The sequence below is a fragment of the Lathyrus oleraceus genome, chromosome 4, assembly GCF_024323335.1.
Source record: "Lathyrus oleraceus cultivar Zhongwan6 chromosome 4, CAAS_Psat_ZW6_1.0, whole genome shotgun sequence".
NCBI lineage: Eukaryota > Viridiplantae > Streptophyta > Magnoliopsida > Fabales > Fabaceae > Lathyrus > Lathyrus oleraceus.
In genome coordinates, this window is record NC_066582.1 from 132,953,025 (window position 1) to 133,025,113 (window position 72,089).

General features: G+C 36.9%; 3 protein-coding genes across 5 annotated transcripts; 2 read left to right on the forward strand and 1 right to left on the reverse strand.

The window, feature by feature from the left end:
• Window positions 1-20,439: 20,439 nt before the first annotated feature.
• LOC127074045 (protein ROOT INITIATION DEFECTIVE 3) lies at window positions 20,440-23,780 on the forward strand. Of its 3 annotated transcripts, none has more exons than XM_051015309.1 (9): window positions 20,440-20,852; window positions 20,947-21,064; window positions 21,244-21,377; window positions 21,464-21,608; window positions 21,712-21,917; window positions 22,156-22,277; window positions 22,402-22,637; window positions 22,743-22,926; window positions 23,490-23,780. In XM_051015309.1, exons 2-9 carry the CDS (start codon window positions 21,008-21,010, stop codon window positions 23,618-23,620), a joined length of 1,215 nt encoding a protein of 404 aa, XP_050871266.1. In that variant the 5' UTR covers window positions 20,440-20,852; window positions 20,947-21,007; the 3' UTR covers window positions 23,621-23,780. The 3 variants fall into 3 exon arrangements, with proteins under 3 accessions (XP_050871266.1, XP_050871265.1, XP_050871263.1); XM_051015308.1 differs by having other exon boundaries at window positions 20,947-21,060; window positions 22,405-22,637; XM_051015306.1 differs by having other exon boundaries at window positions 20,947-21,060; window positions 23,490-23,779.
• A 19,787-nt stretch (window positions 23,781-43,567) lies between these two features.
• On the forward strand, window positions 43,568-46,990 carry LOC127074046 (argininosuccinate synthase, chloroplastic). Its single transcript, XM_051015310.1, has 10 exons — window positions 43,568-43,731; window positions 43,882-43,934; window positions 44,064-44,103; window positions 44,539-44,680; window positions 44,807-44,855; window positions 45,008-45,190; window positions 45,408-45,482; window positions 45,559-45,744; window positions 45,984-46,072; window positions 46,212-46,990. The coding sequence occupies exons 1-10, from the start codon at window positions 43,665-43,667 to the stop codon at window positions 46,762-46,764; spliced, it is 1,437 nt and encodes a 478-aa protein (XP_050871267.1). The 5' UTR covers window positions 43,568-43,664; the 3' UTR covers window positions 46,765-46,990.
• Window positions 46,991-47,049: 59 nt separating this feature from the next.
• Window positions 47,050-48,898, reverse strand: LOC127074047 (FBD-associated F-box protein At1g66310). Its single transcript, XM_051015311.1, has 3 exons — window positions 47,817-48,898; window positions 47,516-47,656; window positions 47,050-47,355 (listed from the first exon to the last, which is right to left on the reverse strand). The coding sequence occupies exons 1-3, from the start codon at window positions 48,717-48,719 to the stop codon at window positions 47,050-47,052; spliced, it is 1,350 nt and encodes a 449-aa protein (XP_050871268.1). The 5' UTR covers window positions 48,720-48,898.
• Between the last annotated feature and the right edge of the window lie 23,191 nt (window positions 48,899-72,089).

Genomic DNA, 72,089 nt, shown 5'->3' on the forward strand with positions numbered 1-72,089 from the left:
GTCCAGAATGAGGGACCCTATTCCATATGACTGGCACAACAAGATTTTGGGTGTTTATTCAAATTGCATCAGCACGTAGTGCGAGCAAAATGAAAGACTCAACTGAATAGCAGGGGATGGATTACACATCCCTTTTATCTGCCAATCGCCTCTTCACTTAGGAGGTCTTAACATGTAACCATGCCTCATTGAGGTCTTTAGCACAAACTTAAACAAACAAAAACATGACCTCTTAAGGAGGGCTTCAGACAGGTGTCTGCCAAAAGAAATGGCAGGTCTTCCAGACTACATGGAGGATAGAATGGTTACCTAGGTGGTATGCCAACCACAAGCAAAGCAAAGCAACTCAAGCAATGAGTTAAAGCGGATAGAGTACCTGTATGAAAAGCTAAAACAATCAGTATTCACATTCAGACATCCAAACAGAAAACAGACAAAACCAACAGTGGTTTCCAATATGTACACAAAACAAGGTGCAAAGTCCAATCAACTCAAATTGTTTCATCATTCAAGTGACCTACAAAATAGCAAGGTTATTTAACCAAAGTAACTTGCATCTCAAGTAAGGAGATCATATCATCCATGAGGACTAATTGCTTGAACCTGAAAGGCAAAGCTCAAATTATGAGTACAAACCCCTAGGGCAAAGCCTAGGGTCAAAGTCAAAGCAAAAAGTCAAAACAGCAACCAATATTCAACATGCAGCACATTTAAACAAGTAAGAACATGTCCTAAAAAGGACCAAGTCTAAAGCATCAAGCAAAGTCATCATATGAGCAAGATATGGCAAAGGCAGTTTCAAACCACACAATTGGACATCAAGAATCAAAATTCCATATCAAAACAGAAATGAAACAAACAGTCATGGAAATTTTTATGTGCATACAACATGTCAAACAAAATCATCATGCCAAAAATTAGAATCAACAGAACTCAATTAACCTAGAAATGAAAATGCACAAGTATGACATCAAATTGTGTGACACACATTGTCACACCATACAATCATGTGTCTAAAACAGAGATGAAAAATGATAAAAATGCACAACCAAGCCTCAAAAATCATGTAACATGTTGGGAATCAGCATACCAAATTTCAAATCAATTGGCCAATGTATGAGCATTTCACAATAGAATGAATGAAGCATGTCACATTTGCATACATGTCCAAAGGATCAATCACATTTAAAATTCCAGAAATGATAAAAATCAGAAAATCACATTACAAAATAATAGACACTTCAAGGAACATGTGAGAAAAAATTTGGAATTATTTGGAATCATTTTCAATTTATAATGATTTTTTGAATGTGATGAAAATATTTGAAATAAATGTGAAACATGTACATGATAATTGGAGGGAAAGAGGAAACGTGAATTAAATTTGAAAAAGTGTCTTCAGCTGGAATCGAACTAGGTATGCAGAAAAATACGCTGGAAACAATAAAATTCCAAAACGTTGCCAATGGGAATCGAAGCGTGTATCAAGGCAAAACGCAGTAGTTTCAATAATTGATGTGGCAACACAGTCAGCACAGTCAATGCACACAAGGCGCTGGTCAAAGAAACGAGGTCTAATAGAAAGGCCAACAGGACGCTCGCGTGGAGGCTGACTGGGACAAAACCCTAGGTTCACACACAGCGAACCAGGCGGCGGTTCCTGCGGTGGTTTCCACCGTCTTCTTCGTGAAGACGGCGGAGCTACAGTAGCAAGCTCCAAATTTTTTTCCAGAACTAGGCAAATTATACATCAAATGAAAGCTCTCAACACGTACATCACAAATCCAACAATATTTAAGTCTAAATCATCATGGATCGAGAGAATCGAACGAAAACATTCATGCATACAAACTTTCAACTCCTCATAACTCAGTCAATTCTTAACCATTTTTCATGAATTTTATATCAGCGTGATCAGCATGCAAAACTCTACAATAATATGTGCATAAAAAGGAGAATTAAGAGGTTCGAATTTCACACCTCTTGAAGAGCAGAACGATGAAACAGTGGATTTGAGGCTTCAATCGATCCAGATCCAATCCTGAGATGATGACTTGAAGCTTGATGCAATAATTGAGGCTTGGCACGACCTAGATCTAGCTCAAATGGCAGTTTCCATCTTCATGTTCTTGAGCTTGTACAACTTGATTCTGGCTCGAATTCTTCAAATCAAAGCTTGATTTGCACTCAATTACACTCCATAATCTAGAATATGCAAGAAAATTGCTATGTTATGTGAAGAAATTTCAGATTTGGATTGAGAGAAAAAATGGAGGGAAAAAAAGTTTGAGATCTAGAATGTTCAAAACCTCTGAAATTCTGTTATGATTAAGGCTTTATATGACATGTTAATCACTCTGAAAAATTAATTAAGCAATGGTTAATTGTAATTAGTGAGAATAAGGTGCATGACCAAAAATGGAAAATGTGTGGTGCTTGGCAAATTTGAACGTGAACAGTACCATATGCATGTGTAATTTCACTTAAAATCATCTCATGCACATAATTGGATTGGTAGTTTGTTCATATGATGCACCAATTTTTAATTTCCAACTTTCCCTCCAAAAGGTTCATGAATGAGCAAATGGTCATGTGATGAAATTTCATGCAATGCAATGATAGATTTGGAAATTATAGGTCATGACAAGCAATATGCAAAAAGAGTGACTCATTTTGGAGCTTTGGATCAAAAGTTATGGCTTGTTGAAGTTCCATGGACACTTGATGATCATTTACTCATAACTCCTCAACCATTTATCAGATGCTCATGATCTTGGACTTTTTGGAAATGGGAGAGAAAGATCTTCAACTTTCATGTTGGACAAAATTTCATTTGAAGCTTCCTTGATGTTGGAAAGTTAAGTTGAATGTGGTCCAAAAACTTGCTATTTTTGGAAACTTTCAATTACATGTCACTTTCCATTTTTGGAAACTCTTGATCTGACTTCAAAATCTTCAATGTAGATGTTTGACATGATGAATAGGCCTCTCTTTGACATGAATGAAGTGTCTCAAACTATTTCTCTACCTCCTAGCCCTCAGCTGACTTTCAGTTGACTTTTATGGGCCCTAGATGACCTGGCAATGCACTGATCAGCTTGAGCCTTAACCACTTGAGGAATTGGCTCAGAAATGAAACCCTAGCCCAAATAAGCTCAATAAAATGATCATGTGACCTCCATCTTAATATAATACCTCACCTCCTTAAGAATCCCTGATTGGAAGAATGCCATTGATTAGGGTTGACCAGAGGTCAAAACCCTAATCCTAAGGAGCTGGAGCATGCACAATGGAGCCCTTAAGGATGACATAACCATGATGATGGTGACATATCCTTGCAAATAAGATAATGCTCAACCTCCTTGAAGAACCAAGAAAACCCTAATTGAAGCACAAACCCTCAGATGGTTGGTGATCAATTCAATAAGACCCTCAGGCTTGAACCATACAACTTCTCCATCTCTGACAAGACTTAGGAGGATGACTTGTTTATTTTCACATGATAGGCAATATGCAATGACTAATGCCCTAAATATGAAATGCAATATGTTAAACTAGTCCCAAGAAGAGGAGGGCAAATTTTGAGATGTTAGACATGGCACCACCTTAGGGAGACATGTCTGTAAGACCATTATCCTTTGTTTAGCTTAGGTCACTTTTGCACACAAAAGGCTTTCTCTTGGGCTACCTTACAATGAGACCCTTTAATTTCTTGTTGGTTACTTTGCGTTCATGTTGCATAAGTCAAATTTCATAATCAAATAAACCAAACCCTTGATTCAATGTCAAGTGGCATTTTCATAATCAAATTCAAAATACTATAAAATTACGATTATTATTGTGCGCCACGAGCCTTAAGTGGTGGGGAATGAGTAAGAATGGAGCATTCATACCCTTACTCTGATTATTTTGGACACAAGACGCTTGGCTTGTTGTTTAGAATAATCGCATTCACCCATAGACTTTAGTGCAATATAATCACAAACATTCTTTCATAAAACCCTTATTCAAGGTAAAAACAATACAACTCATCAAACTCATTTTTGTGCCCTAGGGAATCATCCTGAAAACCCTTTTCTCAAAGGTAAAATCAACCAACACACAAACATTTTCTACTCCAAACTACGGAGCTCTGATTCCTCATCCCCGAATGAGTGATATGTAGGCACAAAGGCTTCAATCCTTGGCGAGTACTATAATAACAAAAACACCCCCTTTTTCACACATATTCTTTTGAAAATAAAACAATGATAGATAAATCCCATGTATGTAAAACAACTCAAATGGTTCCCATAGAGTACCATGGACGTAAGGGGTGCTAATACATTCCCCTTGCGTAACCGACTTCCGAACCCAAATCTCGGTCGCGAGACCGATTCCTTATTCTCTTTTAGCGCTTCCCGTGCGCGTCTCCTTTCTGAGGGTTTTATCGACTATTTTCCCTCTCCTCTCCGATAGAGGTAAACTAAATAAAATTTGGTGGCGACTCTTCTGATTCTGCTTCTCTTTGATATCTCTTTAGTCCCGGTTTCGTTATCATGAAATCCCGGTAGCGATAGCTGGCGACTCTGCTGGGGACAACCAAAATTCCCTAAGCAAGTCTAGCCTAGTTTGGGTTGTTTCTCTTTTACGTACGTGGAGATTTATCTATTATCTATTTTTTCTGTATATATTGCTTTTGTTGTTAACCTGTATATATTTTCTTTGTTGGTCCGAAACTTTGGCTCTGTGACGAAGAATTTTTGGAAGCAATAATGATTGCAAAAAAAAACCTTGTGTGAAAGACTCTCCACCCGAGTCTGGGAGTTTTTGCTTGAGATATGAGAGGTTGAGTAGTATTGGTCTGCGAGGTGCCTTCCTCATTAGGGTCATACGAGAACCTCGTTAGTGTCGTCGTGCTTTCGGTGTAAGCATATTTTCTTTTACTAGAGTCGATGACCCTAAGACCCCTTTTAGAACCTTTAAACTATGGCTAGCCTAGACCTATGGTCGCGTAGTATAGGCCACCGGGGTGCCTTCCTCGTAAGGGTCGATACGAAGATCTCACTTAGAGTAGATGACTTTGATGGAGTAGTCGCATGTCAAGTAAATTGACATAAGCGGTTGACAGTCAAGGAAGTCCATGACTCTATGGGCAGTGTCTTACACCCAATTTTCCAAGAGCCCTAGATCACACAAAGCGAGAACCTTGGTTTACTAAGCAGTCATTATTAACTCCATGCTTCTTCACGATGGTCCAAAACCATGAACCCATGCCTAAAAACCTGTGGAAATAATAAATCAATCATTCATTCATAAACAAACATCGCATTCATGCATTTGCATCTCATAAGCAAAACCTTATACCATCTTTTGTTTCTACCCCGCTAGTTGATTTCCCAACGTACGCTCAGGATTATAAGCATGTCTCAAGCCACTATGGAAGAACTCCAACAAGGCCAAGCTACATTGAAGGAATAGATCGGCCAACTAAAGACTCTAGTGAGCTTGGTTATGGAAATCTTGCAAACACTGTTGAAAAAGGAAGGAAATCCCACACCAACCTCCATGATGGAAATGGTCTCCCCTGTGCCTCTGTCCGACTCCACCTCACGTAATGAGTTGCCTCAGGGATACCATCCCCAAACCGAACTGTTGAGGTTTCTTAATCAACAACCATTGTTCGTTCCTCATCTAGCTTCGAGGAACCAAATGTGGAATCAGAATTGGTACTCAAGTCAGAGGCAAAACTCTTATGCTCAAAAAGGCCAGAAAAAATCAAAGAGGTCGGAGAAACAGTTCGACCTGATTCCTATGTCGTACGGTCGAATTCTCCCTCTTTTGCTCAACAGATCATTGGTGAAGTTAAGGGTACTAGGACCTCCTCTAACACCTCTTCCCTTGAACTACGACATGAATGCTAGGTGTGAGTTCCACTCAGGAGCACCCGAACACTCGATCGTGAGTTGTAAGGCCTTCGAATACAAGGTCCATGAACTGATTGATTTAAAGGCTATCGCGTTCACACAAAACGGCCTGGATATACTTAGCAACCTCATGCTGCCACATGTAGGCACTTCTTCAATGCCACAACCAGTGCCAATGGATGAGGAGCAAGAAGCTGAATAAGAGCCTCCTTGGGGACTATCATACATAAGTTCCTGTAAGCATGATGACACCGGTCTACGGTTGAAACAAGGTTAATCACGCCAGAAATTATGTTATCATTCATTTGATTTAATGTGTAACTTTCTTGCTCGTCATTGTAATATTCACTCTTAAAAACTTGTTTTTGCAACAATGAAATGAATATGCATGTTTTAAGTCAATCCAATCGTGTTCACTCTTATTTTACTTTTGTTTAAAAATGAAACTTAGAGGGAGAATGATGAATATAAGGTACAATAGCTCATTGCATTTATGCTTTTGAATAAACACATTGCTGATGATGTAAGGCATTGCTTCAAATCCCCAAACACTGGAGGTATAAGGATGATAATCCCTAGTCAACCCCTTTGAGCCTAGAAGTAGGAGTTTTCTTTCAAGTAGAGAAACCCTCACATCTTAAACCTGGGGCAGGGTAGTCTTCAACTAATTTGACCACGCGTTCAATTCTTAAAAGGAAAAAGTTGGGAGTGTCCTATTTGAGGATCAACCACATCCTATGGAGTGTCTTGTCTAAAGGACAACCACATCATTTCCCTCACGAGAGGTCGAAATCACAAATCCAATGGTTGTCCCTCGCCAACAAAAAAAGTGAGACAATCACAAATCCTTTCAAACCAAATAAGCAAACGCCACACGATTTGTTCCAAAAAAAAAACTCTAAAAAAAAAGAGAGAGAGAAAAAGCCCTCTAAGTCAAAACTTGAAAACAAGTGGCTTAGGCAAAAGTTAGGGTATCCCGTTGGACTGTAAGCAAAAAAATTAGTCCAGGCAAAATTAGGGAAGTTGAAGAATAAAAAAGTAGAAGAGGAATCGAAAACAAATATCCTCAGCAAGAACAAAGTCGTGTGACTGCAAACACAAAAATAGGAAGGCAAGTGACTGTCACTCCCGAAACCTTGTGGGTTCTTCTACTACCACTCCTATCGTTCTAAGAGACGAACGTCTGTGTCAAACTAGTTGAACATAGGACTGAAGGGTATTAAGGAGAATGGACGGGCTAAATAAATTTTCGAGCCATAAATCCTTTATTTCTCAAACCGTGAACCAGCCCACGTTACAACCCTCAAAAGACCTAATTGAAGCAAGGTATATTTTGAAAGCATATTGCATTAGAGCTTGTGTTGAAACTGACTCCTATTTGTTTTGCTAAGTATCAGTATGACTTTTGTAACTAGTGATCCATTCACTATATGTCATCTTTTCAGTGGACAAACTTGGATTTCTAAAACTACTATAAACATAACATTAGCATAAATATTTTTACTTGTGAATGAGCATTGACATAAAGAGTGTTTTCACAATGAACATGACTTGAGAAGTTTTGGTCACCCAAAAGAGGAAAATTTCCTAAGGACTCCGATGAGCAAAGGCCATCATCTTATATTGATCTCACCAAGGGGCAAGGCATCTGAGAACTCCGTTGAGCAAGCCACTTCAAGATTTAGTCATCATGGGACAACCATGTCGAGATTAGGCAAATCTCTCCAAAGGCAGTTGCCAGGGGCATTTTCTCAAAGATCAAATAGTCAGGGGCAAAATCCCTTTAAGGTTCGTACCAGCGCAGACCACCTCAAAAGCACGAGAAAGTCAAATCATTCCAAGAGATGGATAAACAGGGGAAGGAAAACCAAAGACATTGGGGAAGAATAGATCAAGATCAGTCTACCCAAGGTTTGCTTCATAACTTGTGACTAGGGCAGTCTATGCAGATACCTAACAGATTAGGGCAAAACTGGCCATGGAGAGGAAGAATTTCCTTATATTTTAGATTTTCTTGCTCATATCAAGCATGGGGAATCAAAAGATCCAGACCAAGCTCACTACGTCGGCCAGGTTCAAAGAAAATGTCGGGAAGTCATGCTAAACACATCATCCCATAACTTGTCAACAATGAGCCTTGAATCCAAGCAAAAATATTTCCCAGTTTCAACCATTCTTGACCCACCTTAGGGACATTTGTTGAACTATCCAAAACCATTGCATCGGTCACTATGCACCAACCTTGTTGCTTCGCTCATACATATTATGCATCATGCATAACATAGAGCCCTTCCCCGACAAGAATAATGAAGCCAACCCTCGCTTGATACCTTCCAAAGTTAAAGCCTACTTGGTAAACCCAAAAATCTAATCACCATCAGATCCAACCCGATCCCGTCAAAACCAAAATCCAAAAATCCCAATTATTATTGGTACCTCCCAAAACATATCTCTATCATTAACCATAAAGCCCAACCATATTTGGAACAATCCATATATGACACTTCTTTCCATCAACCCTCTGATGATGATGCTTCAAACCCTTTTTCCATCAACCCTTTGATGACGATAACACTTTGATGACGACACCCTTTTCCATCAACCCTTTGATGACGACACTCTTTTCCATCAACCCTTTGATGACGACACCCTTTTCCATTAACCCCTTTGATGACGACACTCTTTTCCATCAACCCTTTTATGACGACACCATTTTCCATCAACCTTTTGATGAGGAGACCCTTTTCCATCAACCCTTTAATGATGATATTCACCAAAAATCTCTCATTGGAAACAAAAATAAATCCCTACAAAAAACCAAATACCCAGTCGCAATCCCACATGCATTGCACACATCACTTTATGCATAATTTTTCTGCCCAAACAGGAAGTTCCTAAGCCCAACCATACTTGGTACAATCCATATACCACGCATTTGCATACCCCAGTATCCCGAACATACATCGGCATTCTGCATACAACAACATTCTGCATACATCGGCATTCTGCATACATAATATTGCATCATAGTATACTCTTCATAATGGGGCAAATATGTTTGGTATAAGCTGGATTCAAGCCTTTCTCAAAAGCGCAAGGATCCCCATGAACAACCCCGACAAGATTCCCCAAAGTATATCTTTTTATTTGCCTTTTTTAAATATTGTTGGCCTTTGTCAGTACCTTTCCTTTCGCAAGTCCCCTCTGCTTTTTGTATGGGAAAACCCCGCTTTGCCTTTTGCAAGCCTCCTTATTGCCTTTTGCACAAGAGACTGTACCTTTATTAAAACTTTTCATGTTAAGCAAAAGTGAGAGATTGGACGATTGACCTATTCTCTTATCGTTTGTCTTAAAACACCAGATGTAGGTTTGGCAAGTCCCGAGTGGTAGCCATATTTCGAAAATTTCATTCCCGCCGTTGTGCATGAGGGATATAATGATTTTTTCATGCCTACCATAAATTTTCCTCTACCTTGTGTATGATAGCCACCATATCTATTCACGTGCCTTTTGCAAATTTCCCCTTGCCTTTATCCTGGGAAGTCCCATTGCCTTTTGCATAGGAATTATTTCCATCCACTTACCGTTTGTAAGTTCCCTCTTGCCTTTTGCAAGTCTCCTCGTTGCCTTTTGCACAAGAGAAGTCACCTTTGTAAACTTTGCATGTTAAGAAAAAATGAGAGATTGGACGATTGACCTATTCTCTTGTCTTAAAACACCGGACGTAGGTTTGGCAAGTCCCGAGTGGTAGTCATATTTCTGAAAACTTCATCTCCGCCGTTGTGCCTGAGGGATATAATGAGGTTTTTGTACCTACTGCAAAGTTCCCTCTACCTTTAGTACAAGGATTATCAGTCATCTTCACACATGCCTTTTGCAAGTATCCCTGTGCCTTTTGCACACTTTTAAATTTCAAATCTTCCCAACCGTTTCTAGGGATTGACACTTTCAAAATTCAAACCTTCCCAGCTGTTGCTAGGGATTGAAAATTTCAAAATTCAAAACCTCCCCAGCCGTTGCTAAGGAACTACATTTTTAGATTTTAGGTATTACGACCATTACTAGGAAGCATCACTGAACTAAAACCTCCCCAGACGTTGTTTGGGATTTACATCTTTAGATTTTAGGTATTCCATCCGTTGCTAGGAAGCGTCACTGAACTAAAACCTCCCCAGACGTTGTTAGGGATTTACATCTTTAGATTCCAGGTATTCTAGCCATTGCTAGGAAGCGTCACTGAACTAAAACCTCCCCAAACATTGTTATGGATTTACATCTTTAAATTTCAGGTATTCCAGCCATTGTTAGGAAGCGTCACTGAACTAAAACCTCCCCAGTCGTTGCTAAGGAACAACATCTTTAGATTTCAGGTATTCCAACCGCTGTTAGGAAGCGTCACTGAACTAAAACCTTGCCAGCCGTTGCTAGGAATCATCACTAAACTAAAATCTTCCCAGCCGTTGCTAGGGATTTTCACCATCTTTTACATAAGAAACTTATCCCTAACAAAGTCATATTCCCTCTCATCTTTCTTCTTGACCTTTTGTCATAAAGATTTTCTCTTTGTTTTCCATTTGAAGAGATACTTATGTTACACACCATAACATGTATTGCATATCATACACATCATGACATAACCATCATACAACTGACTCATGTTCTGCCCACATAATACCATAAACAATCCTCAACCGATGATTTCATATCAAATTCACAAATACCCATCACTTCATATCACATTCATTCATCCCTAGTAGGACAACTTTTTGGATAATTTTTGTATTTAATCCTCTCTTACCTTGGATGTGTGAAAGTCGTTGCTATCTAAACATTTAGGTTCGAGAAGATTAAATAGGGGCAACTCTCATACCCCAAAATTCACCCTACCCCCATACAACTTTCATTTGATCCATCACTCTACCCCCATACAAATTTCATATGATCCATGTCCCCATTACCCCTACATACATTCATTGTTCTATCACCATAATTGCATTAACATCCAAAACCAAAGGCATGTTGCACGGGCTTAAGACATGGCGTTCATACTTGAGAAAACACCACCAAAACAGGAAAAATTCATTTTTTGGACAGTGTAATCGATTACCCTAATCACGGTAATCAGTTACCTGGCTAAAAACCAGGCTCCCAGACCATTTCGGTGTGTGTAATCGATTACCCCAATCATGGTAATCGATTACACCTGCGAAGACAGCAACAATACCTCTATTTTTTACACATAGTGACTTTTTATTTTACCCCATTTCCCCCTTGCCTTCCCTATAAATAGGGGCACTATTTCCCCTTATTTTTCATGCTTTCTAGCCCCTAAAAGTTCTATCCAAACACCATCCACTCTCCTCTCTAAACCTAGGTCAAAACCAAAAAATCTTTCTCTCCCAAAAGTCACCCCGCCAACTTTTTTGTTCTCTTTCACAAATTTTCCAAAAATTTCTCACTCTCTAAGACTCACAAATCATCCCCTTCACTAAGCTTCCACCCTAAATGCCTTTATACAAAACCCCTTGCTTTATATCCAAGCTCAACACCATTTCAACCTATCCTTTTTCAACATTTTTGGTTAATGATCTTAGTTTAAATTTTGTTAACTTTTTGGTTATGTTTTTGTGTTAAAAATGGTTGTTTGTTCTTGGTTGATCTTTTGAGAGGGTTTAGATTCAAGCTTGTAAAAAATGATTAACTTTGGTTTACACACTTTTTTTGAGATTTCTTACTCTTACTACCTTTTTGTTCACCTTCTTTAGTGTTGCTTTGTTTTGTTATCATTTAATATTTATTGTTGACTTGTTATTGCATTTATTTGGTTGATGAGTTCTATTAGATCATGACCATGGTTGTTTAGAGTTGATTAAATCTTCAATGTCTCAAACCTATTAATGGTTGATCAATAGATCATTCATGATACTTTGAGGCATTGATAGATTGTCTCTATTTCAACCATATTTGTGTCATTTGATGCATAGATGAAATCATATTCTCTACATTAACTTGCTAATCTATTTGCTTATTGTTATTCTACTAACCACTAACTCCTAACATTTATATTATTGCACTTTAATTCATTGCAATTTATTTTATTCTTACTAACCATTAACTACTAACTTCTAACATTTATATTATTGCACTTTACTTCCTTGCAATTTATTTTATTGTTCACTTTATTTCAAGTACTTTATGTTTATGTTTATGTTTATGTTCATTGTTATCTAACCATATCATTTACATTATGCTAATTTATTTACTCTTTACTACCTTGCTAAATAAATAAAAAAGTAAAAAAACAAAAGAAAGAGAACAAATCATAAACTTGTTAAAATATTGATAGATGGACTTAGGGTTGCATAACTTTTTTTGTTACAAATCTATTGTTAGTTGATTTTTTAATCATCTTCAATACCTTGCATCAATGATAAGCTATCCCTTAATGTGTCATATTTTGAGTTTTTTTGACATATGAAAAGTAGTCCTAAAAAATGTTCATTTTGTATATATTACTAACCACTAATTATACTTCACTAACTTTGTTTATCATTAACCTTTGTTATTGTGATTTTGTTACCATTAACTTGTGGTTTATTTTGTATCATTTACATTCACTAACAATTATTATTGTGATATTGTCATTCTTTATCTTGTGATTTACTTTTATGTCATTATCTAGTAATTTACATTCAAGTACTCATTATCATCAACATTGTACAAACTCATCATGCATGTTTATTTACTTGTTATTTATTTTATTGTCATCATACATTAAAAACAACAAAAACATGATAAAATGATAAGACAAAAAATATTCACTCCACTCTTAATCAACTTGGACTGAGAGGATTTCATCTTAGGACCTTTGCTTGGAGGCCTTTTCATTACTCTTTGTGATACTTTGTAAACACTTGGATTTTCATCCGTAACTTACATGCATGTTGTAAGAATGACATCATGGCACCACCTTAGGGGGACATGTTTATAAGACCATTATCCTTTGTTTAGCTTAGGTCACTTTTGCACACAAAAGGCTTTCTCTTGGACTACCTTACAATGAGAGCCTTTAATTTCTTGTTGGTTACTTTGCATTCATGTTGCATAAGTCAAATTTCATAATCAAATAAACTAAACCCTTGATTCAACGTCAAGTAACATTTTCATAATCAAATTCAAAATACAATAAAATTACGATTATTATTGTGCGTCACGAGCCTTAAGTGGTGGAGAATGAGTAAGAATGGAGCATTCATACCCTTACTCTAATTATTTTGGACGCAAGACGCTTGACTTGTTGTTTAGAATAATCGCCTTCGCCCATAGACTTTAGTGCAATATAATCACAAACATTCTTTCCTAAAACCCTTATTCAAGGTAAAAACAATACAACTCATCAAACTCATTTTTGTGCCTTAGGGCATCATCCTGAAAACCCTTTTCTCAAAGATAAAATCAACCAACACACAAACATTTTCTACTCCGAACTACGGAGCTCTGATTCCTCATCCCCGAATGAGTGATATATACGTAGGCACAAGGGTCCCAATCCTTGGCGAGCACTATAATAACAAAAACACTCCTTTTTTCACACATATTCTTTTGAAAATAAAACAATGATAGATAAATCTCGTGCATGTAAAACAACCCAAATGGTTCCCATAGAGTACCATTGACGTAAGGGGTGTTAATACCTTCCCCTTGCGTAACCGACTTCCGAACCCAAATCTCGGTTGCGAGACCGATTCCTTATTCTCTTTTAACGCTTCCCGTGCGCGTCTCCTTTCCGAGGGTTTTATCGACTATTTCCCCTCTCCTTTCCGATAGAGGTAAACTAAATAAAATTTGGTGACGTCTCTTCTGATTTTCCCTCTCTTTGACATCTCTTTAGTCCCGGTTTCGTTATCGTGAAATCCCGATAGCGACAATTATAATTTAATTTTCTAACATATAGTGGTAGAAGTGGTGTTTAAAATGCTTGTAAATGGTTATGACTGGCGGTCAAATTTATGATAGAGGATGGTGATAACACGAAATTATATCATATTTTAGGACTTAATTCAATTAAATTTTATTCTTATTTATTTCAGTTCACTTCATTTTATTAGATATTACGCGGTATTTTCTTCCTATTTGCCTCAGGTGGCTTATTTTGAAGCACAAGTAAAAATGGAAGAAAAGGAGGTGCAAAAAGGAAAGAAAATGAACCAAATGTCAAAGCCCAGCCCAAAACACAAAACGCAGGTGCCGTGCATGTGACGGACGTCACAGAGGCTGTGACGAGCGTCACGCCTTGCACACTCCTGTGACGGACGTCACACATGGTGTGACGAACGTCACACCATTCCCCTACATTTTTGGCGCAAGGAACGCCTCAGAGACGTTGAGGAGACGTTGAGGAGTGTTGAGCCCTATATCCACACCATGCTTTTATGCACGTTGAAGACCTTTTTGGCAGCGGAAGCGGTTACTCAAACATATATAAATAGCCACTTGCAAAACCAAAAAGGGTTCCGAAGCTTTTCCACATTTTTTCCTTTGCCGTTTTCGCTTTTGCATATTTTCTTTTCCAGCAACTTAACATTATTGTTTCTTTATTATTTTTTACGAGTTCTACATTATCTCTCTTGCAATTTTTATTTTCCTTTTTCCTTTTTAGCATTTAGTTAATTCTTTTCGTGCAATAGTTTCTACACCGGAAACTATTGTGCACCTTTTTACCGGATCTAACCTTACGTTAGAATCCAGTTTTTATTTCCTTTGTTTTGTTTTGTTGTTTAATTGAAGAATCCAAGAACAAATCCTACCGGCTTGTGGTGGAGTGTTCAAGACTATTGTTTAACTCATTCAGGTTCTTTAATTATTATTTAATGCTTTGTTTTATTATTTATTTATATTATCTGTCTGGGATGAGTCTGTTTATGCATGATAAGTATTTTAGTTTGTTTAGCATGTCTGGCTAATTCGCTTAGATATCGGTATGTAAAGTAAGCGGAATAAGGAATCAAAACTAAGTCGGTTAAATTAAGTTTAGAATTAAAATCACTCTTTTTACGGTCTCAATTTACATGTTTAATAACAAAGGTTTTTACGAAGGTAAAAGACATAAAGAAGTTAAAATCAATAGAGCGAGAGTTTGAGGTTTTAACTGGACAGTGTAAATTAGACATTAATTCTAGATCAGGGCGAGAGCAAGTTTTAGAGTTAATTAAATTCCGATCCTTTCCAAAAAGTATTTTTAAAGATTGAATGTGAGGACGAGAGTTAAGCATTCGAATTTAATTATATAACCTAAGTCAACAGAGCGAGAGTTTGAGATAAGGGTGTTTAAACGGTCAGTGTTTTCTTGAAAAGAGTTTCTATGGACTGTATTGCTTTCAAAAAATGGTTTTTGACTTAATTATAAGTGACAGCTACATTAACATAAAATCATGGTTTATTCAACAGAGCAAGAGTTTGAGATAAAACTTTTAATCAATAAAGTCAACTGAAAAGATTTATTTTAAAACCAAGAGACCGACAAAGATTGATTCCCTAATTACGACGAACTACATACCGATATCTTCTTTATTAATATTTAATCTAGATCTTAGTTTAGTTTTTAGCTTTCCCCCAAACAATCAAACATTGTTCACCTTAGCTTTACGAAGTAACCTTAGATAACGGTATATCGATTCATAAGTCCCTGTGGGATCGATATCTTTTAAAACTACGCGATAGAACTGTGCACTTGCAGTTTGTACCCCAAATTCGACTCATAAAGTCGCGATCAAGTTTTTGGCGCCGTTGCCGGGGACTTTATTTAGTCGATATCGTAACTCTTCTGTTACGCTGTAGAGACTAAGGCAATTTTTTTTTCTCTCTATCACTATGTATCACCCAAACTTTCTCTACGATTATCACTCCCAGTATTTTGAGGAATCGCAAGATTCCTATAAATCCAACCTGGAAATATTAATGGAGGATTTCATTGAGACGCAAACTCACTCAAGGATAGAATCTATGATGGAACGCTTTGTGGCTACACAAACTCTTCAGAATGAAGAATTTAGAAAACAAAGTCTCTATACCAATGAAACCCTTACGCAACTGAACATTGTGGTCGAGTCCCTCGTCACTCACAACGAGGCATTGGAGACTCAAATCTCCCTACTTGCGCAGACACCTCTAGGACCTTTCCCTGAGAAACATGCGGATATGGTAACAACCACCAGTGAAAGATTTACCGAAAATCCTAAGGATAGTGATAATGAGGAGAGTTCAGGTGAGAAAAAAATAGAGATTGAGAAAGTTCCACAAACACCACCCGAAAGGGAGGTTGTCAATAAGGTAGAGAAGGAAGAGCTATGTGTTGTCCCTCCTCCCTATAAATCACCAATTCCTTTCCCGCGAAGGTCTGTGGAAGTTAAGGTAGACCCCAAATCCGAAAGAAATAAGGAGCTATCAGAAAATATCCACACCAATGCACCTTTATTTGCCACCCTGAACAAGAAGAGAGAATTTGAAGCCCATGAAATTAGGGAACTAATTAGTATAAAAAGGGGCAAACCAGACTTTGAGGTGGTGTTTTCAAAAATTGAATCTAAACCTGAAAAGCTAGCTCCCAGAATAGAGCCAGAACCACCACCACAAGTTCAGGAGGATAAACTACCTCGCAGAAGAAAAAGAAGAAAAAGTGACGGTTATGAGAGATGGATTGATAAGTGGCCATGGAAATCAAGGATAATTAAAAGTTTGACCAAGGAATCATCCTCGAAAGAACCACCATGAGTACTTACACTCCTGAGTCGCTGCGCTATCGACGTAAAACATAGCGAATATTTCCAGTTCTATTAATGTCAATTTTTCTCTCTATCCATTTTTTTTCTTCCCTTTCATAAAGTCAATCCGTATTTTTCTTTAATAACTATTACTGACTTAATGCCATTATCTATTTGAATTCATCGAGCTACTGACTTTCATCATGCAACCAGTAGATACCATTTTCAGAGGCAGTGTTCAGAGAAGGCAGCATTGACTTTTTCTTTTCTTTTTCTATTCATTTTCTTTTGTTTTCTTTGAAACATTGGGGACAATGTTTCATTTAAGTGTGGGGGGAAAACCTTGTTCTTTCAACCTTCCCTTTTCAAGTATGTTATTTTCCCTTTCATTGTTATTTCCCTTTCTTATTATGAAAATTTTTTTTTATTATAATATATATTTATTTTAAGTCAAGTCCCTAGTGTGAAAAATTCTTATTATCTATTCCCCTCAATTTTCTTGAGCCATAACAAAAATTCAACACACTCAGTAAGTATAAAGGTCGCTTATTTTATAAAACTTGAGTGAAATCAAGACAAAAATTATTACCATAACAACGCTCTAAGACCTCAACATGTTAGATCAGGATAAGTACCTATTATACCAATCCCTTGAACTTTTAGTTTTATAGTAACCCCGAGTAGTTTATACGAGAAGTCAGCACCATCTTAATAGCAAACTACGTGGAGAGCCGATGAATATAAGTGAATGACTCCCAAAGTAACATAAAAAAATATATATATATCAGGAAATGCACTAATTAAGTTAGGTGATCCTTACCAGATCATTTAATCTAAAGGTTGCAGATCATACAAAAGCATAATATGAAAGATCCATTATGAGTTGGTTCAGCAGGTATCTGGTGCTGAACTTGGTAGGGCGGACTACGGTCCGATCCCCCGCAATTTGCAATGGACTGAATAACGAAGTTATCCGACTTATGTACCAGAACTTCTAGCTAAAAGGGGATCATAATCACTAACCGGTTACTCCACTATGTGCGCGAAAAGATAAAGGGCTTAATGTGATTTCGCTAGAATGAAAACGGGTGAAATAAGAGTAAAGGAACCAGGATAGCTATCATAGTGTACTTGAACTGATTTGCATAAGGCAGGGTTATCTACGTTGTGACGGTGGTTGTTGATGTCAAGATTAAACTCAAGTTGCTTCTAAACAAAATCCACTTGCAACCTATTACGAATTGATGTGTGTTTTGAAATTTCATCTGGCTAAATTTTTAAAACGAGTTCTATACTGAATTTTGCTTGAGGACAAGCAAAGATCTAAGTATGGGGGAGTTTGATAACACGAAATTATATCATATTTTAGGACTTAATTCAATTAAATTTTATTATTATTTATTTCAGTTCACTTCATTTTATTAGATATTACGCGGTATTTTCTTCCTATTTGCCTCAGGTGGCTTATTTTGAAGCACAAGTAAAAATGGAAGAAAAGGAGGTGCAAAAAGGAAAGAAAATGAACCAAATGTCAAAGCCCAGAGATGTTGAGGAGACGTTGAGGAGACGTTGAGGAGTGTTGAGCCCTATATCCACGCCATGCTTTTATGCACGTTGAAGACCTTTTTGGCAGCGGAAGCGGTTACTCAAACATATATAAATAGCCACTTGCAAAACCAAAAAGGGTTCCGAAGCTTTTCCACATTTTTTCCTTTGCCGTTTTCGCTTTTGCATATTTTCTTTTCCAGCAACTTAACATTATTGTTTCTTTATTATTTTTTACGAGTTCTACATTATCTCTCTTGCAATTTTTATTTTCCTTTTTCCTTTTTAGCATTTAGTTAATTCTTTTCGTGCAATAGTTTCTACACCGGAAACTATTGTGCACCTTTTTACCGGATCTAACCTTACGTTAGAATCCAGTTTTTATTTCCTTCGTTTTGTTTTGTTGTTTAATTGAAGAATCCAAGAACAAATCCTACCGGCTTGTGGTGGAGTGTTCAAGACTATTGTTTAACTCATTCAGGTTCTTTAATTATTATTTAATGCTTTGTTTTATTATTTATTTATATTATCTGTCTGGGATGAGTCTGTTTATGCATGATAAGTATTTTAGTTTGTTTAGCATGTCTGGCTAATTCGCTTAGATATCGGTATGTAAAGTAAGCGGAATAAGGAATCAAAACTAAGTCGGTTAAATTAAGTTTAGAATTAAAATCACTCTTTTTACGGTCTCAATTTACAGGTTTAATAACAAAGGTTTTTACGAAGGTAAAAGACATAAAGAAGTTAAAATCAATAGAGCGAGAGTTTGAGGTTTTAACTGGACAGTGTAAATTAGACGTTAATTCTAGATCAGGGCGAGAGCAAGTTTTAGAGTTAATTAAATTCCGATCCTTTCCAAAAAGTATTTTTAAAGATTGAATGTGAGGACGAGAGTTAAGCATTCGAATTTAATTATATAACCTAAGTCAACAGAGCGAGAGTTTGAGATAAGAGTGTTTAAACGGTCAGTGTTTTCTTGAAAAGAGTTTCTATGGACTGTATTGCTTTCAAAAAATGGTTTTTGACTTAATTATAAGTGACAGCTACATTAACATAAAATCATGGTTTATTCAACAGAGCGAGAGTTTGAGATAAAACTTTTAATCAATAAAGTCAACTGAAAAGATTTATTTTAAAACCAAGAGACCGACAAAGATTGATTCCCTAATTACGACGAACTACATACCGATATCTGCTTTATTAATATTTAATCTAGATCTTAGTTTAGTTTTTAGCTTTCCCCCAAACAATCAAACATTGTTCACCTTAGCTTTACGAAGTAACCTTAGATAACGGTATATCGATTCATAAGTCCCTGTGGGATCGATATCTTTTAAAACTACGCGATAGAACTGTGCACTTGCAGTTTGTACCCCAAATTCGACTCATAAAGTCGCGATCAGATGGTTAGAATGGTTGCCAACGTTGTGGTTGGATTGGTCACAATGGTGGTTGGTAGTAACTAGAGTGGTGGTTAAATTAGAGATCATAGATGAATAAAATAGCGATCAGCGATGGTGGCCATAAGTGATATGAAAATTGGTTGTCGATAGTAGTCATAATAATCGTTGAAGTAGTGGTCGACGATCATTGGTTATAATGTCTTAACTTTAAATTAAAAATACGAATTAAAAACTTTTTTTTTTAATTTTGAATTTTCATTAAAATTATTTTGAAATTAGTAAAAAATATCAACTTTATCTTAACGAAACATGTTTTTATTTTAAAAATGACTTTTAAAATTAAATATAAAAACTCACGCTTATATATATATATATATATATATATATAATATATATATATATATATATATATATATATATATATATATATATATATCTATATATTATATATATATATATATATTCTTAAAAATCTCTCAAATGTAAGCGACAGATTACTTTCAAGATGTGCTTATCACAACACACGTTATTCTTATTTTTTCCACACACAAATTTTACTAAAGTTTTTTATTTAAATTGTTAAAAACAACAACATAAATTTAATATGATTTTAGTTTAATATTGTTATCAAAAGCATTAAAATATATTATGTTAGTATAATAACATAAGTTATTTTACTCTGTAACTTTTTCAAGAAAAAAATCATACTTTTTATGACCATCTAGTTAAATTAAATCATAGTCATAAAAATTAAATTCTAAATGGAATTGAGTTAAAACATAGCACAACTAGTGTGAAGTGTGTGATAAGCATGAAACACACACATCTCCACTCACTATGCATTTTTCATCACTGTGATCCTTCTAGTAATCTAACAACAAGCAAACAAAACGTGCAAATGAGGTAATATAAAAAGCACACACTATCAACACAAATCTTTGTCCTTTGTCTTGTCAAGAAATTCCTTTGGTCACACACACACACCATTCAATTTTGTGATGAACATGGTACAAGTGGTGGAAGAACGAGAGGCATTGGTAGCATGCAGTGACCAAAGCATGAGAATTGGAGTGACGATATGGGACATGGAAACAGGAGAAAAGATGTTCCACATACCAACATGTTGTTCACCACCTTTAGGTTTGTTGTGTTTAAGAAACCAGTTCCTTGTTGCGTCACAGTTGAACAAACATGGATCTATTGGTGGTGGATCCATTGTTGTATGGCCCTTGAATAAGGTAACATTTTCTTTTCTTAAGTCAAACAATATCTCTCGAAGTTTGTTTTTTAAACATATTGATGCAAATTACGAGTTTGAGATCGATATTTCAGCCTCATCAACCGATTATGAATAACACAGTGGAAGCCATTGGGCCACTTTCTTGCACAAAAGATGGCATATACCTTGTGGGAGGTGGTTTATCAGGAAATGCTTATATCTGGAATGTATGTAAGAAAACTTTAAACTATTTATTTTTTGTTTTTATTTTATATATTATTTATTTATTTATTTAAATGGAAAAATAATAATATATTAATAAAAAAAAGTTAAAAACCATCGAAACACTGCCAAAGAGCACTTGAATGGTAATGGATCTCTTCTAAACTGTTGTTTGCGATGAATTGTAGGTGATTAATGGAAAATTGTTGAAGACTTGGACAGCTCATTATAAATCTCTAAAGCACATAATATTTTCAAATGATGATTCTCTTCTTGTTTCTGGTTCAGCTGATGGCATGTTGTGTGTCTGGTCCATGATAAGGTAATAATAATATTTTTTTTCTTCTCATTTTATTCAAATTTTGAACTCAAATATTGATGCATTTGTTGGATTCAATTTGATTGAAGGTTGTTAGATGTGGAAGAATCAGAAAGCTGGAATCCTTTATTACATCATTTGCCAGGGCATATGTCCTCAATAACAGGCCTTTTAGCTACGCCTTGCAATGGTTATTCATTTATAATATCAAGTGCTCTTGATGGAACATGCAAGGTGATGATCATGAAACTATGTCAAAATTAATCTTACTAGTAAAAAATAATGAGGATGATTTATTGATATAACTAAGATGGGATATTGTTTTTTAACATAATAGGTTTGGGACTTTATGACTGGAAAGCTTGTGCAAACTCAAGGCTATCCTTTGGCAATAACTTGCATTACCCTTCATCAAGTTGAAAGTCTTTTGTTCTGTGGTGCAGAAAATGGAACAATATTTGTCAACAAACTTGATATTGGTTTGGAAGAAGGTCTTAATTCAATTATTAGAGGAAATCAATCACATGAGCTGAAAGGACACAGGTATTCAATCACATGAGTCATGAATTAAAAGGTTAATTCATGACTCATTTTCACAAGTTAGTGAAAACAACTTCTCATTTAAAGTACATTTTAGATTATTTTTTCATAATCTTATTTTTTTAAAGAATTTTAAGAAATATATGAAAACTTCAAAGTGATTATATTTAAAATATTTTTTTATTAAATAATTAAAAAGACTCTTATTACAATCAACTTAATTTTTTTCTCAACTATGAAGTGGAGCCATTATTGCAATGACATCTAGTAGGACAGGCCTAATATCTTCTTCAGAAGACTGCACAATATGCATATGGAATGTCATCAACAGGACAATCACTAGAAGATTTAATCTTGAAAAAGGTAATTCAACTTTCTTATTACTCCTTTCATTCCTTTATAATTGTCGATTTCAAGAATGTCGTTATGTTAAATATTTTGATAGAGAGTATTCAATTTATTGTGATCTTCTCTGACTCGAGATTAGCAGCGAAAGTAACTAATCTTGTGGTAATACTTCGATCTTCGATTCTCTCCACATTAAATCATACAAGAGGCTCCAATCAATACAACGTTTCTCCATTGGGAAAGTCTCCTCTACAAATCAATGGACACAATGAAACTACCTCTCTTCATTCTTTGTGCCGTCTCTTCCAAGAAAAACAAACTTATATTGATTTAAGAAGCACTGGTCTATTGAGACAAAACATTTCTGATTCACAGGTTTATCTCATTTCATCACAAAATAAAATGATTTCATGTCATGCGTCGTTAATATTTCACGTAACCATTAAATAAATTTTCTTGATTGATGTTTCATTTGGGCAGAAAACACATGTGTCTATGGCCATGACCTTGCAAATGAAAGTGGATAGAAATATAGAGAATCGTTCATGGGCAACAAAGATGGCAAAACATGTTATGGTGATAAACAGACAGATGAAGTCACGGCTGTTGGACTTGATACATCGTAGATTGTTTTGTACTAACAAAATAAACCTTCAAAAAACAGGTAAAAAGAATCTCACAATATAGGATGTCTTGCAACAAAAGAAAAATTAAAACCTTATCTTCAACTTGATTATGACCCAAGACATGTTTTAAGAGTGGTTGTTTAGAATTTATAGTTTATATTATATATTCGATGTCTTAGACTTACATAAAATGATTGAGATTATACTCGACTTTCATTGTTGAGAGATGATTAAAACAAATGTTAATGTGAAGAGTTTTTTTTTACATTGGGTAGTGCTTGTCATTGTCATGGCATAACTTTAATTAGATTCCTCTCTTATTAAAAAGAGAAGTAGGCCCAAGCTTTTTTTTTAAAGTTCTCAAATAAAAAGATTATATTTAGCTTCGAATTTTTGAATTTAAAAAGTTTTTTTTTAAGCTTTTGAATTTTAGGATTTTAAATTGTTGATTCCATGAACAAATAATGATCACATTCATGATATAACACTTATTCACTTATTTATTCATGAAATAACACATAAAACTACTTATTTATGCGTACAGTGCATATTTCCTATAATTATGGGTTGATACTAATTTACCATCATTTGAACATGATAGGAATGATGAACATGATAGGAATGATGAGTAGGAAGCAAAGACAAGGAATCAAAAAATCATTCAAAATGGAGCAAGGGAACGAATCTGAAAGTGCATTAGAGGCAAAGACTCTAGTTAAATTTACTGGGTGAACACCCTTCGATCAACGAATCTGAGACAAAAAGCTTCTTTTGTAAAATATGGAAAATTTGTTGGATGAGTCACATTTCGCTCAATCAACAACGATAGAATTAGATATATATAAATAAAGCATTTGGTTGTCAAAGAAAGAGAGTTGGTTATATATATATATATATATATAATATATAATATATATATATATTATATATATTATATATATATATATATATATATATATATATATATATATATATATATATTATATATATATAATATATATATAATATATATAATATATATATATATAATATATATATATATATATATAGTTTTAATCTCTCACATCAATGAGAGAGAGTTTGAGTGGTTCGTTACACCGAATGTAGGTCGAAGTGGATTCAGCAAATGATTGAGATATCATCTAATGTTGTTCTACTTTTACATCTTATGTATTGTTATTGTCACCATGAGTAGTTAAATTCTCTTTTGTTGGAGTTTAATATGTACTATATTATGACATATATGTATTAATTTCAATCATGGTGTTATGTCTATTTTAGTTATTCAATCATATTGATCTTTATTCTTGTATTTAATGTATATTATATCTCGATCATCTTTCTGAATCTAATATGATACTAAGAAGCACTCTTAGGATGCTCTTTACAATAATTTTCAAATGGACCTCTATATTCACCATCATTATCAGCTCTGACACATTTTAACCTCCTTCCTTTTTTATCTTTCAACACTTGCATGAAAGTGCTTGAAAACACTGAGTACATGGTCTTTAGATTTCAAAATAAAAACTCATACTTTCCTAGAGTTGTCGTCAATAGAAGTAACAAAATATGATGCACCACCTAAAGATTTATCATCATTCATGCAAACATTAGTGTGAACTAAATCTATAATATTTGGCCTCCTATGAGGACCATTAATATTAAAGGAAACAATGTGTTTCTTACTAGAAAAACAATGAATGCATGTTTTTAGAGAAGTACATTTCACATGAAGAAAATTTTTCTTTGCAAGAATACTGACCTTTATCACTCAAGGGACCAAGACGTGTATGTCATTAATCACTAGATATGTCTTCAACCGCATTCACTTCCTCCTTGCATAACTTTATAGACATCCTGTAAAGAGTTGTGGGACTTTGCTCATTTGCTACCACTAGTGGCCCTTTAGTGATCTTACACATGCCACAACTACCAAAGTAAATGTGATAACCTTCAATATCCAAGGTTTTGACATAAATCAAGTTGAGACGAATATCAGGAACATGTCTCACATTCTTCAACTTAAGCTTGCATCTAACACTAGTTGCAACCCAAACATCTCTCATCCCAACAATTTCACAGACTCCCTCATTTCCCATTTTGACCGTTCCAAAATCACCAACAGTATAAGGTGAGAAGAAATCACGCCTAGGAGTAACATGGTACAAGGCACCTGAATCAATAATCCAAGTTGAATCTTGACATGCAAGGTTTATGGAATTATCATCATAGATAATATAGATATTGTCATACCCTAATTTTTACCCCTAAGATCCCATCTCATTTTCATCATTTGCATAGCATCAAACATCTCATGTGTGTGCCTTTTATGCATTACCAACCTTATGAAAATACAAAAATATGTTTTGTCTTGTTTGATTCTTTCACAAGGTATGTGTGTTGGTTTAAGGAGCTCAAGTGATTGAATGGTCAAGATTATGGGCATTCTTCAGTAATTCAAGCTTCTCATTCATTCACAACAGTCAAGTGATTTCCATTCATCATAGTCAAGTTCAAGATTGCATCCATTCAAGATCAACAAGTTCCAAATTAAATTCATATGATGCTTAAATTAGGGTTTTGATCAAGATTGCTTTGATGTTGACTTTTTGACCAAGACATGATCTAATGGTTTGAAATATGATTAAAGGTCCTCAAGTGCTTAATTATTATCCATTCATGTGCTTCAATTGACTAAAGAAGTTTGATTCATTGATCATTGAAGATTTAGAATTCATCTGATGAAAAGTCAACTACTAAAGGTCAAAGTTTGACTTTTGAGACTTTTTTTGGTCAATCATGGGTTTCTCAAGTCAAGAATTATGAAAATATGGTTGATGAATGCATTTGATTAAGAAAATCAAGGAAAAGTTCAAGAATGTCAAATCTAGGGTTTTCAAAATTTCTCTAAGTTATGAAATTGCATGTTCATGAAGCCCACTTTACAAGTTTGTAACTTCTTCCTCAAGCCATAGTTTTTCATGATCAAAGGATGTACTTGTAGATGATGTTCCATACTTCAACTTTGTAGAAAGAATGGACCAAATATCTCATAAGGATTGGAAGATATGAAGTGATGAAGATGGGATCTCAAAGTTGTAAAATTGTTCAACACTTGGAAAATTTTCCAAGTGTTTAGCAACTAAGATTGTCAAAGTTGATGGCCAATTATCTCCATGATCCATATTGAATCTCTTCAAATGTCAAACATAAAAGTTGTAAAGGATTGGAAAATATTCCCAAATATCCCATTGGCATGAATTTATCATACTTGAGCTAGGATTTTCGAAGAAGGAAAGTCACCATGTTAGGCCAAATTGAAAGTCCATCTTCATGTCAAGTTTCGTGTTCAAACCAAAGCCAAACCTCAAGATCTTGCTTTGCAGACTATGATGCTTATAAATATAAGAATAATGAGTGTTTTACACAAACCATTTATTCATTATACAAGGGCTTGAACCATTATCCAAACAACATACCATTCATGGATCATTTTGCCATAAAGTTTCATTGCCATTTTCATAAAGATCAGTTTTCTCAACCACTTTTCTTGGAGCTTTGTAAATAGATCTTGATTTGATCTTACTCTATCTAAACACCAAAAGAAAAAGAACTTTTGTATTTTTCACCATTTTTTTAGATTTGATCCAAAGTCATCAAACAAACCAATAACCACTGCACCAAATCTGAATTCATTCATTATAAAAGGCGGCTCCATTGCAATGCTCCAACATACAAAAAACATTCATCATCAAGCAACAAATAACATTGAATAATTCTTGCACTCTTTCCATATTTTCATTCAAGGAGGCTAGAGGGATCATTAATTCTCATCTGAAAGTGTTTTTGAAGGTGCAACGGACACACTCCGTTAGGTAAAAAAAACTCATTTTGAACTCCCTCATAAAAGCATCATCTTCACTCATTCTTGTTACCATTATGTTTGTTTTGAACATGAATCCCCTCATAAAAAGCTCATTTATTTTGTTATTTAGTTTTTAATTTTATATTAAAAAATCCAAAAATTTGTTTTTATTATTTATTCCTTTTTATTTTTTCGTTTAAGTATGCTTTGATTCAATTTTTTCCCATGATTAATTTGCTCTCATTTTGATCCATATGTGTTGAATACCTTGATTATACTTGGACTTAAACTTGACGATAACTTGTTTATTTGATTTGTGCTTGAAGTACATGGATGTTTATGGTTGGTGACTTGCTTTGCAACCCTAATGTATGAACCTTGGAGGCATGAACCTTAATGACTTGAACCCTTGTATGATGTGAACTTTTATCATAAAAAGATGTTTTTATGTGCTTCGAACTTACTCCTAAACATTGTTTTAGTTGTTTATGCATGGCATAGTTGTTTAAGGTTTAACATGCTTGTATGTGTAACACCCTTCTACCCCAAACGACATATTTAAATTGATTATCAGAGTACAACATGTAGAAGAGTTTACATTTCTTAAAACATAACACTTATCGCATCACAACATAAAACATATTATTTATTTGATTTAAAAATTCGCAGCGGACAACAACATAATTATTATAATAATGTGTCAACATGATCTCAACAAAACATCTCAACAATTATTCATCATAAACAACATAAATAAAGATAATTTGGCTATCGAATCCCATAATCCCCGGTGTCACATGACCAGAGCATTTGACTTGACTCTGTAGAATAACTCTACACTTATTCTTCGAACCTCAACAATAGCTACTCCACTTTATCTGCACATTGCTCATCATAGATGAACATAAACACATGCAGAAGGGGTGAGAACTACATTATTAAATAATAATATAACGACAGAAAATATAATATAAATATAATATATTTCACATATGCCAACACAATTCATCATAATCATCATAATCCATAAACTCATGAATATCAACAACACAACACAGCAAATGCAATGCACACACCCATGCATGACTCAACACGACTCGGTATACCCATTTTGTGACCACTACAGGATCACCACTCCCAGATTCATCACCATAGAATCCGAGTTCCCTGCAAGGAACCAAGCCCCTCAACAAGCCCGGAGTCAACAACGTCATTGGAACTCAGTCCGTTCATCACTAGGCATCGGCCTTTCATGAATGCATGCACACCAAGCATTCATCATAATCAACATAGCAACAACAGCATCATATAGTCATATTATCATCATCATTAACACATTCTATCATAAGAGCATATCACATCATGCCACATAATCAAACATAGTATTATCGCACTCTACTAATATCTATACCACTCAAGCAACGGGAATTGATCCCTCGTATACTATGCATCAGCTAAGTTACCTCGCTCAGCCTAAACAACCGAAACTGCACCACAACAGCTAGAAAAGACCACAAGTCTGCCCATACGCGTATTGCCCATGCTCATACGCGTATTGCCCACGCTTGGCCAAATCCATACGCGTATTGGCCATTCCCATACGCGTATGCTACGCGTATCACTTCCCCATACGCGTACCACCAGAGACCATTTCACGTTCAAAATTCCATCTCTTTCACTCGTACGCGTATGACATACCCCATACGCGTACCACATCCAGGGATACGCGTATCACACGCGTATGGCGCGTACCAGCGCCAAAACTCCCTTTCCTAAGCCCTCCCATACGCGTATTGCCTAGTGCCATACGCGTATGACCAGAATCCAGTTTTCCAGATCTGCTATGGGTTTTCTCTGCTACGAACCTGTCCAATTCAACCGTTCACAGTCCCAATTTCACACAAAATCACTCATATCTCCTAACACGAGTCATACCCTATTTTATCTCACAATTTCTAACACTATTGCATCTAATTCTTACGAATTTTCCTTCGGTTAAAATCCCAATTTCGTTCATACAATATTCCATCATTTTCAGCATATTATTGTTTAATAAGGTTCAGACCCCTTACCTCTTTGGATTGAAGGAAGCTCTGAGCAATCTTTGGCCTTTTCCTCTTCCTTCTCTTTCTCTTCAGCGCTTCTCCCTTTTCTGACTCTGAGGCAAAATACGTGAAAATGAAAACCTTCAGTTATCTCCTTTGGCCTCTTTTACCCAATTCCACTTTTACCCTTCCACTCTTCATATTCCAATTATATTATTTATTTAATTATTATTAAAATAAATAATATCTATAATATATAATAATAATCCAATAATTCAACTTTATTTAATTAAATTAATAAAATACTATTAACTCAATTAAATAATTCTCTTATTTTAATCGGGGTGTTACAACTCTCCCCCACTTTAGAAGTTTTCGTCCTCGAAAACATACCTCAAGCAAATAGAGCCGGATACGACTCCTTCATCTGATCTTCACGCTCCCAAGTCAAGCTCTCACCAGCTGGACCTCCCCAAACAACTCGCACTAGAGCAATCTTCTTACCTCTCAGGGTCTTCTCTTCTCGGTCATCTATCCGAATTGGCAACACCTCAACGGTCAAATTATCCCTCACCTGGATATCATCCAACTGAACAACATGCGAAGGATCCGCAATATATTTTCTCAACTGAGATACATGAAACACATCATGCAGATTAGAAAGCGACGGCGGTAAAGCTATCCGATACGCCACTTCCCCAACCCTCTTCAAAACCTGATACGGACCCACAAACCTCGGAGTAAGCTTTTTAGACTTTAAAGCTCTACCCACACCTGTCGTCGGAGTAACTCTCAAGAACACATGATCTCCCTCTTGGAACTCAAGTGCCTTTCTCCTATTATCATGATAACTCTTCTGACGACTCTGAGAAATCTTCATTTTCTCCTGAATCATCTTAACCCTTTCAGTCGTCTGCTGTATAATCTCAGGTCCGAGTACAACCCTCTCACCTGATTCATACCAACACAATGGAGTTCTACACCTCCTACCATACAATGCTTCATATGGAGCCATACCGATACTAGCATGAAAACTATTATTATAAGTAAACTCCACCAACGGCAAATAACTATCCCAAGAACCACTCTGCTCCAACACACAAGCTCTCAACAAATCCTCCAAGGATTGGATAGTTCTTTCAGTCTGACCATCAGTCTGAGGATGATAAGCTGAACTCAACCTCAACTTAGTCCCCAACGCTTTCTGCAAACTTTCCCAAAATCTAGAAGTAAATATGGGATCTCTATCAGACACAATACTGGATGGAATACCATGCAGCCTCACTATCTCCTCAATATACAACTCTGCCAACTTCTCTAAAGAGTGATTAATCTTCATCGGCAAGAAATGCGCCGACTTAGTCAATCGATCCACAATCACCCAAATAGAATCATTACCTTTCACCGTCCTCGGCAATCCCGTCACAAAATCCATGGAAATGCTATCCCACTTCCATTCAGGAATCTTCAAAGGTTGCATCATACCTGCCGGTTTCTGATGTTCGATCTTTGACTTCTGACAGGTCAAACAGGCATACACAAACTTAGCAACATCTCTTTTCATACCAGCCCACCAAAACAACTTCTTCAAATCTTGATACATTTTAGTTGCACCTGGATGGATACTCAATCCACTCCTATGGCCCTCTTCAAGAATACTCTTTTTCAATTCAGACACATCAGGAACACAAACTCTACCTTTAAATCGCAGGATGCCATTCTCATCAATCTCAAAATTACCACCATTACCCTGGTTAACCATAGTAATATGATCAACGAGGGCGACATCAACTTGCTGACCATTCCGAATATCTTCTAGAATTCCACTAGTCAACTTCAGCATACCCAACTTTACACTACCAGCGGAAACTTCACAACCCAAACTCATATCACGGAACTGTTCAATTAACTCAAGCTCCCGAACCATCATCATAGCCATATGTAGAGACTTTCTACTCAGCGCATCTGCAACTACATTAGCCTTACCGGGATGATAACTCAATTCAAAGTCAAAATCCTTCAGTAATTCTAACCACCTCCTCTGCCTCATATTTAACTCTTTCTGATCAAACAGATACTTCAGACTCTTGTGATCACTGAACACTTCGAATCTGGAACCATACAGATAATGCCTCAACATTTTCAACACAAATACAACAGCTGCAAGTTCTAGATCATGCGTAGGATAATTCCTCTCATGAACTCTCAACTGTCTAGAAGCATAAGCTACAACTTTACCATTCTGCATCAAAACACCACCAAGACCCATCAAAGAAGCATCACAATAAACAACGAAGGACTCACCAGGATTAGGCAAGGTCAACACTGGAGCACTGGTCAACCGCTTCTTCAACTCAACAAAACTCGCTTCACAAGCTGCATCCCACACATACACTTGACCCTTCTTAGTCAACTGCGTCAACGGCAATGCCAACTTAGAGAAGCCCTCAATAAATCTGCGATAATAACCAGCCAACCCCAGAAAACTGCGTATCTCAGTAGCAGACTTCGGAGTCTCCCACTGTAATACGGCATCAACTTTAGCAGGATCAACGGAAATTCCACCACTCGAAATCACATGGCCAAGGAAACTCACTTCCTTCAACCAGAATTCACATTTAGATAACTTTGCATATAACTTCTTTTCTCTTAACACCTGCAAGACAAGTCTCAGATGTCCTGCATGCTCTTCTTCAGTCTTAGAATATATCAATATATCATCTATGAACACCACAACAAAAGTATCAAGGTACGGATGAAATATACGATTCATATATTCCATAAACACACCTGGAGCATTAGACACACCGAACGGCATCACAGTGTATTCATAATGACCATACCTCGTACGGAAAGCAGTCTTCGCAATATCATCTGACTTCACTCGGATCTGATGATAACCCGACCGCAAATCAATCTTACTGAAAACATGAGCTCCAACCAACTGGTCCATCAAATCATCAATCCTCGGCAATGGATACCGATTCTTGATAGTCACCTTATTCAACTGCCGATAATCGACACACAACCTCATCGTACCTTCTTTCTTCTTCACTAACAATACTGGTGCACCCCAAGGAGAAACACTTGGACGCACAAACTTCTTCTCAAGCAATTCTTCAAGTTGCTTCTTCAATTCAACTAATTCAGTTGCCGACATTCTATAAGGAGACATCGACACCGGACTCGTACCTGGTACTAAGTCAATGGTAAATTCGACTTCACGTTCTGGAGGTAAATCACTTACATCCTCCGGAAACACATCCTGAAATTCACAGACAACAGGCAATTCTACACTCACCACTTTCTTATCCGTTTGCAGAGACGCAAATAAAGCGAATATCTGAGCTTCATCTTTCACAAATTCCCCCACCTGCCTAGCAGATAGGAATCTTGCCTCATCATTCTCACCAACTTCAGAAAACCGCACCGTCTTCCTATAGCAGTTGATAAACACACCATAGAATTCTAGCCAATTCATTCCCAGAATAATATCAATTTGGTGCAAGGGTAAGCACACCAAATCCACCACGAACTCTCTCTCAAAGATCGTCAATTGACAATCTCGACAGACAACAGAAGTCTTCACAGAACCATTAGCAGGAGTATCTATCACCATACTTCCGCCTAGGGACGACATACTCACACCAATCCTGGTCGCACACTCATACGAAATGAACGAATGAGTAGCACCAGTGTCAACAATAGCAAGCAATTCAACATTATTAATCAAGCAAGTACCTTTAATCAGATTATCTTCTTTAGGAGCTTCAACCCCACTCAGAGCAAACACCCTACCAGTAGTATGAGCTGCAGTAGCCGCCTTCTTCGGTTTCGAGCACTGCGAACTGATATGGCCTTTCTCGCCACAATTAAAACATGTCGGACCAGCATCCTTACATTCCGTAACTCTATGACCAGTCTGACCGCATCGGAAACATCTCAGCACCTTCTTGGTACAGCTATCAGCACGGTGGCCTGGCTCGCCACACTTGAAACATTTACCAGCTATGGAAGATCCTCCCCCACTTGGCTTCTTCTCATCTACCACTTTCTGTTTACCTTTACCATTCGGAGATGTATAAGGACTACCACGATCCTTATTCTTCTTCTCACTCAGACTCTTGTAGTGAGCAGTCCTAGCCTTGCTATCTTCATCAAATATCCGGCACTTATTAACCAGTGTAGGAAACCTACGAATCTCCTGGTAACCAATGCCTTGTTTGATCTCTGGACGCAACCCATTCTCAAACTTGACACACTTGGATTCCTCAGCATCAGCATTATTATAGTGAGGACAATACTGCACCAGCTCCTCAAACTTCGAGGCGTAATCAGCAACAGACATGTTACCCTGCTTCAGTTCTAGAAATTCCATTTCCTTCTTACATCGCACATCAGCAGGAAAATATTTCTCTAGAAAGGCCGTCTTGAACCTTTCCCAAGTCATCTCAGCACCTGGTACTGCAATTCTCTGGCGAGTGTTATCCCACCAGTTTTCAGCCTCTTCAGATAGCATATGCGTACCAAACTGCACCTTCTGTGCTTCAGTACACGTCATCACCCGAAAATCTTCTCAATTTCCTTCAGCCAAATCTGAGCACCGTCGGGATCATAGCGCCCCTTGAATGTAGGAGGGTTATTCTTCAGAAACCTTCCCAAATTCCTAAACTCGTCGACCGGCGGATTCTGCTGCGCCTGCATAGCCTGCGCCATAGCCGTCAAAGCCTCAGCAATCGCACGGTCATTTTCTCCGGCCATACTCTGCACAACACAACCACAACCGTTAAATATCAACAGTGTCATTTACACTAATTGACCAACAGGGAAACCTCACATTATGACTCGACTGGACTGACCATGCTCTGATACCACTAATGTAACACCCTTCTACCCCAAACGACATATTTAAATTGATTATCAGAGTACAACATGTAGAAGAGTTTACATTTCTTAAAACATAACACTTATCGCATCACAACATAAAACATATTATTTATTTGATTTAAAAATTCGCAGCGGACAACAACATAATTATTATAATAATGTGTCAACATGATCTCAACAAAACATCTCAACAATTATTCATCATAAACAACATAAATAAAGATAATTTGGCTATCGAATCCCATAATCCCCGGTGTCACATGACCAGAGCATTTGACTTGACTCTGTAGAATAACTCTACACTTATTCTTCGAACCTCAACAATAGCTACTCCACTTTATCTGCACATTGCTCATCATAGATGAACATAAACACATGCAGAAGGGGTGAGAACTACATTATTAAATAATAATATAACGACAGAAAATATAAATATAAATATAAATATATTTCACATATGCCAACACAATTCATCATAATCATCATAATCCATAAACTCATGAATATCAACAACACAACACAGCAAATGCAATGCACACACCCATGCATGACTCAACACGACTCGGTATACCCATTTTGTGACCACTACAGGATCACCACTCCCAGATTCATCACCATAGAATCCGAGTTCCCCGCAAGGAACCAAGCCCCTCAACAAGCCCGGAGTCAACAACGTCATTGGAACTCAGTCCGTTCATCACTAGGCATCGACCTTTCATGAATGCATGCACACCAAGCATTCATCATAATCAACATAGCAACAACAGCATCATATAGTCATATTATCATCATCATTAACACATTCTATCATAAGAGCATATCACATCATGCCACATAATCAAACATAGTATTATCGCACTCTACTAATATCTATACCACTCAAGCAACGGGAATTGATCCCTCGTATACTATGCATCAGCTAAGTTACCTCGCTCAGCCTAAACAACCGAAACTGCACCACAACAGCTAGAAAAGACCACAAGTCTGCCCATACGCGTATTGCCCATGCTCATACGCGTATTGCCCACGCTTGGCCAAATCCATACGCGTATTGGCCATTCCCATACGCGTATGCTACGCGTATCACTTCCCCATACGCGTACCACCAGAGACCATTTCACGTTCAAAATTCCATCTCTTTCACTCGTACGCGTATGACATACCCCATACGCGTACCACATCCAGGGATACGCGTATCACACGCGTATGGCGCGTACCAGCGCCAAAACTCCCTTTCCTAAGCCCTCCCATACGCGTATTGCCTAGTGCCATACGCGTATGACCAGAATCCAGTTTTCCAGATCTGCTATGGGTTTTCTCTGCTACGAACCTGTCCAATTCAACCGTTCACAGTCCCAATTTCACACAAAATCACTCATATCTCCTAACACGAGTCATACCCTATTTTATCTCACAATTTCTAACACTATTGCATCTAATTCTTACGAATTTTCCTTCGGTTAAAATCCCAATTTCGTTCATACAATATTCCATCATTTTCAGCATATTATTGTTTAATAAGGTTCAGACCCCTTACCTCTTTGGATTGAAGGAAGCTCTGAGCAATCTTTGGCCTTTTCCTCTTCCTTCTCTTTCTCTTCAGCGCTTCTCCCTTTTCTGACTCTGAGGCAAAATACGTGAAAATGAAAACCTTCAGTTATCTCCTTTGGCCTCTTTTACCCAATTCCACTTTTACCCTTCCACTCTTCATATTCCAATTATATTATTTATTTAATTATTATTAAAATAAATAATATCTATAATAATAATAATAATAATCCAATAATTCAACTTTATTTAATTAAATTAATAAAATACTATTAACTCAATTAAATAATTCTCTTATTTTAATCGGGGTGTTACAGTATGCTTGTATGATCCATGTGTTATGAACTATTCTATATGCCATGTCTTTTGCTCCATTCTTTATTGATGAACTTGATTGGTGTCTTGAGGTGTTTAAGTTTGATACATGGTAGTGATTTTGTTCATATGCTTTCTTAATGCATATTGTTAATCCATGATATTTCTTGCATGATACTTGTGCTTATGTTTCAATCCAAAGGAAAGGGATTATAGTTGACTTATTGTCATATGCATATTCATTGTGTATGTTTGTAGCTTCCTTTACCCACCTTGTGCCCTTTAGCCCCTTATAAAACCTAGTCCAATCTTAGGATTTTTTCAAACTTGAACTTCTTTCATAAAAAAACATTTACATTAGGTCATTGAATTTTCAAACTTTCTTTCTTCATAAATGCTGTAAAAATACTTTAAGCATATAGAAATCTTTCTATAAGACTAAAAAACACAAATCTCATTCAAAACTTTTGCCACTTGGATTTTTCATTTTAAACCCTTTCTCAAAAGAGACTAGACATGAATCATCTTTATAGTTGAGATATAAATCTCCTACTCCATAGTAATGATTGAAATTGATATTGATTCTTTTCCATATGAAGGAGTTAGTGGCATACTTGTAGATTCTATATCTAAGTTGGAGCCCTTCCTTCATAATGATGCAAATATCCATCTTCTCATATTCGTGGTAGTTTAGATGAGTATTCTCCTTAAGATGACAACTTGTCTCTTCTTCTAAAATCAACTAAATAAACCCTTTTGTCATTTGTACTCCGAACTACGGGATTTTGATCATTCATTGGAACGTAGGCACAAGACTTTATGTCTTTTCAAATAAAAAAAAGCAATAAAACATACTTCTTTTCTCATCTCCCCAATCTTTATCAAACAACAATAATCAAACACAAATATCTCAAGAGGTTCCTATAGGATACTATAGATGATTAGGGTGCTAGTACCTTTCCTTTTCATAACAACCCCCGGACCTTCAATCTCTTTATTGCATTATTTTGCATTACATATTGTCAACAAAAAAATATTTCTAAATTGTAGAGTTTGTTATTATTGATAATAATAAATTCCGTTTTTTAAAAAAGAAATATAAAATATTAGCACAGTGCTTATAAATAATTAATTGTATATATATTTTTAAATAAAAGAATTTAAATATAATATAATAACTCTAATTAAAAAATAACTATTAATTAGCATTGCAACGTATAAAGGGGTTTTAGACTGCTCAACAAATCCGCTTGTAACGCCCCCTATAATATATATCTAAAATAATATCATATAAATGTTAATTGATACTATACAACATAAGTGTTTAACGATATCATTTACTTAGATGTCCAATATCCTCAAAATACATCATATGACATAGGATATACATGAGTGCCTAACAAAATACTAAGATATGTATATCTTAAACTATCTTGAAACATTGAATTCTTCAAAACATCTTCGCACGACTTTACCTTTACCTTTATCCTGTCTTGAGTTACCTGAAAAATTCAGCATTATAATGGGATGGGATAATAATTTCAGTGGATTCTACTATCTTATGGGTCTACTCGGCTCTAAAGATACATAAAATTGTTTTTTTTTTAACTTAAGTCATTCAATTTCGTCCTACTTATGTATACTTACACAATAGAATACAGACTTAAGTATCTAAAGGAGTTTACGATTCTTATGAAAACATACAACATTGAGTTCTCATAATTTAATAATAATTTAAATTTCGCTCTAATTTCTCTCCAATAATTTAAATTTCTCTCTAATAATAATTTAAATTTCTATTTAGTTTCTTTTAGTTTCTCTCTAATTTTTTGATTTTGTTTATAGAAACTTCTTTATTTTTTTGGTTGAGTTATTTAACCCTAACTTAATAATTTAATGCTGAGATCTATTAATCTATTAATTAAACAATATTTTTTTATTGAAATCCCTATCTATCATATAAGAAAATAATATGCTCTAGAAAATTCCAATTTGCCCTTTATTTTGCTTCGGTCACATCACTAAAATGATGATTTTTTTTGGTCTTTAAACACTAAACTCCTCACTTTTATTATTAAAATAATATAACTCTTTTTTAATTAATATACCCAACTTCGGAAGTTTCACTTCATTTTCTCTTTTTTTCTTCATCATGGTTTCCTCTCTTCTTCCTTCCATTGTTTTCTCTCTTCACCTTTTTGTCTTTATTTTACTTTATATTTCTAGGAAAGAAACAACTATTATGACTATTTTTTTTAAATTATAAATTATTATATTATTAAAAATAATTATATAAAATTATAATTTACTTTATAATAATAATAATAAAATTAACTTTTTCTATGAATATATATAGTAGAAGATAGTATGCAATTAATACAATTGACCTGTAATTCAATAATAAATTATAGTAATTACTTCATAATTATAAATAAATGTCCGTTATAGAATCTCTCTATATATAGATAGATAGATAGAGAGAGAGGATCAAATGACACTAAGGTGTCAAACTTAATAATATGACACATTTGTTAACTCTTCCCCACATATTTGTATAACTGACTGTTGGATTGAAAGTTATTATCATATAAATAATTTATATAAAATTTAACATCAATCGAAAATCATTTGATATGTCAACGAGATAAATCTTTAGTATGAAAAAAGGCAATTCTCCGTTTTTTTAACACATAATATTTTTTTACTTCAACTTTTTGACTCAAAGATAAGAAAAAAGGATATGATTCAATCTCAAACCTATTTAAATGTAGCCGATAATAGTGGAGCGCCGAATTGATGTGTATTCGAATCGTAGGAGCTAGTAATCGACGATATGCTTATATTGGTGACATTGTTGTTGCTGTAATCAAAAAAGCAATGCCAAATTCATTTTTAGAAAGATCTCAAGTCATCAGAGTTGTAATTGTACGTACTTGTAAAGAACTAAAACACCGTAATGGTATAATAATAAAGTATGATGATAATGCAGCGGTTCTCATTGATAAAGAAGGAAATCCAAAAGGAACTCGAATTTTTTCCGCAATAGCCCGAGAATTGAGACAGTTAAATTTCACGAAAATAGTTTCATTAGCACCCGATGTATTATAATCAGAGATCATGATATAAATATATTATCTATAACTTGAATGAATAGGAAGGAAATATATTAGAATACGAATGAAATATATATTCTATATTCAAAATAAAAATTCAAATTCTATTTGTATATAAAAAAAATTGAATTCGAATTCAATATAATATTATTTGTATAAAAATTAACGTCTTACACGACTTTAACAAAATCATTAATTTTGATATTTCTCTTTAACATATCAAATGATTTTCGATTGATGTTAAATTTTATAGAGATGATCTATATGATAATATCTTTCAATCCAACAGTAGATTTTGTTATACAAATATGCGGTAAAGAGTTATCCAACGTGTCATGTTACTAAGTTTAACCCCTTGGTGTCATTTGATCATATATATATATATATATATATATATATATATATATATATATATATCATGATCAAATGTCATCAATGTGTCAAATATAGTAACATGACACATCTGATAACTCTTTACCACATACCCGTATAAGAAAATTCATCATTGAATTAAAAACTATTATCATATATATATAATGTATATAAAAGTTAGTATCAATCGAAAATCATTTAACATATCAATGAGATACATAAAAACTAACTTCTTACATTTTTTTTTTGTAAAAACCGTTAATTTTTATCACTCTCTTTAACATATCAAATGATTTTTGATTGATGTGAAATTTTATAGGCATGATTTATATGATAATAACCTTCAATTTAATGATTAACTTTGTTATACAGACATTGAGTGAAGGATTATCAGAGGTGTCATGTTACTAAGTTTGACACATGGGTGTCTTTTGATATATATCAGTCAGGATCAAATGACACAAAGGTGTCAAACTTAGTAACATGACATCTTCGATAACTCTTTATCGCATATCCGTATAACAAAATTCACCGTTGGATTGAAAGCTATTATCATATAAATCATGAATATAAAATTTAATATCAATCGGAAATTATTTGATATCATGAATATAAAATTTAATATCATGAATATTAAATTTTATAGACATAATCTATATAATAATAGCTTTCAATTTAACGGTGAATTTTGTTATACGAATATCTAATAAAGAGTTATCAGATGTGTCATATTACTAAGTTTGACACCTTGATATCATTTTATCGTGACTCATATATATATATATATATATATATATATATATATATATATATATATATATATAATAGTTAGAATGATACAAAAAAGAAGACATTAATCTTCATTGTTATATTTGAGATTTTATAGAATGATATAATATTTATTTATCTCAAAGTAAAAGTATTTCGTTTTGTTTAAAAAATAGAAAAAAGGTTTATTGTTAATAGTATACTATATAGATAATATTTAAATTTAATTAATTTATAATTATAAAAAATGAGGTTAAAGGTAATGCACTGTCAGTGTAAAAACTATTACACTGACATCCAATCAAAATATTTTATATTGCCAAATCATTACAGTATTTTAAAAATAAAAGTGTGATGTGGCGGGGTACACGAGTCTCATTGGTTGACAGTGTAAAAATATTTTACACTGTCAATGCATATTCTTTTTTCTCATATAAAATTTTGAATTTTTTAATGTTAAGCAATAATATATTATCCTTGTAATTAAAATAAAATTAGTTCGTTGTATTTCACTAATTAAGATGTATACGAAAAAAGGTGACATTAATTTTGGTTAATAATTCCGGCGAACAGGAAAATATACACACACAAAATGTGACATTAAAATTGGTTAATAATAATTTTACGGGTTAAAAATGATTTTATGGGTTAATAACGGATTAATATGAGACAAATATTTATTCTACTATTCTTTTGTGCAAAATAAAGACTATGATATTCAAGATATATTTTTTTATTCTTTTTCAACTTATAGAAAATAGGCTAAATTATAGTTTTGGTCCCCCCTGTTTTTGTCTACTCACGGTTTTGATCCCCCCATTTTCTTTAAATAGTGTTGGTCTCCCATCCCAAATTTGATCCCAAAAACGCTTATGTGATTTTTTTTTGATTATGTGTCAAGTCATTGTATGACGTGGCATGGGGTTGAATTTAATTAATTGCCAGGTCATTGTAATAAAAATATAAAATTAAAAGAAATCACAATGGAAGATAAATAGACATAACTCAAGTATACCGAAGAAGACATGCAAAACGAAGAACAATCAGAACAAAAATGGAAGAATCACACATCACGTTTTAACGAAGAACACACCAAGCTATAACGAAGAAGAATCACACATCAAACATTGATAACGAAAACAATAATTTCTTTTCTAGGTAAGGTGCCATAAATCTCAAAATCTTAGTCTTTTATTGCTGAATCTTCGAAAACCCTAAATCCCCTTTGATTTTGCTGGCATAAATATCGTACTCTTATGGACAACCTTTGCCTTGGACTAAGGAAGATCCTAAGTATTGTTCTAGGTCTGTTGATTAGTGATTAAGAATGAAGTTTTTCTATTTCGAATCAGCTGGATTTTTTTGGGTTGATTATTGAATATTTCTTAGTCTATTGTGTTGGTTTCCATAAGGAGATGTTATTTCAAATAGTTTTGACAATTTTTGGGTTGATTATTGAATATTTCTTAGTCTATTATGCTGTTTTGAAATTTACTGTATTTTTTTTGTTTGCTCTAGGCCAGCTGATACATATGCAGTCCGAATAAAGATAATTTGATGTGGATTTTATGTCTTATATGGACTTTATGAAGGTTATCAACAATTTGGATTATGTAAAAATCAAGTGCATGTGGTATCATCACCCGGAGTTTTCATTTGAGCGTGAGCTTAGACCTCTTAACAATGATGCAAATGTTTTGAAATTTGTGGAAGACATGAATAATATGAGAAGAGCTTCAGGTAGACCTAAGAAGAAAAGAGATATGGCTAATGATGAACCAACTTCAAGCAATCTACTACCAAAAAATTTGACCACTATTAAGTGTAAAAATTGTGGGATTTTAGGATACAATTCAAGAACTTGCAAAGGGAAAACAACGGAGAATCGACAATTAGCGAAAGGTAGTAACAAGGTTACCAAGGCTAAGAAGCAAAGGAAGGCATCAACAAATGATTCAGCCACTGTGTTGACACAATAATCACAAGCTCCCCAAACACAAGAAACTAATTCATAGAACATGTTGTCAAATGTCCTTTTTTGTGTGTATTGCCATTGGATACTTTAGAATCAGGTTGACTATTTTGTGTAATGGTATTGACAATTTTAGAATCAGATTGACTGTTTTTTGTAATGGTATTGGCTTCTTTAGAATCAAGTTGACTGTTTTGTGTAATGGATCACATGTTTATTTTGAAACCTACTATGATTCTTTGTAATTCATCATTTATTAATGAAGTATTAATATTTTCTCACATAGTATACAATGAGTTTATAATGACAACATCATTATGCATCATTTTTACATTATTAATTAACTTCATTCAAATACCACTTAGCATTACAACTTAACCTCATTATACATTGACTTTACAAATTAACCTCATTATTATGACACCAACATTATGCATCAGTTAATAGAATAACAACTTAACTTTATTACAATATAATATTTAAAATTACAAATTTGCTCCATTACAACAAAACCTCATTGCAATATACTGATAGTAACATTCCAACATCAACACAATTTGTTCAACAAAATTACATCAAGTTTTTTGTGACCAGTAGGATGATCAAAACCAAATCAATAACCAAAAACTTGATCTTCTTTTTGAATTGGACATCAATCTTCTTAGCTAAACCATCATTCTTCTTCAATTCATTAACCTTATTCAAAAGTGAGTTAATTTCCTGTGAATGGTCTGAAGTTTGCTCATCATACCATTCAAAAAATGAACATCCTTTCCTTCCTTGGAGCTGGATAATATAAAACAATACGTGAAATTTAGGGATTTAAGAGATGAATATACAAATTAACAATTAGGGATTTAGATATATCTTATACAACCCACACCCATAGATCCTTCGTCATGGATTCTGAGATGTCCACACAGTCACAAGAGGTGAATCTAATCCATAGTAACAATGCATCTTTCTCCTCCTATAATGAGAAGAAGAACTTGATATTTGCACAAACTCATAATCCATAACCGTTTAAAACACTTTTAATGATTAAACCAATAGCAAGGTTGAAACAGATGGGGGAATTGAGATGTGAAATTGAGAAGATGAGGATCGCGATGTGAAATGAAGATGGCGAACGCGACCTACAACGAAGAAGATAGGGCAACGAAGAACACCAATTATAAATATAACATTTAAATTAAATAATTATTTTTTGTTATAATTAATGACTTGACATAAAAAATATGACATGTTGTTAAAAATAATAATTCACATAAGCGTTTTTTGGATCAAACTTGGGATGGAGGACCAAAACTATTTAAAAAGAAAATAGGAGGTCCAAAATCGTGAATAAACCAAAATAGGAGGACAAAAACTATAATTTAGTCAAAAATATAATACTGAAAAATAATGTATTGTTTATCCATTTTTTTATAAATAATATTATTTATATATATTAAAAAATACCGATTCAAATATTTTTATAAATAATATAAAAACTAAAAGTAATATTTATTAATAAAAATAATGTATTGAAAAAATATATTTTATTTAAATTTTATTGCATGCATTATATATATCTCATTTAAAAAATAATATAAACGAATGATTGTGATGCATTGACAATATAAAATTTTTTACACTGACAATGCATAACAATTAATCTCAATAATAATTTATTTTACTATTTCTGATACAAATTCGCGTATTGAAATAATACACATGTGTCACGTGTATTTTATTAGTTTGCAAACAAAAAAGAAAAGAAAAAAACCCTTTATTTTGTGACCAATTTGGTCATTTCGTGAAAGTTATAAACTTTGGAAACCCTCGTTATATTCGACCAAAGCAGCAGCATTATTTAGTTCAAGAGTTGTTTCTGTTCACTTCAACAATGGCTCAGTTGAAATCACTTCCTTCACATCCATGCCTTACTGCCACTCCTTCCCTAAATGCAACAGGTTCTCCTTTCTAACCCTTTCCTCTCTCATTAATGCTATGTTAGTTACCATGTCTCTGAATCATGATAACAGTTTCAAAACCCCGTCTTTTGAACCCTGTTAACAATTTATCATGACCCTAATAACAGCTTCCTTGATTTTTATTTGCAGAGCACATTCTGTTTAATAGGTTCTGGAAGGCAAGCCCATGTTCATTTAAACAGGTAATCTTTAAAAATTCAAACTTTAATCCTTGGAATTTACAAACATATCTTTTTACTTTATATCTTGAGACGCCTTTTTGGTTTTTATCTTTGTGTTGATCTTATTTTGGACTTTTCTATTATGTGTAGTTGAAACCAAGAGCTAATGTTGGTGCCCGTAGACTTCAAGGTGAGATTATTTTGTATCAAGATCTACTGGAAATTTGGTTGGCATTGCCTAGATTTACTTGATTTATAAACAATGGTGAATCCATGATTTTAATTTAAGGTGGCGGATCTGGTTTTCTGTGAAGACAGAATTAGTCATTTGCATGTGTGTGTCTCTGATTTGCAGTCTTTATCTGTTGGAATCGAATTGACTCATTTGTTTTCACTTGGATTTTGAAGATGATAATTTTCTTAACAAAATCATGTTGTATCTGTATTAAACATATAATTTTCTGGAGGGGTAATTTGGGGCTTCTTAGGTCATGCATGGTTTAGTTTGAAAGTGAATGAATTCTGTTGAGGCACTGTGTGTTCGTGTGTTCATTATGTTGATTAGATGCTGTTTGGTATTTAATTTTAATGTTTGAAATGCTATTGAGGTTTTCGTATTATGCAGTTGTAAAAGCAGTATCCCACGTTGATTCTGCTGTGGATGTTTCTGAAGCCAAGAAGGGTAGCGGGCTGCGTGGAAAATTGAACAAGGTTGTACTGGCTTACAGTGGTGGCTTAGACACATCGGTCATTGTCCCATGGTTGAGGTATAGATGTTACCTAGTTCTTTTTCTACTAGATTTCTGTCACAAGTTCACAACTCTCTCCCTTATGTATTGCTGTATAGTTTCGTTCTTGTTATATCATCTTATTTAGTAATCTTGATGTTGCAGGGAGAATTATGGTTGTGACGTTGTTTGTTTCACTGCTGATGTTGGCCAAGTACGCTGTGACTTTTAGCATTCCTTTTTTGTAATCAAGATTATTGTTGTCTAACTTGTTTATTGGATGAGGTGTTTTAAGATTGTAGACATCCGACTAGGAGAGTTTGTTGCTGATGTACTGCATGTTGGGTAACAAAATTAATTTCACAGGGTATAAAAGAATTGGACGGTTTAGAAGCCAAAGCCAAAGCCAGTGGAGCTTCTCAATTAGTTGTAAAGGACTTGCAGGAGGAATTTGTTAAAGATTACGTATTTCCTTGCCTGCGTGCTGGTGCCATTTATGAGAGGAAGTATTTGCTTGGGACCTCAATGGCCCGTCCTGTAATTGCAAAGGTACTTTGCTTGAAGTTTGATATTTCATTTCAATTGGCAAAAGTAAAACCTTTCCGCTTGTAAATATCAAATATGTTGCACCCACACTTCATTCATATTAAAGACATGTCTAGTGTCTGACATGTATCGGTGTCGGACTTTGCATTCTTCAAATAATTGTATCTGTCGTGTCTGTGTACGTGTCATTGCTTACTGATTGATGTGTGTCGACTGGTAGGCCATGGTGGATGTTGCCAAAGAAGTTGGAGCTGATGCTGTCGCCCATGGGTGTACAGGAAAAGGAAATGATCAGGCATGTCTTACTATTTTAACTACATCACTATGTCATGCAGATTATATTAATCTCACTTTTTTTAATCAACTTTTAGGTTCGATTTGAGCTCACTTTCTTTGCGCTGAACCCCAAGCTAAACATTGTGGCTCCATGGAGGGAGTGGGATATTACAGGGAGAGAAGATGCCATTGAGTATGCTAAAAAGCACAATGTTCCTGTTCCAGTGACAAAGAAATCCATATATAGCAGGGATAGGAACCTATGGCATCTTAGCCACGAGGTATGCATTGTGTGAACCATATTTAGTATTTCAAGAAAGCCTCTCATTTTTTTCCCAGTCTCTAGAGAGCATATGAATCATTAAAGGGAATGCACTGCATCATTTCTATGCTGCATTGTCAGAATTTGCTTATCTTTAGTTTGACCTAGGATTATGCATTATGAAGTGTAGCTTCCAAAACTATACTTTGGGAGTAACATGTTACTGTTTCTCTAACGTATGCTATCTGTGACTTGAAGGGTGATATTTTGGAAGACACGGCTAATGAGCCCCAAAAGGATATGTACATGATATCTGTAGACCCAGAGGATGCTCCAGATCAACCCGAGTAAGCTTTCTTGTAGTTTTACTAATTCACTCTATAAACAGCTTCAAGTTTCTGTTATGCCTTCTAGAAAGGCTGCACCCTGGAATTGTTTTTCGAAGTTGAACCTTACATGTTTGAAATCATGCATTATGTCTTGCAGGTATTTGGAAATTGGTATAGAGTCAGGACTTCCTGTTTCACTCAATGGGAAGACGCTTTCACCAGCAACTTTACTCACCGAGCTCAATGAGATAGGTGGAAGGCATGGAGTTGGTCGTATCGACATGGTTGAGAATCGGCTTGTAGGCATGAAGAGCCGTGGAGTTTATGAAACTCCTGGTGGAACTATCCTTTTCGCTGCCGCACGGGAGTTGGAGTTTTTGACACTTGACCGAGAAACAATACAGGTCAAAGATTCATTAGCCCTTAAGTATGCAGAGTTGGTGTATGCTGGAAGATGGTTTGATCCACTCCGTGAGTCCATGGACGCCTTTATGCAGAAGATTACAGAGACCACAACAGGCTCTGTGACTTTGAAATTGTACAAAGGGTCTGTTACCGTAACAGGTAGGAAGAGTCCCTTCAGCCTTTATAGGCAAGATATCTCATCATTCGAGGGCAGCGATGTATATGATCAAGCTGATGCTGCTGGTTTTATCCGACTTTACGGCCTTCCAATGAGAGTCAGAGCAATGCTTGAGCAGGGCATTTAATTTAAGTATTGATCTCATTCCAAAGCATGTATTTGATTGCAATAAGAGGACATGCTTTGTTTCGCTAGAAGACATGTCTTTTCTCTGTTATTTCCGATTTGGTTGTTTAGGAACTGGAGTGTAATGGTAGAGTAGTTTCAGTTGTTTGTGGACCGATCACGGAATGTTGGAATGTTATCAGTTAATTAAATGTTGTATTCAATAAATATTGTTGAGCTTTATATAATGTTCTAAATCTCACAACTCGGCGAGATTTACAATTCTACAAGAGGTAATCCTATATCGTCAAAGACAAACAAATTCAATCGAAGGCGGTATTTTGTCCTTCAGTCGCAAAGCATGCTTTCTGTTTTCTTCGCAATTCCAAGTTTTGAATTGCTCCTCGCCCAGTAGCCGCACTTTTGGTTTAGTTGGTAACCTTGTATCAATAGTTATTTTCATGAGTTCAACTGCATTCTCAAGAATTTGCATAACTAATTCAACTTGACATGCTGCACCACAAAATCCAACCAATTCCAACTCCTTAATACTGTATTGACATTCCTTTGGAAATTTGTGTTCTGTTCTAAAAGTAGGTTCTGTATTTAGCATCTGCAACATGTATAAAAATCAGTTTCAAATTCACAACTGTCCTAGCTTTTGCGCATAAATAATGCTTGATGCAAGCACAAAATATGATGCTAGAAGTTTTCAGAGAATGCTTGAATGCTTGACAGAAAAAAGCTAGAAGCACAAGGATATATATATTCACCTTGATTGTGAACCTACATAGTGAAGGTGATGTTTTCAATAAAATAACACAAGCACCAAGTATTATGCTATCATCACCACAAGCCACCAACTCCAAATCCTTGAGATTATTCAACAAGGGAAGTTGACTTAACCAATAAATCTGAAAATTCGAAAGTAAAAAAGTCATCTCGGACACAACACTGACACATCGACGCCGTATCGTGTCGATACAAACACACGCTTTTTACAGAGGTGTCTGAATATCACTCTTAATACTAAGCAAACAAGCATGAGAAAAGAAGGGTATGCAGGAAATTTACCACGTCAGGTGAGTTTTGTGTAATATCCAATTTAAGCACTTTTATTTGTAACATAAAACTTTCTCTAACAAACTCTACAAAGGATCCTCCAAAAGATGCTTCCATAAGGCTTGAAACACTCTTGAATTCTGTCTCCAAATTAGACCCATAGTATTTGAATGACACTAATTTCTCAGCAAATATTTCAACTTTTGTCAATTCCAAACATCTTACCAACTCTAAACATTTCAACTTCAATGATGAACCTGAACCTGAACCTGAAACCTTCATAGTTTTCGGAACTTCTGAATCAATCAAACTCAATGTTTCAAGTAATGGACAATCAGACAGTAAATACTCCAGCGTCTCTTCGGTCACAGTAACCGATTTCATACGCAAAACACACAATGAATCAAATCTTTTCACCTTAAATACTTGCAACGGAAGAACATAATCAATTGCACGACCGAAATACAGTTCGAGCTTTCGAACCTTTTTACGAACAGCAAACTGAATCCAGTTATCAATATCAGAAACATTTTTCATAGGAAACCAAAGCTTCAATCCTTGTAGAGACGAACATTTAAGCGAAGCTAACAGTTCATCGATCCAATTTGTATATGTTTGTCTTTCAGCATCATACATGATTTCCATTGCCATCTGTAGACTTCTTCCTGTAATCTTCTTCATATCTTTCTTCATGTCTTTCATAATCGGCGAACCGGAAAATTCTAATGTTCCGGAAAAATAAGGCCATAGATTTTTCCATTTTCTTGAGAGGATGCTTGTTCTAACAGCTTCATGGATTGATAGTTTTGATAAAATGTTTATTGGAATTCCTTCTGGTAATTGGTTTATGACATCTTCTTCATTGTTGGATTTTGGTCTCTTTTGTTTACCATCTTGTATAGTTCCATCTTCCATGATCCTAAATTTTATCAAAATTTATGAACATCAAGATAGCGAAGAAAACAAGAAATGAGTCCTCTTTTTTGTGATTTGTGAATGAAAATGTAGAAGTTTTTGTAATTGTTGTGATCTATAAAGAAGAAACTTTGTATTATGTCAAGATCCGGAGCATGCTTCCTTGGTGATAACGTCAAATTCAAGTTACTTTGTTTTTACTATTTTCTTTTTGAGGGGGTTCATTTAATATACTTGGTTTTGTTTGGTTGCTTAGGAATTTAGTGAAATAATCCAAAAAAATAATTGTTGACATATAGTAATATTAAAGCTTAATCACAATTAACATGGAAGAAATCAAGTCGTTGACAAACAAACTATGATAATCTTAAATTAATGTAATTCTAAATTTAACAAATGATGCACTGTGTATTTAAAAGTAGTGCCTTCATAGAATTGATTTCATGGGTAGGACTTGCTTTTTGAGTTGTCGAACTTTCCTGCAAAAAGTATAAACTAAAACGTATTAATTAATATAACTATGTGTGATAACTTAAATCTATTAGTCCTACATGTGACATTTCTTAAATAAATATAGAAAATAGTAAACTTGTGCATATGTTTAATTGACTTTAAAGCAATGACAAGATATAATGTTCATAATTCCAGTTGAAAGAGGAAACAAAGTTAATTCAAGTATTCAAAAGGAATTAAAGTTGTGAAAGTTTGCTTGATTATGCGCTTAATCTTTTATCTTATAGTTTGATCAGTTAAATATAAACGAAACAAAAAATAGATCTTGAAGTACTAAGGCGATGAACACACGCACCTAAACTAATTTAAACTCTTCATTTTTTAAAAACCCTTAAAAACAAACCAGATAAGTCTTAAACGATTACAAAATTTTCTAATCAATTAGGAAAGAAAAACTCAATTGCCTAATTGATCTGGCTTTTCATTTAATCAATTAAAGTAAGAGTAATACCTCATAATCGATTAGACAACCTTGTTAATCAATTAAGTAACATCATAGATTAGGGTTTTCTTTTCTGACTTAACCTAACTTATTAACTTGATGTTCTAATCAGTTAGGAAGCGACCATACATATGAATTGTTGTCCTTTTGAGTCAAATTTTTCCTATATAAAGGAGTGATTTACTCACTTCTAAACACACAAATTTTCTAAATAATCATATCTCATATCTCACTCATTTTTTTATAAGTTTTATTCTCTAGAAAATTTCTTAGTGATAAGAGAGTGAAAACTTCATCTAAGAGTTGTGTTTTTTTTGTTCTACGTTGACTTTGTATATTGAATAACTTAGTTATTTAGTGATTTTGTAATAGATTTGAAGGTTGCAAGCTAAACCCATAAAAAGCTTGGTGTAAGATTGTTGGGTTAAACCTGTGTAAAAGTTCACGTTGTTCTTAGTGGAAGTCTCAAGAGGAAACTCTCAGAGATTGGAGTAGGCCGCGTTGTTTAAGGCCAAACCATGATAATTTCTAATGTGATCTCTCTTACCTTATCTCTTTAATGATTTGTCATTTCTTTTTTTGGAGCATTTCTCTGCCTTTATTTCTTTCTTAAATTTAACCTTTTAAAATCAAACACTTTTCTAAAACGTTTTTGAAATCCGAATATCACAATTTACCCCTCTTGCGTTTGGAATGACTTTTTCAAGAAGTGGTATCAAAGCCTGATCCCTTTTATAAGACTAATCATTTGAGGAAGTAGGAATGATTTCAAACGATTGACTATACAAACCCCAATCATTCAAGGGAGCGGGGTGTGCTTATTAGAAAAAGATGATGAGAATCTTTATAGAGGGATAAAATATGATATATGGACTACTGTTAAAAATGATCCATTTGTTCCCACACATCTAGTTGACGATGTTGTGGAAAATAAATTTAGAGAAATCTAGACCAAAGAGGACAATGAAAATTTACAACACATTTTAAAGGTTAAAACTACTATCACTATTGCTCTTGGTAATGATGAGTTTTTGCGTGTTTCTCAGTGTGAAATTGCCAAAGAAATGTGAGATACCTTTCAAATTTCCCATGAAGATACAATCGTGGTAAACGGGCTAGGATGAACACATTAACCCATGACTTCGAGCCATTTCGAACGAAACACGAGGAAAGTATTCATGATATGGAAAAACATTTTATTCACATTGTGAATCATTTGAGAACTCTGGGTAAATTTTTTCTAAATGTGAACATGGTTAACAAAGTTCTTAGATGCATAAACTGAACCTGAACCTGGCAACCTAAAGTCACTATGATTTATTAATTTAAGGACTTGTCTTCTATGAATTTAGCTACCTTTTGTGTACAGTGGAAAGAACAAGAAATAAAGTTAAAAAGGCTAGTTGAGGAAGAAAAAGGCGACAAAAATAAGAAAAACCTAGCTCTCAAAGTCAAAGAAGACAACGATTCAGATACTGATGAAGAAATGATATTCTTGGCCTAAAAATTCAAAAGATTCATAAATCATGACAAGCAACATCACTTTCAACACAAAATTAAGGAAGATCTTCGTTTATCCCAACATTCTGTCAATGTGGAATAAAAGGTTATATAAAGTTGAATTGCCCTCAGAACAAGAATCAGAAAAAAAAGATGAAAAAACTAGAAAAATTAAAAAAGAAACAAAGAAGACGTACATAGCTTGCGATAACAAGAATATGGAGACTTCAAATGAATCAGAAAAGGAAGAAGAAGCGAACATCTATTTTATGGAAAAACATGAAGACGAAGAGGTAAATAGTCAAACTTCATACTTTACTTATAATGAATCATTTTGCATTTGTAAACTATTAGGTATGAAATCAAATAAATTGGAACTCATTATTTCTACCTATAAGAATACTATATCTTTTCTTTAAATATAAAATAAAAATTTGTTGGTGTAATACCCCAAAATTTACCCTTCATTTTTCCTGAAAAAAAAAAAAAACAAAAAAAAAAAACGGAAAAAAAAAAAACGAAAAAGAAAATGAAAAAAAAAATTATTTAATTAATTAATTAATTAATTAATTAATTAATTAATTAAATAAATAAAATAAATAAATAAAATATAACAAATTATTTTGGACTTGGGTCTCCCTCATTTGAACCCACTACCCACGAAAATCAGTCTATAAATACTGAAGTTTCAGTAGAGGAAAACACACTTGGAGTTACACTGGGAGATTCACTTGAGAAAAAGGGAGAGAAGCAAAATACTCTGAGGTTTCCTTGGAACAAAACCCTGAGGAAAAAGATAGTGAGAGAAGACCTGACAGAGAACTCAGAGCAGCCTCCAAACCCTGAAGGGAACTCAACTTGTAAACCTCACGGGTGCAACTCAATTTCAATCAAGCTCTCCAATCAGGTTTGCCCTATATCCATCATCTTTATGCCTTTTATTTGAATGCTCTAAATGTATGAGGTATTATGGGTGAATTTGATACCTTTTTTGTGAGCCTTTTGTGAATTTTGATGGAATTATTCATGTGGTTACATTTTGATTTAGGGGCAACTCTGGGTTACCCTATTTTGTTTATTCTAACCTGTCTTGTGTTTCCATGGCATTGTTTTCTCTTGATTTCATCCTGCTGCTCTAACCCTTTGTCGAGTTTTGTGAGGGCTCACATGGCTTTCGCAGAGACACTCGCGTGGTTTCCCACTTTATTTGTGGGATACCCCCTGGAGTTTTATTCTGATTATTCGTGTTGACTGATTTCCTTTGACGGTCCAACTGGAGACATTTCAGGGTTTCTTGCCCCTTTAACTGCTATAGCTTCGGATCTTTATCCGTGTGGTAATTTTTTCCCTTTCTCATACTTTATCGCTTTCTTAGCTGGAAGACCTCGATAGGAGGCAATGTTTGGGCCCCTTGGTGGCATTTTACTTTGAGATACATGTTTTGTGTTTTGTATTCGTATCCCCACATGTAGCGCGGATCCTTCGTCAAGGACTGCCTGTTTGCCCTTGAGCATCCCAAACCCTAAAACCCAAAGCAACACGTTTACTCCTTCTACTACAGGCGAGTAAGTCTCCAAAGGTCGAGCATCCGGTAGATTGCGTAGTGACGTCGTTCGTCCAAAACCCAATCCATAACCCCGTAGTTAGCTGAACTACGACTTGCTCTGATTCTCATTCCAGATGAGATACGTAGGCATAAGACGCGATGTCTTAGCGAGCACACATCCCCCAACCCATAGGTCAGCCGAGCTACGAAGACTCTGATTCTCATATTCAGATGAGATACGTATGCAGTGGATGCGACATCCACGCGAGTCATTTCTCTTAACCTTTTGGTAAACAGCACAAGATAAACTCACACCCTTTAGACAAGAACTACAAAAGTGGATCCCGTAGAGTACTATGGATGCGTAGGGGTGCTAATACCTTCCCTTCGCATAACCGACTCCCGAACCCAAGATTTGGTTGCGAGACCCCGTCTTGTCCTTTCCTTTTTCAGGTTTACTTCGAGCGTTTCCTTTCCCTCCCTTGGGATAAATAACGCACGGTGGCGACTCTTCTGTCATTTTCTTTCGCCGGTTGTTTTTTCGCACACTGTATTTTTCAGGTTGCGACAGCTGACGACTCTACTGGGGAATTTAAGAAGTTGACCTCTTGCTGGTCCATCTTCCCTAAGCGAGTCCCTCCTAGCTTTTGTAGTTTGTTTGTTTATTGGGTGTTCATGCTTTTGTACAGTTATTTATTTACCTGCTTTACCTTATTACATTGTGTACATATCATTGTTGTATCTGTTGGTTGGCTATGGCTGCTTGGTGATCTTTGTGAGATGAGTTCTATACCCGAACTCGAGTACACTTAAGATAGGAGAATGGCATAGTCCTGTCAACTTGTGTGGAGTATTCCTTAGCGAGTTGACTTGCAAGCCCATTCACTTGGTGGAGGTCATGTTGAGATCAATAATGTCACATAAGTAAGTTGTGGTTAGACATTACTTGTTCCAATATAGACCTAAGAAGCCAAGGACCTTAGTTTACCTAACCCATCTTGGCCTATTCGTAGGACGTAGTGCGAAAGTCGTTCAAATGTAAGATTTGATACGATTGTTACGCGATACTACACTCATAAGAGTCTCTCTTGAGAATATTGTTGGAATACGAGTAGTCGTTCCTCTGATAATATCCGAAAGATGGGATTATGACTATGGGAACCTTTTGTAGAACATGTTTGGCAGGTTTAAACCTTAGTACACTCCTTTTGGGTGGTTCTTAACCTAAACTCCATGCTCGTGACTTGCGACAAACCCTTGATTCATGGTTGATCCGATTAGGTATCCTTAATATCAATGAAACTCGGGTATTGATAAGGTGTAAACCATAATCCGCCAAAATGGGTGGTTGATATTAAGGATAACATGATCCATCCCATGACCTTTGTTTGATGTGCTCTTAATTTCTCTCCAGACAGTGCAACCTGACAGATGTTCAAGCAGATACAACAATCCTGATTGACATGCCACTGCATTGCATTCACATCGTTGCATCACATCATTTGCATTCATATCATTTAACACATGTTTATCCATTTCTGTGGGGTTTATATCTTCTACTTGATTCTAGTCGGAATTTTCTTGGTTCTCATCAACGGCTTAGTCTTTTTTTTACACTGTTTATCAAATGTGAGACTGGAATCAAGGGGGTAGAATACTTTTGGAATTGATAAACATGTCATTGCATTTGCATAGTCATCCGCATGTCTTGCATAACAGGTACCGCCACAATGTTCTCAGTTTGTTTGGTGTTCCATCAGCAGGATAGCTGACTCAGGCATTCACCGATACGGTACCCGGAGGAACCAACAGAGAGTAATGGAAAGCCTACAGGCAAAGCTCGCCGAGATGAAGATTCACATGAATCAATTCATGGATTTGGTTCAAGGGGTGGCTCAAGGACAGCAGGAGCTTAGATTGTTGGTACAGAGGGATCTCCCTATTACTCAACCGGAGACGTTGGCTGATCCTCCAGCTGGAGAGGCTAATGGACCCAATGGACCGGGGCTTATCCCAATCCTACATGTCACCTCCGGTCTACAACCCATTCAGGATGGTCAGGATGATCAGTTCCCCTTGCTTCAGGAAGACTTTGGCATGGACCCCATGTTTAGGAGATTGGAAGAAAGGTTGAAGGCAGTGGAAGGACAGAATCCTCTGGGAGTAGATGTTGCTGACTTGGGGCTGGTCCCAGGTGTGAGGGTGCCACCGAAATTCAAGGTCCCGATATTCGACAAATACAATGGCAGCTCTTGCCCCAAAACTCACATGCAAGCCTATTTCCGTAAAATGGTTGCATACTCTGATGACGAGAAGCTACTTATGTACTTCTTCCAGGATAGCCTAGCTGGGGCATCCTTGGAATGGTATATGAGGCTGGACAGAGCCCACATCCGTTGCTGGAGGGATTTGGCAGAGGCTTTCGTGAAGCAGTATCAGTATAATGCAGACATGGCTCCGGACAGAACTCAACTTCAGAATCTGTCTCTTAAAAGCAATGAGTGCTTCAGGGAATACGCTCAACGCTGGAGGGATACTGTAACACCCTTCTAAAATACCCCAATTATTCAATTAAAATAATGAACATATAACAATTCAGAGTAATTATGCCCTTCAAGGGTGTCACACATAATATTCACACCATTCAACCATATAACGGTCATGCTCTTTTATTAAATCAAAACAGTTGCATAAAACACAGCAGATATAAGTTTCATCAATCATGTAAAACATTACATGTAAAATGGTTCTCAACCAACACTAAACATTCGAAACAAGTTAAACAACCCATCCCGATGTTACATCTATCAGAGCACGACCCACTAATGAGACTACACTAGACTCCAAGCATTAACTCCTACTCAACTCACTGCTCGTTACCTGAAAAACAGTTGTAAGGGTGAGTTCCTCAATCAATATAATAAGCATTATAAAACATTATGTAATGCTAAGTAATTTTAACACACTTCATCACCCTAATCCAAACATACATTCAGTAACAACACATCAACTCAACATAATACTCAACACCAACACAAACACACGTATAATATTGGAATACATCCATTCATATTATACGCCATACATATATTATGCAATGAGACTCCATGCATGCGGTACCGACTATTTGTGAACATATAGTTCAACCTCACCGTCCAAATCCAGGCACGGCTACCAAGCTCACTAGTCCCACTTATTTGAGACATAGTGACTCACTCACTAATTCCTCACCATGGGAATTAGCTACCACCCCAAATGGGCCATGCTATGCACGCTAATCACCTAGCATGCAAACATCAACAACAATCAAAATGATTTACTCACTAATTCCTCACCATGGGAATTAGCTACCACCCCAATGGGCCACAATATGCATGCTAATCACCTAGCAATGCAACAACAACAACAACACAAGAATAGACGTATGCTCACACTCTAAGCCATTAAACGGTCTATTCACAATGTATACATAACTGATACATTCACAGCATCATCAACGCATTTTATCACACAAGCATATCATATCATGCCGCATAATCAAACACAGTATTAGTACACTCTACTAATACCTATACTACTCAAAACAACGGGAAATGATCCCCACCACGTCATACATCAGCTAAGTTACATCACTCAGCCTAAACAATCAAAAACTGCACAACAACAGTTCAGAAAAACCACAAGTCTGCCCATACGCGTATCGCCTATGTCCATACGCGTATGGCGCATTTCCTCGCCCAACCCATACGCGTATCGCCCACGCCCATACGCGTATGCTACGCGTACCATATCCTCATACGCGTACCAACAGAGACGAATCTACGTTCAAAATATCATCTTTTTCACTCATACGCGTAAGGCCTCATCCATACGCGTACCAGCCATCTCATACGCGTATTGCCTAGTGCCATACGCGTATGACCAGAGCCAGAATTCCAGATCTGCAATGGCTTTCTCTGCTACGAGATCTATCCAATTCCAACCTTCTACAGTCCAATTTTCATACATGTTCGTTCGTTTTATCAATTACAGATCATACACATTCGGCTTCCCAAATTGCTAACCTTACTACCTCTACTTCCTACGAGTTTTCGTCAATTATCATCCAAATTCGTTTATCAAATATTTCACAATTTCAGCATGCATCATTCAAATCAGAGTCAAAATCCATGGTTTCTTACTACCCATCACATATTATCCCATAATACCCATTAATCGATGACAAACCCCCTTACCTGAGTAAATCCGGCAGTCTCTGAGCTCCAAGCTTTCCCTTCCTTCAACCTTCGTTCTTTTGCTTTTTGCCCTTTCTGCCTCTTTTTCCTTTTCACGTGAAAAATAACCTTTTTACCAAAAATGGGATTTTTCTAAATTCCAACTTATATATTTTCCAATAATTATTATTCCAATAATAATAATAATAATAATAATAATAATCCAATTATCTAATTAAATTAATAAATATATTATTAACTTAATTTAAATAATTATCCTATTATTATCGGGGTGTTACAACTCTCCCCCCACTAAAAGAGTTTTCGTCCTCGAAAACATACCTCAAGCGAACAACTCTGGGTAAGACTCCTTCATCTTACTCTCAAGTTCCCAAGTCACATTGCCACCTGCTGGTCCTCCCCAAGTTACCTTTACCAAAGCAATCTCTTTACCCCGCAACTGCTTCAACTCTCGATCCTCGATCCTCATAGGTGATGTTTCAACAGTCAGGTTATCTCTCACCTGTACATCATCTACTTGGACTACATGCGACGGATCATGAATGTACCTCCTCAACTGAGACACATGAAAAACTTCATGCAAATTCGCAAGCGACGGCGGTAAAGCGATACGATAGGCTACCTCCCCTATCCTCTCCAAAATCTGATAAGGACCAATAAAACGAGGCGTCAACTTCTTCGACTTCAAAGCTCGACCAACACCAGTTATCGGAGTAACACGAAGAAACACATGATCTCCCTCTTGGAACTCAAGTGACTTCCTCCTCTTGTCATGATAACTCTTCTGACGACTCTGAGCAATTCTCATCTTCTCCTGAATCATCTTAATCTTTTCCGTAGTTTGTTGAACAATCTCCGGTCCAACCACAGCACTCTCACCGGACTCATACCAACATAACGGTGTCCGACATCTCCTACCATACAAAGCTTCAAACGGTGCCATACCAATGCTCGAATGAAAACTATTGTTGTAGGTAAACTCAATTAAAGGTAAATAACAATCCCAAGCACCTCCTTTTTCCAAAACACAAGCTCTCAGAAGATCCTCTAATGACTGAATCGTCCTCTCAGTCTGACCATCAGTCTGCGGATGATATGCAGAACTCAATCTCAGCTTAGTTCCCAAAGCCTTCTGCAAACCTTCCCAAAACTTCGATGTAAATCTAGGATCTCTGTCCGAAACAATACTCGACGGAATACCATGCAAACTTACAACCTTCTCAATATACAACTCAGCTAATCTCTCTAACGGATAATCCATTCTGATCGGAATGAAATGAGCCGACTTTGTCAATCTGTCAACAATCACCCAAATAGCTTCAAAATTCTTAATTGTCCTCGGTAAACCAGAAACAAAATCCATACTGATGCTGTCCCATTTCCACTCCGGAATAGCCAACGGTTGCATTAGCCCAGACGGCTTCTGATGCTCAATCTTTGACTTCTGACAAGTCAAACAGGAATAAACAAAACTCGCAATTTCTCTTTTCATTCCCAGCCACCAAAATAACTTTTTCAAATCATGATACATCTTCGTAGCTCCAGGATGAATACTCAAGCCACTACGATGTCCTTCCTCCAGGATACTCTTCTTAAGTTCGATAACATCCGGAATACACACCCGATTACCAAATCTCAAAACACCATTCTCATCAACTCTGAATTCACCACCTTGACCTTGATTCACTAAAGTCAACTTATCGACCAAAAACACATCGGATTTCTGACCCTCTCTAATCTCATCCAGAATACCACTCGTTAACTTCAACATTCCCAATTTAACACTATTGTGAGTACTCTCACACACCAAACTCAAGTCTCTAAACTGCTCAATTAAATCCAATTCCTTAACCATTAACATAGACATATGCAATGATTTCCGACTCAATGCATCAGCCACTACGTTTGCTTTACCCGGATGGTAATTCAAACCAAAGTCATAATCCTTCAGAAATTCTAACCATCTCCTCTGTCTCATATTCAGCTCTTTCTGATCAAACAAATACTTTAAACTTTTATGGTCACTGAAAACCTCAAATCTTGACCCATACAAGTAATGCCTCCATAATTTCAGAACAAATACCACAGCTGCCAACTCTAAATCATGTGTCGGATAGTTCCTCTCATGAACCCTCAGTTGTCTCGAAGCATAAGCTATAACCTGCTTATTCTGCATCAACACACCACCTAAACCCAACAATGAAGCATCACAGTAAACCTCAAATGGTTCCGACGAACTCGGTAATATCAGAATAGGAGCAGTAGTCAACCTTCTCTTTAACTCTTGGAAACCCTCTTCACATTTTGAGTCCCAAACAAACGCTTGCCCCTTTCTAGTCAACATCGTCAACTTAGAAAATCCCTCAATGAACTTCCTATAATAACCAGCCAAACCAAGAAAACTTCGAATCTCAGCAACAGACTTCGGAGCTTCCCACTTAGATACCGCTTCTATCTTAGAAGGATCAACAGCAACACCACCTCTTGAAATCACATGACCAAGAAAACTAACCTCTTCTAACCAAAATTCACACTTAGACAGTTTAGCAAATAACTTCTTTTCTCGGAGAACTTCTAAAACCACTCTCAAATGCTCAACATGTTCTTCTTTAGATTTCGAATACACCAAAATGTCATCAATAAACACCACAACAAACTGATCTAGATACGGATGGAAAATCCTATTCATATACTCCATAAATACACCAGGCGCATTAGTCACACCAAAAGGCATCACAGAATACTCATAATGTCCATACCTTGTTCTGAAAGCAGTCTTCTGAATATCCTCAGTTTTCACACGTATCTGATGATACCCAGATCTCAAATCTATCTTGCTGAACACACTCGCACCAACCAATTGATCCATCAAATCATCAATCCTCGGCAAAGGATACCGATTCTTGATCGTCACTTTATTCAGTTGCCTGTAGTCCACAACCTCATAGTACCTTCTTTCTTCTTAACCAATAACACTGGTGCACCCCACGGTGACACACTCGGACGAATAAATTTCTTATCCAACAGATCTTCCAGCTGACTCTTCAATTCAGCTAACTCAACAGCAGACATACGATACGGAGCCATCGATATCGGTCTAGTACCAGGTACTAAATCAATCGAGAACTCAACTTCACGCTCTGGTGGCAATTCATTCACCTCTTCCGGAAACACATCAGAAAAATCACACACCACGGCTAGATCACCAATCACCAGTTTATCTTTAGCCTCCATAGTCGCTAACAGCATAAACAACTCTGCCCCATCTACTACTGCCTCATTCACCTGCCTTGCTGATAGAAACAAACTCTTTCCTTCCTCAATCTCAGGAAAAATCACAGTCTTATCAAAACAGTTGATATAGACTCGGTTAAACACCAACCAGTTCATACCCAGGATAATCTCAACCTGTACTAGTGGAAGACACACAAGGTCCATTCCAAAGTCTCTACCAAAAATACTCAAAGGACAACTCAAACAAACTGAAGTAGTAGTCACTGAACCCTTTGCAGGAGTATCAATCACCATACTACCATGCATCTCAGATATTTCTAACTTAAGTTTCACAGCACAATCCAAAGATATAAAGGAATGAGTAGCACCGGTGTCAATAATAGCTACAAGAGGAAAGCCATTAATATAACACGTACCTCGGATCAAACGATCATCTGCAGAAGTCTCAGAACCCGATAAAGCAAAGACCTTGCCTCATGACTGATTCTCTCTCTTCGGCTTAGGACACTGTGGACTGATATGACCCAACTCTCCACAGTTGAAACAAGTCACAGTCTTCAACCGGCAGTCTGCAGCCAAGTGACCACCTTTTCCACACTTGAAACACTTCTTCTCATTACTGGTACACTCATGGATACGATGTCCAGCCTGACCACATCTGTAACACTTAGCAGGAGCACTAGAGTCTCCCCCACTAGGCCTCTTCATCCCACTCTGCCTCTGGAAACCCTTGCCAGCTGCATACGGTTTTCCACGATCATTCTGACTCTTACCTTTCCTATCAACCCTTTGCTGATAGCTCTCTGCTCTGGCTTTGGAATCCTGTTCAAAAATCCTGCAACAGTCAACCAAGTCAGAAAACACTCTGATCCGCTGATATCCAATAGCCTGTTTGATCTCGGGACGCAGCCCGTTCTCAAACTTCACACACTTCGAAAATTCTCCAGCAGCCTCATTATAGGGAGTATAATACTTCGACAGCTCTGTGAACTTAGCAGCATACTCAGTAACAGACCGGTTACCCTGCTTCAATTCCAAGAATTCTATCTCTTTCTTTCCTCTGACATCCTCTGGAAAGTACTTCCTCAGAAATCTCTCTCTGAACACAACCCAAGTGATCTCAGCATTTCCAGCAGATTCCAACTCAGTGCGGGTAGCAACCCACCAATCATCTGCTTCCTCTGACAGCATATGCGTACCGAACCTGACCTTCTGGTTATCGGCACACTCAGTCACTCGGAAGATCCTCTCAATCTCCTTCAACCACTTCTGAGCACCATCTGGATCGTATGCTCCCTTGAACATTGGAGGATTGTTCTTCTGGAACTCACTCAGTTGACGAGCAGCTCCCATTCCCACAACATTCGGATTTCCTCCAAGTACTCCAGCTAGCATACCCAGAGCCTCAGCAATCGCAGCATCGTCTCTACCTCTTCAAGCCATCTCTGTTCTGAAACCCAAACAACTAAAACAATAAGTACTGATAGGGTTACTCAACACCTATCCCGTACAGGGAAACAGAATAATTACGACTCGACTCGACCGACTATGCTCTGATACCACTAATGTAACACCCTTCTAAAATACCCCAATTATTCAATTAAAATAATGAACATATAACAATTCAGAGTAATTATGCCCTTCAAGGGTGTCACACATAATATTCACACCATTCAACCATATAACGGTCATGCTCTTTTATTAAATCAAAACAGTTGCATAAAACACAGCGGATATAAGTTTCATCAATCATGTAAAACATTACATGTAAAATGGTTCTCAACCAACACTAAACATTCGAAACAAGTTAAACAACCCATCCCGATGTTACATCTATCAGAGCACGACCCACTAATGAGACTACACTAGACTCCAAGCATTAACTCCTACTCAACTCACTGCTCGTTACCTGAAAAACAGTTGTAAGGGTGAGTTCCTCAATCAATATAATAAGCATTATAAAACATTATGTAATGCTAAGTAATTTTAACACACTTCATCACCCTAATCCAAACATACATTCAGTAACAACACATCAACTCAACATAATACTCAACACCAACACAAACACACGTATAATATTGGAATACATCCATTCATATTATACGCCATACATATATTATGCAATGAGACTCCATGCATGCGGTACCGACTATTTGTGAACATATAGTTCAACCTCACCGTCCAAATCCAGGCACGGCTACCAAGCTCACTAGTCCCACTTATTTGAGACATAGTGACTCACTCACTAATTCCTCACCATGGGAATTAGCTACCACCCCAAATGGGCCATGCTATGCACGCTAATCACCTAGCATGCAAACATCAACAACAATCAAAATGATTTACTCACTAATTCCTCACCATGGGAATTAGCTACCACCCCAATGGGCCACAATATGCATGCTAATCACCTAGCAATGCAACAACAACAACAACACAAGAATAGACGTATGCTCACACTCTAAGCCATTAAACGGTCTATTCACAATGTATACATAACTGATACATTCACAGCATCATCAACGCATTTTATCACACAAGCATATCATATCATGCCGCATAATCAAACACAGTATTAGTACACTCTACTAATACCTATACTACTCAAAACAACGGGAAATGATCCCCACCACGTCATACATCAGCTAAGTTACATCACTCAGCCTAAACAATCAAAAACTGCACAACAACAGTTCAGAAAAACCACAAGTCTGCCCATACGCGTATCGCCTATGTCCATACGCGTATGGCGCATTTCCTCGCCCAACCCATACGCGTATCGCCCACGCCCATACGCGTATGCTACGCGTACCATATCCTCATACGCGTACCAACAGAGACGAATCTACGTTCAAAATATCATCTTTTTCACTCATACGCGTAAGGCCTCATCCATACGCGTACCAGCCATCTCATACGCGTATTGCCTAGTGCCATACGCGTATGACCAGAGCCAGAATTCCAGATCTGCAATGGCTTTCTCTGCTACGAGATCTATCCAATTCCAACCTTCTACAGTCCAATTTTCATACATGTTCGTTCATTTTATCAATTACAGATCATACACATTCGGCTTCCCAAATTGCTAACCTTACTACCTCTACTTCCTACGAGTTTTCGTCAATTATCATCCAAATTCGTTTATCAAATATTTCACAATTTCAGCATGCATCATTCAAATCAGAGTCAAAATCCATGGTTTCTTACTACCCATCACATATTATCCCATAATACCCATTAATCGATGACAAACCCCCTTACCTGAGTAAATCCGGCAGTCTCTGAGCTCCAAGCTTTCCCTTCCTTCAACCTTCGTTCTTTTGCTTTTTGCCCTTTCTGCCTCTTTTTCCTTTTCACGTGAAAAATAACCTTTTTACCAAAAATGGGATTTTTCTAAATTCCAACTTATATATTTTCCAATAATTATTATTCCAATAATAATAATAATAATAATAATAATAATAATCCAATTATCTAATTAAATTAATAAATATATTATTAACTTAATTTAAATAATTATCCTATTATTATCGGGGTGTTACAGATACAACTTCCCGTGTTCAGCCCCCTATGTTGGAAAAGGAAATGGCCAACATGTTCATGAATACGTTGCCTGAACCTTACTTGCAGCGTCTGGTAGGTTGCAATGCTTCCAACTTTGCTGATGTGGTCTCTACTGGAGAAAGGGTGGAGAATTACCTAAAGACATACAAGATCCAGAGTGGAGGTGGATCCTCATCAGGGGTGAAGAAGCCGTTCATTCAGGGACATAAGAGGAGAGAAGGGGATGCAAATGCCATATCTTCTTATCAGAATAGGGATAACCGGAGGAATAATTTTCAGAATTATCATCAGCAACCGTATGTTGCGGTTGTGACCATTCCAGCTGCAGCACCACTACAACAACAATCACAACGTCAACCAGCTCAGTATCAACAACAGCAACAACCGGGTAACAGACCCGCTTATCAACAGAGGCAAAGGATGATGGACCGGCGTTTCGACACCCTTCCAATGTCGTACACCCAGTTGCTTTCTAGTCTTCAACAACTACAACTTGTGCAACTGTGCACTCTGGCTCCTCCTGTTGGTAGACTTCCGGTGGGTTACGATGCCAACGCTAGGTGTAGCTTCCACTCTCGGGCACCTGGCCATGACATTGAGAATTTCAAAGCTTTTAAGCATGTAGTTCAAGACCTCATAGATTCAAAGGCCATCGACCTTGCACCGGCTCCGAATGTCGTCAACAATCCCATGCCCCAGCATGGTGGTGCAAATGTTAATTTGGTAGAGGGAGAAGCCAAGTCCATTAAGGATGTGTTGAAGTTGAAGACTCCATTATTGGATATCAAAGGATGCTTGCTGAAGGCCGATGTTTTCCCCGGTTGTGGGAAGGGTTGTTTGGATTGTGCCACTCAGAGTGGAGGTTGTTTGAAGCTACAACAGGGTATCCAGGCCTTGCTCGACAAAGGTATCCTCCAGGTTGAAGATTTGTCTGTCCAAGAGTCTGTGAAAGAGGTTAAAGCGGGTGCCTCTATCTCATCCTTTAAGCAGGCACGGGCCGTGGTGGATTCGGGTGTTGCTCCCGGTTGGGGGCGTCTGTTGGAATTACCAGTGAAAGAAGATAAGTTCGGTATTGGGTATCAGCCAGTTTTGACTTCTACAACACTTCAGGGGCCGATCACTTTCTCCAGTGCTGGCATCATTCAGTATGGTCAAGTCTCTGCAATCAACGAAGAAGATGGGGATAGTGATTGTGACATTGACAACTGGGTGCGTCCGAGGATCCCGGGTGAAGTCATCAACAATTGGTCTTCTGAAGAGATTATCCAAGTCACTCTTCTTGAAGAGTAATTTTCTTTGTTTATTCATGCATATCCAAGTCTTACGTTCCGCCCAGGGCGTAATGACTCATTGTAGGGCCCATCTATGTGACACTTGCATTTTTTACCATAAATAAAGGACGTATTTTTGCATTCAAATATTTCGTTCCCTGTCTTTCTATCTTTGCAGTTTTTCAAAATAAAAAAAAATGGCAATGTTTCGTTTAGTTTTCACTTCTCGTTCACACTCATAAGCACATACCATCACTCATGCAGATGCACATCACCGGATCCTATTGATAACGGTTCTGCTATGGCTCGTTTCGACTTTGAAAATCCAATCTTTCAAGCTGAAGAAGAGGGTGATGAAGACTGTGAACTCCCTGAAGAACTTACCAGGTTATTAAAACAGGAAGAAAGGGTCATTCAACCGCATCAAAAGTCTGTTGAAGTGATTAATCTCGGCACCGAGGACGCCAAGAGAGAAATCAAGATAGGGGCTGCTTTAGGAGATGATGTGAAGAAAGGGCTGATTGAATTGCTGCAAGAATACGTTGACATCTTCGCCTGGTCTTATCAGGACATGCCTGGGCTGGACACAGACATCGTGGTGCACCGCTTGCCTCTCAAAGAAGGTTGTCCTCCGGTCAAGCAGAAGCTCAGAAGAACAAGACCAGAGATGGCTGTCAAGATAAAGGAAGAAGTGCAAAAGCAGTTGGATGCAGGGTTTCTAGCAGTCACTAATTATCCGCCATGGGTTGCAAACATCGTCCCAGTACCTAAGAAGGATGGAAAGGTACGGATGTGTGTCGACTACCGGGATCTGAACAGAGCTAGCCCTAAAGATGATTTCCCATTACCTCACATCGACGTTTTGGTGGATAATACAGCTCAGTTCTCGGTATTCTCCTTCATGGATGGCTTTTCTGGCTATAACCAAATCAAGATGGCACCAGAAGACATGGAAAAGACAACTTTCATAACCCCATGGGGCACTTTCTGCTACAAGGTGATGCCGTTTGGTCTGAAAAATGCCGGAGCAACATATCAACGAGCTATGGTAACTCTGTTCCATGATATGATTCATCATGAAATCGAGGTTTATGTGGATGATATGATTGCCAAATCTCAGACAGAAGAAGAACATTTGTTGAATTTGCAGAAACTGTTTGAGCGTTTGAGGAAATTCAAACTGAGACTTAACCCGAACAAGTGCACTTTCGGGGTGAGATCGGGAAAATTGCTGGGTTTTATTGTTAGCGGAAAAGGGATTGAGGTGGATCCTGACAAAGTAAAAGCAATACAGGAAATGCCTGAGCCAATAACAGAGAAGCAAGTCTGTAGTTTCTTAGGGAGGTTGAACTACATTGCAAGGTTCATCTCTCACCTAACAACCACGTGTGAGCCAATTTTCAAATTGCTGAGGAAAGATCAGGCTATCAGGTGGAATGAAGATTGTCAAAGGGCTTTCGAGAAGATAAAAGAGTATCTACAGAAACCTCCAATCCTTATACCTCCAGTTCCTGGGAGACCTCTGATAATGTACCTGTCAGTGACCGAGAACTCGATGGGGTGTGTATTGGGACAGCATGACGAGTCTGGTCGAAAAGAGCATGCCATATACTACCTTAGCAAAAAGTTTACCGACTGTGAAGTCAAATATTCGCAGCTTGAGAAAACTTGCTGTGCTTTGGCCTGGGCTGCTCGCCGACTGAGGCAGTATATGTTGAACCATACTACCTTGTTGATTTCTAAGATGGATCCAGTGAAATACATATTCGAGAAGCCAGCTCTCACCGGAAGGGTCGCTCGTTGGCAAATGATTTTAACAGAGTATGATATTCAGTACACGTCACAGAAGGCCATCAAAGGGAGTATTCTGTCAGACTACCTTGCCGAGCAACCGATTGATGATTATGAGCCAATGAAGTTTGAATTCCCTGATGAAGACATCATGTTCCTCAAGATGAAAGACTGTGAAGAGCCAGTTGTTGAGGAGGGACCTGATCCAAACGAAAAGTGGACTTTGTTGTTTGATGGGGCTGTCAATGCTAGAGGTAGTGGAATTGGCGCTGTCATTACTACTCCGAAGGGTGCCCACATGCCTTTAACCGTTAGTTTGACTTTTGAGTGCACAAATAATGAAGCTGAGTACGAGGCCTGTATCTTGGGTATTGAGCAAGCCATTGATCTGAGAATCAAGACTCTGGACATCTTCGGAGATTCAGCTCTGGTGATCAATCAAGTGAATGGTGATTGGAATACTCTCCAGCCCACTCTGGTCCCCTACAGAGATTACACGAGAAGACTTTTGACTTTCTTCACAACGGTAAAATTGTATCATATACCTCGTGATGAGAACCAGATGGCAGACGCACTTGCTACTCTATCCTCCATGATCAAGGTAATTCGTTGGAACCATGCTCCCAGGATCGATGTGATGCGCCTTGACAGGGCCGCGTATGTGTTTGCTGCTGAACTGGTAGTCGATGACAAGCCCTGGTATCACGATATCAAGTGCTTTCTGAAGAATCAAGAGTACCCTGCAGGGGCATCCAACAATGACAGAAAGACTTTGAGAAGATTGGCAGGCAGTTTCTTCTTGAACAAAGACGATGTGCTTTATAAGAGGAACTTCGACATGGTTTTGCTCAGATGCGTGGACAGACACGAGGCGGACATGTTAATGCAGGAAGTTCATGAAGGTTCCTTCGGTACTCATGCCGGTGGACATGCAATGACTAAGAAATTGTTGAGAGCGGGTTATTATTGGATGACCATGGAATCAGATTGTTTCAAGTATGCTCGGAAGTGTCATAAATGCCAGATTTATGCTGATAAGGTGCATGTACCGCCGAATCCTCTGAATGTGATGTCTTCGCCGTGGCCGTTTGCCATGTGGGGCATTGACATGATTGGAAAGATTGAGCCGACTGCTTCCAATGGGCATCGCTTCATCCTTGTTGCCATCGACTATTTCACCAAGTGGGTCGAGGCAGCGTCGTTCGCGAATGTCACCAGACATGTGGTTGCCCGTTTCATCAAGAAAGAAATCATTTGTCGCTATGGGATTCCCGAAAGAATCATTACTGATAATGGTTCTAATCTCAACAACAAAATGATGAAGGAGTTGTGTCAGAACTTCAACATTTAGCATCACAATTCTTCCCCTTACTGCCCTAAGATGAACAGCGCTGTTGAGGCGGCAAATAAGAACATAAAGAAGATTGTGCAGAAGATGGTCGTCACGTACAGAGATTGGCATGAGATGCTACCTTTCGCCTTGCATGGGTACCACACTTCAGTACGTACATCGATCGGGGCAACCCCTTACTCCCTGGTGTATGGTATGGAAGCAGTCCTACCTGTTGAAGTGGAGATTCCTTCTCTAAGAGTCTTGTTGGATGTCAAGCTAGACGAAGCTGAATGGATTCGGACAAGGTTCAATGAGTTGAGTATTATCGAAGAGAAGCGAATGGCAGCCATTTGTCATGGGCAGTTGTATCAGAGTCGGATGAAGAGAGCCTTTGATCAGAAAGTGCGTCCTCGTTGTTTCCAAGTCGGAGATTTAGTGTTGAAAATGATCCTTCCTCCTCAGACAGATCACATGGGCAAGTGGACTCCTAACTATGATGGACCGTATATTGTCACCAAGGTTTTTGATGGTGGGGCTTTAATGCTTGCAACTATGGATGGTGAAAACTTCACTTCCCCTGTGAACTCAGACGCAGTTAAAAAATACTTCGCATAAAATAGACCCGTTGGACAGTAAAAAGAATAGTCCAGGAAAAAATGGGCGTCCCGGCGAACCAAGAAAATGAAAAGGTTCGGGCAAAAATTAGGGACAAAAAGAAAAAAAAGATTGTACACCCGGTAAGTTGAAAACCTGAAAAGGCAACTTAGGCAAAAATGGGTATCCCGGTGGATTGAAAACCCGAAAAGGGCGATCCAGGCAAAAGTTAGGGATTAAGCGAATGACTGCGTTCTGAGTTAGTTCTGAATCTCATCTCATGTCGATGACTGGAAATTTTCGAAAGGTAGGAAAAAGTCCAATCACCTTTTCAGAAAGCTGATCATCTGGAGGATCTTGAAGACGGGCAAGTCATAGCAGAATTGGAACCCAATAGAAATCCATTTCATATTGCCATTAGATTAATTTCTGTCTTTATCTTTTGTGCGATTACCTCTTTCCAGGGATTGCTTCCTAATGTAAATGCCTATTCAGAGGCCATTCAATCAATAAAATCATGTTATTAAGTATATCTCTGTTTTCATTTTCATTTTACTGTTTTGTTTGCAAAAATGACGTCCGGATTTTTGATAAACATTGCATCATGACACATAAGGGCTTTACAGGTACATGCTTAATAAACATTTAAAATTGCTGTAAATTTTAAGTGCTTTGGATCGTCTATTCAGAACAGATACCCTCGGGGCATTCTACTAAAATCCCCTGCGGACGATCGTGAATATCTTCCCCAGTGAAGTCGCCAACAGACGAATCTGGTGTCTTATCCCTGCAGAGCTGATCAGAGTGTTGGATTCTTCAATCCCCAACAGGTTCTCACCACTGTATTTCCCCAAGCGTTTGTTTCAGGACATACACTCCCCAGTAGAGTTGACAGTGCCAGACTATATATCCCCAGCGGAGTTGACAGTGCCAGACTGTATCTTCCCAGCAGAAGTGGCTGCTCCTTAGAGTTCGATGCCTGATCGATAATCCCAATGCCAGATCCATGGTTTCTTTCCTTGAAGCAGAACCTCGGTACCGTATCAGTGTTTGCTCCCCCTGCTGAGTCATCTCTCGCAAATCGTGGTTGCCAGAACCATTGTAGCTTTCCTCAGCAGCAGGCTTCCAATGCCATTCTTTCCCCAATCAGAGTCTCGGTATGGCCAGAACACCGCATGGCTAGTCATCTCCCCACAGAGTTCATTGTGGTGTGTATCTCCAGCAGCCTGGCCAGAGCCCAGAGGATGGTAATCATTTCCCCAGCAGATCCCCTTGTCTCGGCTTGGCATTCTACCCAGCATTTCGCATCCCTGCATGTAGAATCATATCGCATTGCATCCTTCCAAATCGCGTAGCATTTCCATGGAGCATTACGCCATTGAAAAATTCAAACATACGCATGTAAGCATAAAACATTCTCGGTATCCCAAGTGATAAGCTAGAAGTTGTTTCCAGTACTCAGACTGAAGATTGTTCATGACTTACCTTTGTTATCCCCAACAAGTGTCATTGGCCCATGCGCCACCTCTATTATCATTCCCTATTTTTGCCAATGCTGACAGGCATGAAGTTTTCCGATGTTCAGATCGAAGAAGTTTTCGACGTTCAGGTCGATGCAACTTGTGGCATTCAGGCCAGTTTTCCGGTATCCAGACCGAAGTGGCATTCAGGCCAGTTTTCCGGTATCCAGACCGAAGTGGCATTCAGGCCAGTTTTCCGGTATCCAGACCGAAGTGGCATTTAGGCCAGTTTTCCGGTATCCAGACCGAAGTGGCATTCAAGCCAGTTTTCCGGTATCCAGACCGAAGTGGCATTCAGACCAGTTTTCCGGTATCCAGACCGAAGTGGCATTCATGCCAGTTTTCCGGTATCCAGACTGAAGTGACATTCAGGCCAGTTTTCCGGTATCCAGACCGAAGTGGCATTCAGGCCAATTTTCCGATATTCAGATCGAAGTGGCATTCAGGTCGGTTTTCCCGATATTCAGATCGAAGTGGCATTCAGGCTAAGTCTTTCCGATGTTCAGATCGAAGAAGTTTCCGACGTTTAGGTCGATGCGACTTGTGGCATTCAGGCCAATTTTCCGATGTTCAGATCGAAATCCTTTCCAGTATTCAGACTGATGAGCGGCATTCAGGCCATGGTTATTTTTGTGTTACCATTTATTTTGGTATCCAAGTTAACATTCTTTTTCGATATTCAGACTGACTTTCACCGTACCAGACGGATTCTTCTTTCAAGACCACCTCTTTGCCGATTCTGACAGACATTGTTACTTCACTTCACTTCAGTGCAAATTTTTGGGCTTTTATTGTATTCAATCCCTTGATACCTCGAAAGCACGAAAGCAGCTGCCATCTTCTTTCCGGGTCTCCAGTTGATTGAATAGGGACAGCTGTAATACCCCAAAACTTACCCTTCATTTTTCCTGAAAAAAAAAACGAAAAAAAACGAAAAAAAAAAAAAAAAAAACGAAAAAAAACGAAAAAAAAACGAAAAAAAAAAACGAAAAAAAAACGAAAAAAAAAATTATTTAATTAATTAATTAATTAATTAATTAAATAAAATAAATAAATAAATAAAATATAACAAATTATTTTAGACTTGGGTCTCCCTCATTTGAGCCCACTACCCACGAAAATCAGTCTATAACTACTGAAGTTTCAGTAGAGGAAAACACACTTGGAGTTACACTGGAAGATTCACTTGAGAAAAAGGGAGAGAAGCAAAATACTCTGAGGTTTCCTTGGAACAAAACCCTGAGGAAAAAGATAGTGAGAGAAGACCTGACAGAGAACTCAGAGCAGCCTCCAAACCCTGAAGGGAACTCAACTTGTAAACCTCACGGGTGCAACTCAATTTCAATCAAGCTCTCCAATCAGGTTTGCCCTATATCCATCATCTTTATGCCTTTTATTTGAATGCTCTAAATGTATGAGGTATTATAGGTGAATTTGATACTTTTTTGTGAGCCTTTTGTGAATTTTGATGGAATTATTCATGTGGTTACATTTTGATATAGGGGCAACTCTGGGTTACCCTATTTTGTTTATTCTAACCTGTCTTGTGTTTCCATGACATTGTTTTCTCTTGATTTCATCCTGCTGCTCTAACCCTTTGTCGAGTTTTGTGAGGGCTCACATGGCTTTCGCAGAGACACTCGCGTGGTTTCCCACTTTATTTGTGGGATACCCCCTGGAGTTTTATTCTGATTATTCGTGTTGACTGATTTCCTTTGACGGTCCAGCTGGAGACATTTCAGGGTTTCTTGCCCCTTTAACTGCTATAGCTTCGGATCTTTATCCGTGTGGTAATTTTTTCCCTTTCTCATACTTTATCGCTTT

What these genes read in the sequence shown, in the direction of transcription:
- LOC127074046 (XM_051015310.1), top strand. Translation starts at nt 43,665, where the DNA reads ATGGCTCAGTTGAAATCACTTCCTTCACATCCATGCCTTACTGCCACT. An exon ending in GTCATTGTCCCATGGTTGAG is followed by an intron (nt 44,681 to 44,806) that starts GTATAGATGTTA and finishes TTGATGTTGCAG; the next exon opens with GGAGAATTATGGTTGTGACG. An exon ending in GATGCTCCAGATCAACCCGA is followed by an intron (nt 46,073 to 46,211) that starts GTAAGCTTTCTT and finishes TATGTCTTGCAG; the next exon opens with GTATTTGGAAATTGGTATAG.
- LOC127074047 (XM_051015311.1), bottom strand. Translation starts at nt 48,719, where the DNA reads ATGGAAGATGGAACTATACAAGATGGTAAACAAAAGAGACCAAAATCC. An exon ending in CACAAAACTCACCTGACGTG is followed by an intron (nt 47,657 to 47,816) that starts GTAAATTTCCTG and finishes TCGAATTTTCAG; the next exon opens with ATTTATTGGTTAAGTCAACT. An exon ending in TATGTAGGTTCACAATCAAG is followed by an intron (nt 47,356 to 47,515) that starts GTGAATATATAT and finishes TACATGTTGCAG; the next exon opens with ATGCTAAATACAGAACCTAC.
- LOC127074045 (XM_051015306.1), top strand. Translation starts at nt 20,613, where the DNA reads ATGAACATGGTACAAGTGGTGGAAGAACGAGAGGCATTGGTAGCATGC. An exon ending in GAAATGCTTATATCTGGAAT is followed by an intron (nt 21,061 to 21,243) that starts GTATGTAAGAAA and finishes GATGAATTGTAG; the next exon opens with GTGATTAATGGAAAATTGTT. An exon ending in AAAACATTTCTGATTCACAG is followed by an intron (nt 22,638 to 22,742) that starts GTTTATCTCATT and finishes TCATTTGGGCAG; the next exon opens with AAAACACATGTGTCTATGGC.